General features: G+C 45.6%; 3 protein-coding genes and 1 long non-coding RNA gene across 5 annotated transcripts; 1 reads left to right on the top strand and 3 right to left on the bottom strand.

Moving 5' to 3' along the window:
• Positions 1–29,689: 29,689 nt before the first annotated feature.
• On the bottom strand, positions 29,690–38,830 carry wnt7aa (wingless-type MMTV integration site family, member 7Aa). Its single transcript, XM_035520396.2, has 4 exons — positions 38,104–38,830; positions 37,263–37,489; positions 33,175–33,446; positions 29,690–30,240 (listed from the first exon to the last, which is right to left on the bottom strand). Exons 1-4 carry the CDS (start codon positions 38,172–38,174, stop codon positions 29,758–29,760), a joined length of 1,053 nt encoding a protein of 350 aa, XP_035376289.1. The 5' UTR covers positions 38,175–38,830; the 3' UTR covers positions 29,690–29,757.
• A 925-nt stretch (positions 38,831–39,755) lies between these two features.
• On the bottom strand, positions 39,756–45,579 carry LOC113586668 (uncharacterized). Its single transcript, XR_014119474.1, has 2 exons — positions 40,746–45,579; positions 39,756–40,623 (listed from the first exon to the last, which is right to left on the bottom strand). It is a non-coding gene; the product is annotated as an uncharacterized LOC113586668 (long non-coding RNA).
• A 408-nt stretch (positions 45,580–45,987) lies between these two features.
• Positions 45,988–54,481, bottom strand: ptpdc1a (protein tyrosine phosphatase domain containing 1a). Of its 2 annotated transcripts, XM_027025142.3 has the most exons (10): positions 54,367–54,481; positions 53,029–53,142; positions 51,497–51,668; positions 51,133–51,213; positions 50,936–51,054; positions 50,266–50,403; positions 48,657–49,756; positions 48,091–48,276; positions 47,191–47,301; positions 45,988–47,024 (listed from the first exon to the last, which is right to left on the bottom strand). In XM_027025142.3, exons 2-10 carry the CDS (start codon positions 53,132–53,134, stop codon positions 46,899–46,901), a joined length of 2,139 nt encoding a protein of 712 aa, XP_026880943.3. In that variant the 5' UTR covers positions 53,135–53,142; positions 54,367–54,481; the 3' UTR covers positions 45,988–46,898. The 2 variants fall into 2 exon arrangements, 1 of the variants encoding a protein (XP_026880943.3); XR_014119422.1 differs by lacking the exon at positions 45,988–47,024 and having other exon boundaries at positions 47,676–48,276.
• A 2,452-nt stretch (positions 54,482–56,933) lies between these two features.
• On the top strand, positions 56,934–59,908 carry barx1 (BARX homeobox 1). Its single transcript, XM_027025153.3, has 4 exons — positions 56,934–57,596; positions 58,506–58,797; positions 59,096–59,180; positions 59,384–59,908. The coding sequence occupies exons 1-4, from the start codon at positions 57,392–57,394 to the stop codon at positions 59,561–59,563; spliced, it is 762 nt and encodes a 253-aa protein (XP_026880954.1). The 5' UTR covers positions 56,934–57,391; the 3' UTR covers positions 59,564–59,908.
• The last annotated feature ends 11,557 nt before the right edge of the window (positions 59,909–71,465 follow it).

Below are 71,465 nucleotides of genomic sequence, written 5' to 3'. Positions count from 1 at the left end.
CATTTAGAATCGAGTGTAACACCGACTTCCACGCAAACTCTGGCTACTTCACATTTATGGGCGTGAAGGTGATCCAGCAATTTTTGCATGCGAGAACGCGGAACCTATAAAGAATGAAGTTAAACCCAAATCCAGGAGGCTTTGGGCATGGTAGAAATACCGGCCGGTCGCATTTTATGTTCTAAAAAGAGGACATGTGCTCACCGTAGTTAGTTTCTGTGTGCCCAAACGTTTTTAAATTCACTCAATAACGAAGACAGTGATTATTACCTTGTGCCCATTATAACACCCGTAGATAAGCAGGCGGTAGAATACACGCCTACCACCACTAGAGGGCGCCCTTTTGAAGCTAACAATGATTACACTTGCCTCAAATATTACTTCTCTGACGGATAACCACACCTGTTCTGATTTTTAAAAAATCATACGTTTTTATCCATCACACCGATAAAGTCCTTACAACCCCCCAAACATTATATTTATCCACAAGGTCTTCATCAGACAGTGAGAAACTAAATGTCCTTTTTTTTTCCTGCTCGGACGGAGCACCTGCGTCGCATTGCTCTGCAAAAAAACAAACACAAAACACTAAAAGCAAGTTCAGGTGGGAAAGTTGGCGCGGCCCCGTCTGCCACTGATAAATCTGCTCCTCCAACAACGCCCTTCAGACGCCGGCACGGAAACCACGAGCTCGCGCCTTTAAAGCCGGATCGAATAGCACTTGCCCTTAGACGCACGCATAAGCTCGCGGGCTCTCGTATGCTGCATGCGAGTTGGGCTATGTGCAACTGTGTGGTGCAAAAGAAACTCTCGATGCAGGACATCCCCCGGGCTGCGGCGTCAATGTTGTTTTTCCCGAAAGCTGGGTTGTTCCCGGGTCTCGCGCCGATGGCGTTCCAAAGCAGGCCGTGGAAAATGCTCCACCCGCGAGGAGGACGGGGGCGGCGCGCGGGACGCAGCCTGGGCACGAGGTATTTTTGGAGTCGGAGCGATGTCGGAAGCAAGGTGTGCCCGCCTGTACTGGCATTCTACATGTGCGTCCGGTCCATGAAGCATTTACAGTTAACTGACCTCTTTACTTCTGTGTTTATTGTACAGAACTTAAGTTCAGTAGAGCTGTAGCAGCTTTGTGACTGGACACACATCGTAGGGGCCACCTCACTGTCTCACCACGTGGAGACAGGAAGCAAAAGGACTGTAACTACATGACACTGAACACACACGCAGGGGCATTTCTTAACTTAATTTTTAAATGATTTTTATTGTGCAATTTCTGGCATCCCGTGATCTCTAGCGGCCCCTTTTGCTGTGGAGCTGGCTGGGTTATGTGGGTCTGAGCGCCATCGTGGGGGTGCCCTGCGTTGCACTCTCACTACAGGCCTGATCCTCAAACAAATTATAAACACTACATTTTCTGTTTATCGGTGCAGTGTTAGAAGTTCATATAGTCGGGGGGGGGGGTTATGCGTAATGTGAATATTTCATCTCGAGAATAAAGTGTATGGTTTTTAAACTGGGGTTTCATTATGCTTGAAAGAGCTTTGGGAATCCACACGACCAAAGACGTCATACTGATGACTTTAACGATGCTCACTGGTTTGCATAATCCCTTTCCACTAAGTCAGCCAGCGCGGCCAAAAGGCAGAACGAAAGAGTCAAGTGTCAAGAGTTCGGTTGGTTGGGAACAGAATTCGGGTTTCTGCTGCCCATCCGCGCGTCGTGCAAACGCTTTTGTCACACGCGCCGCGCCGCCATTCCTTTCTCTCACGTGCGTCTCTGTGAAAGATGGCAACATTTCACTGAGGCGTTTTCATCCAGGCAAAAGAGCTTCAAGTCCCGACGTGCGGCGCGTGAGGTATGGGGACCGGATCATCAAAAGAAAACACATTTACAAACACCACCGATGGAAGATCAAACAGGATTGTGTTACATGGTGTTGACTGACAACATTAACAATGTGACATTCCTGCCTGTTGAAAAGCTATAGTCTAATAACTGTTATTTCATAAATTCTGTGTTTTGAAGATGATGAGGGCTAGGGAATCTAAGAAGGTTTCAGATAAAAGGGCATGGTGCATCTCTCTCAGCTGTGCGTAATTGATGTTTTTCAATGAGCTGTGCGCTGTGTTTTGAAATGGAAAAGAAGACGGTGATGCTAGTAGCACGTGTGCAGCGCTGGCCTCGGAGGACACTGCGAGTCTTTATCTTGCAGGGGAGAAAGGCGCGCGAGTTACCACCTAGAGCTCGGCTTTGGATCCCGGAGTTACTATTCAGCTATGCACGTCTTTAGGTCACGTGTGGTTAGTTGTAGTCGGCGGTGACGGTTCCGCAAGCCACGTCTTCAGCTCGCGTGGGCAGCGCCTGGCTTGTTTCCCGATGACGGCGGCGCGCGAGCACTAAAGCCTTTCGCATTCGTTCAGCTATGTACGAAAAGCCTCTCTCGCGCGCTTTGATCTCAAAATACTCTGATTAGCGTGCCTTCATTTGCAGGCAGCGCATTAACAAGAGCTGGGGCGAAAATCCACCGAGGGGCTTTCCGCTGCCGTGATGACCTCAGCGATGCAGTTGTCTATGGTGCCAGGCTCACTCCGATCGGGCCTGGCCTGTACACTTGAGCCTTAAATAAATGGCAAGATATGAACCCAGAGCCTGTGGCCTCTAGACACACTTCTGTTGCTGATGAGCAGCGTTTGACAAGGTGTCACCTAGGTCCAAAAACTGTCAGCCCATCACAAGAGCACTTTAAGGCCTACTGTAATTATAGTTTGTAAATAGCAGGTGTTACTTATGGCTACTTTTGGATCATGGGTGTAATAGGTAGCAAATGGAGCGGTATTGTTTGTGTTGTCTTTAAACACAAGTACTGGTGTTGGGTCCAAGAGGACCCCAGCACTGCAGGGTTCAGTGTTTACCCTGATTTAACACACTGATTAAGTGCAGAGTGCGTCGTGCTTCGTCACAACTGGGAGTGTAAGGATCAGGGGAACAGGAAGCCTGGCTGAGATGTGACCTAATGCCTTAAGCTGTTTACTTACAACATACAAGTAGTTCTACTCTTAGAAGATGCGTATAGTGTTTGTTCCTGATGGGAACACTCTGTTCTTAAAATATGCGTATGTTGCATGCGTCTCATCAGAGAAGATAACTTCCCAGCATGCACGCTGTTTGACCCATTTCCCTGCTGCTCCTGAATAATTGCTTGTATCTCGCAAGGCATCATGACTGCCAACAATTTACCGATAGTGTGTGACTGGGCAAACGGACAATGCTAACATGCTAACAGCAGTGAAGCTACTGCAGCGATGTAAAGGGAAACCTCGGGATGTGTAGATAAGATCATCTCGGCTTTGCTACACTCGTCGAATTCTCATGCACTTTGTTCTTCTAATAAAGTGGTTAATAATCTTTGTTGTAAACTTGCAATGTGTGAAATATGAAATGCGGTATGCGATCTAATGCCACGGTTCTGAGATTATGCAAAAATATTGCAATTTTTAAAAACATTTATTTATTTATTTATCGCTTTTTCATTTTATAACTCATTTCATTCCTTTTAGATCTCTAAGAGCATTTTCACATTTATGAATGAGTTTACCTAGCTGCACGAGACAGAAGGCAAAGCCATTAGGGTTCCAGAACTTCCTGAATGTCACTCTGGCTAATTCCATCAAAGTCAAATTCAAATTTATTTGTACAGCACTTTATACAGCCATTACAAAGCATCTTTACAAACATTTGGCTCCAGATCCTTAATGGGCAAGCATGGGAAAACTACCTGACGGATTAAGGAAGAAATCTTGGGAGGACCAAAAGTGGCAAGAGAAGCCATCCTCCCCGTGCGGCCCGGCTTATAAACACTCCATGTTTATCGTATAATATATAGTCCATGTAGCCCGTTCAGTGTATGTGAGGGAGTTTCTGCTACTCCGGTGGGTCTAGGGTGGGCGAGCTGTTTCTGCAAGCCGTCTTCGGGTGCGCATGGCTTGCATCACAAGCACGCTTTGCGCGGCATCACTTTATATTCACCCAGCTTGCGTTTTTTTCAAGCCGCTGTTTGAGTTTGGCCGACAGCAGCACACTCGAGCACCGCGTCGTCGCCCCCTAACCATCAATTCCACCCGATTGCTTCTCCGAGCTCCGATCGCTTCAGGTGAACTGCTGGACGACTCGTCAGCGACGTGCATGTATCGCGTGCTGCCACGCAGTCGTCGGTGCGCAGGTTAGAATTGGTTTGAGAGGCCTGTCTTCAGGCGTACCAGAAGCTGATGGGGGAAAGATTGAGTTTCATGCATCCCAAAGTGTGTTTGGTCCAGGCGGTGTGAATGGCGGGTGAGGGTTAGACCCGGAAATGTGCGGCAGCTGCTCAACTCCACAGTATGGACTTGGCCGAGGCTGAAAGAGCACTTTGTGTGGCTAAGGTCGACCGAAGTGACATGCATCTTTATAACCCAGCAACTCACCTACCTGAACAGATTACGGTGAGCAGTAATGATGTGTACCGCTGTTTGCATTCCTACAGCTTCATTTGTGTGGATATGCCACATCCAGGTTAAGCCCAGGCAAAATCCCACAGAAATGTTTGCATGCACTGATTTAGTAGTAAAGTTAGCCAGTAAAGCAACTCCTTTCTCTAGTGTGAGCCCAGTGCTTGTAAGCTTGGTAAGGATTTCTTTTCAGATGACATCAGCTGATCTTATCTCAGTGGAAGAGCTTACTAATAGAAATTCCTCTGACATTAAGTATTAAATGTTGGGTGTATTTATATACAAGCATACATACCGCAAACAACCAGCGATGACTCAACAATTAATGTTTATATAACATGAATTCAGTATTGTGGTGTTAGTATTGTGGTGTTTTTTCATAAAAGGACTAGTTTAAATCTGTGTTTCTGTGATGGATGGCTTGGCTGGAACTCCTCGGGGTGTTTACTGCACACGGACTGATCCTCCTACTTCCCTGCCTGCGCTCTGTGCCATGCGCACACCTTCACCATGGATGCGGTTGCCCCCCAACCCCACCGCCTGCCAACCAAAGAGTTGCTGTGCATGAGAACTCTACCAATACCAAGACAGTGCTCATACACTGCTGTTTTAAAAAAAGATCTAAGCCCATGTGTGAGTAAAGAACATTGCTCAGAGGGGATGAAGCGTGAGACCGGCGACGGCAGACACCACTTCCGTTCCGTGACCGTGTGCCCGCGCTGCCTCAATAGGCCGGACTGCGCCTGCCTCTCAAAACACTGACTTGAGGAGTCTACCCATAAGACCCGGAGTGGCAGGGGCAGTTCCCCGTTCAGCCAAACCATGGCAGGTGTGGAAGAGCTCATCCCAGGTCAAGCCATCGTCGCGTTGAGCAGCGACAGGAAGGAGGGGAGGCCGCACTATGCGATGAATCCACCAGGGACCAGAACACGGACACGAGGCGTCATTACCGTCACGCGGCGTCAGTGGCGTTAGGAGACAGAGGGCACTGATCTCAGAAAACGCCGTCAGACTGGAGCTGTGGGCCGTCAACGGTGCACACGTTTGCACTGTTTACACTGCAGGCTCGGTGCTGGAGAGGAAGCCTGCTCGTATTTGCCTTGGCCGTGAGCTTATCAGCAAAGATGGAAAATGTATTATGAAAGACATATTTGTGGGTGGCCTTCGGAGACTGCGCGTTTGGGAGGAGATTTTTCTTTGTGGTTATTAGGTCGACCGTGTCTATTTACAGTGCATTACAAAGTCTCAGAAGTGTTTATATTGCAACGCAGTGGGGTAAACTTATAAGATGGTCGTCCAAACAAATCGGTTAAACGAGAGACAAACCCATGAAGGGAGTTCTTTGATTGAGAAGGTGGAATTTCTAAGGCAGTTGTGGCGTCCAGAAGTAGCTAGACATGATGGACTGGTGTTCTTTTACCCTATCCGTTCACCGGGGCCGAGTCACAGCAGGCTCGCGCTCGAACGCAAGCGAGATTAGGGCTTTAATGGTTTGTTTTCAAATGTCACGACAGCAAAGCCTCTCGTGTGTCTGCAGGCCCTGCTTCATTGTTCTCTGTCTTTCATTTTCTTGGGAAAATCGCCATTCCTGAAACCCATCTCTCTGCTGACTCACTTTGCCGGGGAGAGAGAGAGACAGAAAAAAAGAAGTAATTCCTGTCTAGAGGTCGTTACCGTGGCAAATGTTCGAGCACAACATGTGGCTTTGTAATCGATACGAAAATATCCTTCACCGTGCATTGACTCTATAAAAGGGAATTAATTTGAGGATTACGGAGATGGGAGAGTAGGGTGCGCGCAATCCGCCGAGTGCACTTTAACCCGAACTTTCAGCGCCTGACTTGGGCGAGTCTGGCAACAACAAAGGATAATGACGCTGTTGATGGACAGTGCGGGGCTCTCCCCGTGTGGCTCGTCTGCCCAGCGTGTTAGGGGCCGCCAGGCAGACCGCGGAGAGCACGCGGTCCGGCCTCCGCCCACGTCTGCGTGGCAGCACTTCTTTGATCCGTTTGTGGTGCTCTGAAAAGTGAGTCGACCTTTTCTAGAGATGCGTGATGAGTATCCAAAGACTTTGAAGATTGAATTGTGTGGTTTGTGTGTTTTATGGCAATAGTCCTTTATTAGATAAAAAAAAAAAAAAATTCTCAGGAACATTGGAAAGAAAGTGGACAAACAGAACAAACTAAGATACGGGGGGGGGGGGGGGGGGGTCAACTGCTGCCGTGCCAGCAATCTCCCGCCGCTCCCAGACCTCCACTCGCGTCTCTCCTCCGCCTCGTACAAGCATTCCTGAAGAACGAGGCCCAGTCACGGAATGTTTGCTGTCGGTCCGAGAATGGGATTGCAGCAGTAAATCCTCCGCAGAAGAGCCGGGAATCACCTCGACGTGTCCGGAGCTCACCATCCATTCCTAGCGGCTGATTATTGCAAAAGAAGAAAAGGCTTTTTTTTTAATCGTTGTAGGTGAGATGTCCACCAAGCTGCAGACTGTGCGGGTGAGGTAGGGCCTGCTCAGGAGGGAGTTCGCGTCCGCGCGTCCAGGGGACTCGCGCCTTGCCAGGAGGGCAGAGCCTCACGCTGTTAGATCAACACCCGCCGCATTCCGTGGCCAGAGAGACGAGTCATGTGCTTGCTCCCTGGGTCATTAGACTCTGCTGGCTACGCATATGTTTTCAGTGCACCATGTTCTCATTAATGCAGAGTAGTGAGAACACGTCTGTAGGTGTGTGTGTGTGTGTGTGTGTCTGTCTGTCTGTCTGTGTCTGTAAATGTGTACAAGCGTTTGCACGTGTGTGCTTGTGTGTGTGTGTGTGTGTGTATGGCTAAGGGAACAGGCTTCAGCTTTAGCCTGGGACAGAGGGTGAGTTGAAATGAGGTCTGTGTCCAAAGACATAGGACATAATATCCATAGTCTTCAGCAGCTGTGGAACAGGACTGTCTAAGCAGCTGGTGACGGATCCGTCGGGATGCATGACCGCTACACACGGCGATTGTGAGAGCGTGCGCGCGTGCATCCATGCGTCTGTGCGTGTGCGTATGTGTGCGTGTGTGCATGCATGCCTGCTTCTGAGGAGACATCCTCAGCGCAACACACACACTCTCACACTGTTTTCATTGAAGACTTAACACTCTCACACAATGCAGTGCAGGAATTCCTCCTGGGTCTTGTCTTCACTGGTACGAAGCGGCGTGGTTGGCCAAACAGCACCCTTCAGGCGGTTAGCACGTCAGTGCTGAGCATTCCTGCTTGCACGCCCACCAGTGCTTATCAATCACACTCGGCAAAACGGAGGACTCACTTAGTCCTGACGCACCACTGCCCTGTGCACCTATCAGCCAGAAGGGATCGCTGACTTCATCAGTCATACCTCAAAAAAAATCACACTTTTTATCACTTTTATCACTACTTTGCATCACAGTCCAGTCAGGTTTTCCCCAGGGTCAGCGCCGTGCATGTGTGAGCAAAGTGAGATCCTTTCGTTTGTAGTGGTTTTTTTTGGGGGCGGGGGGGGGGGGGGACTTTTGGGCAGATGGAGATGGCAGAGATATCCGGAACTGTCAGGCCCTCCGCGCCTCACATCGTCGGGGCGATCCGAGTGAAGCGACTCAAGTTTGATCCGATATGGCATGAAGACAGCATCACCGTACCTTGGTTTATGTTTACTTTAGTCAAAGTAGCTCCGCTGCCCCGAATGGTTTCACTTTGGAGAGGCGAAATATCACTAAAGACAAACATCTGACTGATGTGATTTTCATTCTAGGTTGTAGATAAAATTGTAAATTATGTTTTGTATTCTATTAGTTGGCCTACAGAGTACAAAGCCAGACCGATATGTCTGAACATGGTTGGTTAGTCCAGATGAAAGCAGGATGTGCGTTTAGAGAGCCTTGGCCCATCTGTGAAAGGGAAACTCCTGAAAGACCAACGCTGTCATCAGAGGAGAGATCTGTGCATGTACCCACAGTCCGCTCGGAAAAATGAAGATATAAACACAAGAAGAAGAAAAAAACAGGACCCATTTAAAGGATCCGGAGAGACACTTTGAATACACATTAAGACGAGAGACAGAGAGCGAGTGGAAATTATGGAAATTTATGTGATTGCATTGGTCATTTATTTCAGTACCTAAGCTTGTGTGTCCAGAAACCGTCCGATTTTTGTGCAATTAATCCAGGTAACAGTATGTGTGCCACACCAGTCCACGTCGTGCAGTCCTACAACAGAAGCCGAGGGTGTCGGTTGGCACCCGGGCATACAGATGCGATTAGTGGCCTAATCTCTGCCTACAGCCCAAACTGTGGAGAGAATAAAGCCGCCAGCTGGATAAAAAGGTTCATGTAGAAACATATTAGGCAGTAGAAGAATGAGAGCCTGAGGACACAGAGGGCTGGAATTCTTCATTTGTTTTGTGGAAGAGAGAGAGAGAGAGAGAGAGAGAGAGAGGGAGAGAGAGAGAGAGAGAGAGAGAGAGGGAGAGAGAGAGAGAGAGAGAGGGAGAGAGAGAAAGAGAGAGAGAGAGAGAGGGAGAGAGAAAGAGAGAGAGAGAGAGAGGGAGAGAGAGAGAGAGAGAGAGAGAGAGAGAGAGAGAGAGAGAGAGAGAGAGAGAGAGAGAACAAGACAGGGAAAGAGAGAACAGTAATGGAAAGTTCAACAGCAGGTTATACTCACCTGAGAGAAGGAGGGAGGGAGAGAGAGAGAGAGAGAGAGCGAGAGAGAGACAGACCTGTAGGCCTGAACTGGAGGTAGGTTTCTTTGGTTTGTGGGTGGGTGGGGCGATGGTCTGCTGACAGGCACTAAGATATCCCAGCACTATGGAAGAGATAAAGGCCACATTGTTTAAGAGCAGGGGCCGGCCTTAATCTGAGCTCACTAAAGAGCAGCGTCTCGGCAGCTAGTGCTTGCTTGATTGTACAGTGAGGGCCAAAGCGGAAAATCCCAGGGAAGTGGAAGGAACAGAGGGAAATGAATCAAGTGTTTTTCCACTCAGAAAAGTTCGGACTCCATTGTTGGCCTTAAGGGCATCCGTGTAGGATGCTAACTGTGAGCGAGGTCAGGTGAGGTCGAGCGAGGACTCCTGATGAACACAAGCAGCCCCAGCAGGGCTGCGTCCCCAGCAAAGACACTGCTGCAGATGCAGTCAGTGGTAACACTCCAGGGTAAATCCAAATTCTTACATTTGGTACGCACCATAAATTAGCCCCGCGGAGCTATGCCGAAGTCCAGGATGCGTGCCGTATAAATGATGACCTGGCCACAGCTGAAATGAATCACGTCACGGTGCAAGGCCGACAGCCGGATCAAAGCCCATTCATCTTCCAGGTAATGGTGATCTGCCTTCAAAGGGAGCTGAACTGCCCTGTCATTAGCAACCGCAGGTTAAGATCTGTAATTAAAGCAAAATTAAATCAATTAATATCTCTCAGCGGATGATGGACAATTGATGGAATAATGACACGTGGACGTAAGATCAGTAATATGGAGTCAGATGACAAAGACGCGATCATTTAAGAACGCACACACATGCACACACACACACTCACACTCACACACACACACATGCACGCACACACACACACACACACACACACACACACACGCGCACACACACACGCACACACACACACACACACACTCACACATGCACGCACACACACACGCACACACACTCATACTCACGCACGCATGCACACATGCACACACACTCACACTCACGCACGCATGCACACATGCACACACGCACACTCACACTCACTCACACACACACACACACACACGCACTCACACACACACACAGATATTGATGAGTGGAGTTGACATGGCACGCTGGAAAGGAGCAGTTTGGTCCAGGTGTTGAACTTCCTGAACATAGATGTTAACCTGAGCTGTCAAGCGCAGAGTTTCCCCCTGTCATTATGTAGCTCCCCCAACCATTCATTCACTCTTTCAGACTTTCAGTTCGGGCTTCGTTTAGGACAGAAAACAGCAGATTATTTATCTCTGGTGTCCCAGAATAAAAGTCCCAGGCTAAAAACATTTAGGAATAGCGAGGAATCAGGAATTACTTTTTAGATTGAGGGAAAGAGTGGCTCACTAATATATGCATTTAATGCATCCATTAAAAAAATAAATGCATTTAATTGTGTGATTTCCTCCCTCTCTCCCTCTCGCTCTCTGTGAAGAGTTAATACCATTAGTCTTTCACTCATAAATGATGAGAAGCCCGAGGGGAGTGTTCCTCAGTTCTCTTGTGTAGGAAGCAGGGAGGCTAATGCCCCACAGGCACCGGCCCCGCCTCGCCGCCTGCCCCGCCTCCACTCCGCGCTAATTTCCCCGTTTGTCTGCTCGGATCGCACGTCTGAAGACATAATTAGCCATGCGCGGAGGACGGCGTCAGGCTTCCGCCGGGCCACCACCACTGCTTTGAAGTCCTGACCTTTCTTGCGCCTCACGCACGCTTCCAGTGATGGCAGTCGACGGTTTCCCTGCATTTTCCTTTGGATCTGTTGAAACGTCCCCAAATTCCAGTGCCACTTTGATCAAAACTTGTCAAAATATTGATGGCAAAGTGGAACTGGCTTCAGGCGGTTCCACGGTGAGGAAATCATTGGGGTTTTCCTCCACCGCCAAAATGCAGAAGTGAAGAGAGATGGCATGCCATTTTTGCCCAGGTGCAGTAGAGGCAAGGTTAGCATGCCTTCACGGGGCAACAGAACATGTCAAAGGGGGCGGGGCTTGCCCTGGCCTGAGCCTATCTCCCTGATATGGCACTCCTATAAACCCTACCAAACAGCAGTTCACTAATGAGTCGAAATAAGAGCCAGACTCTTAAATCTAACCTCAGCTCCAATGGTGCGCGTGTGCCGGCACGACATTCCCTCAAATGATTAATGAGACGAGGGTGAAAAAAATTGCAGCATAGCTATTAATAAATGACAGACAAAGCCCAGTGGAAAATACATGACTAAATATTTTTCTTCAAGGTGTGTTAAGCTAACATCACAGGCGCACATCTCTCTGTTTCCTCCGACTGCACGGTAACAGACAGGGTGGGTGCTTCCATTACTTCATATGTCTTTGTTAATAATGAGCAAATATGATTTAATTTAGGGCTTCAACACATAATTACTTTTCTCACTCTTTCATTAGTAGTGTTTAAATTCTTTTGCTTTGCTGGTGGTTGCTCAGCCCTCCCTAATATGTATGTAATATGTGCATATAATATGAAGTAATATGAAATATAGCTAATATTACATCACCAGTATATTGTTTTACTTCATACAAAAGATAAATATGTGCAGATGTGCTTCCCCTGAGGCTGTCAGTGTGTGATGTCTTCGCACTGAAAAGCCAACATAAGGTGTCAACAGTGTATTTTAAATATATTTAACATACATTTAAGATGCATTTATCCATGTGCCACACATTTTAAATTTGAACGACAATGAATTAGTTCTTCATGTTATCAGACACACCATGAGCGAGAAGAACTGCGTTTGTTTATTTACTGTCTTTTCTGTGCAGTCGACTTGATCAAGGTTAACTGAAACTTAAGCTTGCGCATCTCAAGGACGACCTCTGTCCTAAAGGTCAAGTATGTACGTGAAGTTCATATGGTTCATACCATACACAAAGGAATTATTTAAATATATACTTCGATATGTGTAACCCATTTCCATATATGTTAATATTTAAACTGAATATAATTACGTTTAACTGCATATATATATATATATATATATATATATATATATATATATATATATATATATATATATATAATGTGCACTTATTTCCATTTTTGATCATTGAAAATGGACTGCAGTCTCAGGTTTTCTGGACATGCTTTGTGGAAAGGTCTTGCAGGTCACTCCTGCAGATCACGCGTGTGCGTTCTACATATCCATATGGCCTATATATGGCATGCATGCCCGAGGACGTGGTGGGTGCCATGGATGAACTCCACGGGTATATACAGTATAAGAGCCACTGAAACACAGGACGTGAACAGCACTGCTTTGGTGTTCAGCCAAACCCTGACAGCAGCGCAGTCATCGGTGTCTCCTAATGAGCTCTGCTGCACTGGCTGCTGTATGGAGCGCAGCTTCTCAGGTGTCCCTCGTTCGGGCTTTTACCGGGGCTGTTGACGGACGAACGTTACCTGCCGGGAAGTTCAAGTTAGTGCCATTAGTCTTTCAGCATCGGGGCGGTGCGGTCTGGGAGCAGCCAAACGGAATGCCCCTCCCGTCCTGCTCTGTGTCGACTGCCCCGCTTAATTAAGGGATCCATGTCTGTTAGCAAACGTTCTCTTGTCTGGGATGTCTTTAAAGAATGCGCAGTCAGACAGTCGCACATGGATTTTATAGTGCGCTCAGGTCAAGAATGTGAAAAGAACGCGCATTTAGCCACTGTTAACGTCGGGACAGGTAGTGTTAATGCGGCAGAGAGCGGGGGTAATTCATCAGGGGTCCGTGAGCGCAGCGGTGCGCTCCTGCGGAACAGTCACGGGACATCGGGGCCCTCTACACTTAACGCAGCAAACAAAAAAACCTCCATTTATGACCGTCTGGGGGGTGGGGGGGTGGGGGGTGGGGGTTGTTTTGTTTTTTTGCATATGCAAAAATCCATACAGTGGGAGGTAAAGAAAAAACACTGAATGTCTTGATTGATTTTTTTTGATAATTAGGCCAGGCAAAAGCATTCAATTACGCAGGCTTTTTGTCTCCCACTAAGATGTTGTTTTTCGGGATGTTCTGCAAGCTGTATCCTTCCTTGAATTTTTATTAAAAATGCCCCCCCCCCCCACACACACACACAAACAACTTTAAAAAACACAAAAACAAACTGTATCAGTCACACACATGTTAACGTGTTCACAAGGTAGGAATGTTTCAGCTGACAGCGCACACATATATCATATTAACCATGACTCCTGTTTAGTCTCTGCACAAAGGGCTCTACCATATACCTGAGCAGGAATTGCCCCCAGGTAAAGGAGCGTTCGGTTCTAGCTGAGACTTTAGGAAGGTTCAGGACTCATACATCTACCTGCTCTGACATTTTTCGTAGGTGTTATAGTGTTTTTGCTGCCATTGAGACATCAAGAAAAAAAGCATCTAACCCAAGACAGGATATAATTAGAAGTGAAGACTTCTACGTGTCCTTTAGCTGAGAAAGCCTTCGGTCCATGTATCTCATGCCAGATTACCTGAATGTAGCACTTGTAAATGCATATAGATTTACAGGGACTTTGTTTTGCAGAAGATCATTGAATATAAGTAATTATTTGGTCCCGTGCACCTGCGTACTAATGTGAACAACTGTCACTGAATCACTGTTTTTTGAGAAGATCGAATTAATGTTTGCTTGGCAACTTTATGTATCTCTCCTAATCCATTTCCCATAGTGTCTGAGCTAAATTGTAATAAACTTGGTTATTTGAGCACTCATATCGTACACGTATCACCATTGGTTAGCTGCCAAGCTAATTAAGTTTGAAGTTAGGTTGCAGCTCCGCAACTTTGTCCTTTGGACAACTGATATCTGGCTAAACCGAGGTCAGAATGGATAGGTATAGTGCTTTTGTAAATTAACAATGAAAGAGCACATGATTATCTGTACTTGTTCAAATACTTTTGTACATATATCTGTACACTGAATTGCAATAGAACATCTTTCTGTATGACCAGATTTTCTTCGGGGGGGGGGGGTGAAAGTCTCTTCAAGGACATCTGTCCCTTGTCTCCCCTACAAGAAGACTACAACTGATGGCGAGGAGGTGATTTATGACATCTTGTAATGGTCACTTTTTCATCCTCTCACCCTTTAAACAGATTGTCTCATTATGGATGACAATAATTTAAATATGCTTTGTTCTTATAGCCTTTAAACTGTAGCATCTCTTTTAATATTTCAAATTCACTGCTTCTGTTGGGTTTTTTGGGGTCATTTGACACAGCCAGCCATCACTTTACACTGACACTCTATCATGATAAAACATTTAATTAATGAAATAACTTAAAACAAACCTTTAAGTCATATTTTCTTTTATTCTGTCTGTTCGTCCACCTATTTAAAATAATTCTCTATCATTCTCTATGATTGTAGCATGTATTTCGTGCGTGCGTGTGTGTGTGTGTGTGTGTGTGTGTGTGTGTGTGTGTGTGAGTGAGGGCGCAGATCACACAGGTGACAATGGAGTTATGACAGGTGTATGGTCAGCTGAGGCAGGTGTGTATTGGACACTCTTACAGGCTGGGATCTTTGCCTTTGGAGTACAGACACAGATATGGTTAAACAGACTCCTTCAAAGTCCAGTTCTGGCTTTGAAGACCTACCACAGTGTTTGTGTCACAACACGCTACCACATTCACATTTACTTATGTTATGTTTTCTTATGTTATATAATATGCCTAGCATAGCAACATATAGTATGACTCTACAGATCTATAGCATGTTGCTAGTATAGTAACATTTTTGTTTTTGAAATCTGTGGTACCAGATCTGGGCGCTAATTAGCTGGTCTGGTTTGTACTGGGTGAGAGCCTGTAGCGTGGTTGAAAAACACAGCTGACACTAACACGGCGTGCGGTACCTGTTACAAAGAACAATTAATCTGTAGATTGACAATGCCGTGAAAAACTCTCAGTAAGTAATCCCTAATCTATCAGTAATCCTTAATTACACGTTATCGCCTCAGTGTTTCTGGCTCAGAGAAAACGCTGGCAAACTTAAGAGCGTTCTAAATCTGGAGTAGCTTCTGGGTTGACTTCGTGTGATCTGTGATTGTGATGCGTGGCAAACAGTAATTAGAAAAGGGCCTGCCTACCGAGCCGGAGTGTTTCTGTCATCGGCTGCAATACGGGCATGGTGTGTACACGAATTAGCGCACAAAGTTTACACCTACCACCATCTCCCTTATGGAGTGCGAATTAAATGTTGACGGCTATTTCTCGACACTCCGACATGTCTCGTGGTCGTTCTCCGCATGGCTCTTTCCAGTTGCAGGCTTCCACCTGTTTGGAACCACAGTTCAGCTGTTCCAGATTCTTCCTCATTCCAGAGACCTTCAGGTGCACAGTTGTGCTCTGGCGCCGTCTTTAATGTTTATGATTTGTAGTAACGTTTACTGTTAGCTGTACTGGTTACGCTTAAGTGTTACATGTCTCGATAGTTGCACTTTGTTTACCGGTGAATGGACTTTCTGTTTTCTTTTCCTGCTTTTTTTTGTTTAAAGCAGGTTTTTGATGTGGGGGTGTGCGGTACAGGAGCCTGCAGAGGGTGCTCTTGGACCTAAGCTTCACAGGGCGTGGAGGAGAGACGTTTGGAACCGACACTGTAATCGCCACGCTTCCCTGAGTGCCTCGAAGGCAGAGCAGTGCGCATGTTCCGCATTTGGGTCTGCCCTGCGGTCCAAAACCCAAAAGGCTGGGTGACCCTAAAGCCACATTCGGATTCACATTCTGATTCACATTTGGATTCACATTCGGATTCACATTCACATCTTTTTACCGCCATGAACGTCTGACTGTGCTTTTCTGGCACTGTGAGGCCCCAGGTTACTTCAGGGAAAGACTGCAGAGCCTGAAGCTTCTCTGCCATTACAGGACTGAACATGAGAGTTTAGTCTCAGAATGCATACCACAGTTTATCAAACACACCCTCAGCTAACTCCATTTAGGAAACCACTGAAAGCGCAGAAACACGCATTTAGACAATTACGCCTAAGCGTGTGGCTTTTGGTCTTACACGCAAATGACTTGCCACTTATCCCCCCCCCCCCCCCCAAAAAAAAGGTATGTAAGGAGCCAGTAATTTAAAGATCCATCAGTCCCAACTGTTGGCATTCTGTTTGCAGCATACAGGAGGCATCGTTTACAGTGAGGTGGGGACGGGTGGGGGGGCTCACAGCGGCTGGTGTTATTCTGGAGTGTCGGGAGTCGGAGAAACGCTAAGAGATGAGTGTCATCGTCCCCGGAGGTCTGCCACGGCTCACTGAAAACCTGAAAGGCATAGCGAGCCTCAGCTGTTTGGTTACAAACACCCCAGAGCTGAGAGAGGCCTCCATCACACTCGCTCTCCCACCCCCACTCACACACACACACACACACACACACACAAACACACACACACACACACACACACGCGGGGGGCTCAACGCCAGGGCACAGACCCTTCGGCCTAATCCGGTTTTCCACCCAGATGCGAGGGGGAAATTCACCTTTCGGGCTTTTGGCGCATTTGAATGCGAACAAGGCCCAGGAAGGAGTGTCTGTGGGGCTGGCCGGCGCTGGAGCGTGAATGGGAGCCCCGTAGCCGCGAAGAAAAATGTGACAGGCGGCTTTATCACTGCTGGAAGGGCTGCTCGTATGAAAATGATGGCCTCCTTTGAGCTGGAAGCCAGGCACTTTGGGGACCTGTGCCCCCACACACTCGCGCACACACACCCGTAGCCCCGCTTTTGCGCACTGACGCCGGTGTGTGTCTCCAGCCCGTTCTCTTCCTGTCTGACTCTCGACACTCGGTGCTGCGTTGACTCGGGGCAGGTTAACTCCAGCCCAACCAACCGCGCACAGGCACTGGTCATGTAGACTCCGCTAATGCGTTTGAGTGGACCAGGGCGTCCCTGCGGGAATCACGCACTGATAAACTCTTCGGCCAAAACTTTTTAATAACTCGGAATGGGTAACTTATTGACAGAGAAAGCGAGCTCACAGTCGTTTTACGGTTCTTTTACAATGAGGAGCAGCGGTAAGTTGGTTACCAACAAAAGCATTGCATGCACTGGTAGCATTCTTGTAGGATGATGTGATTGGTCCATTTGGACTTAATTGAGCTGCAGATGCTGACAGTTCATTGGTCACATTGGGAAGTAGCCAATCCAATAGTCCGTAAGCACACAGCCCTGAGGTAGGACCCAAGTGCAGCCATTACAGAAATAGTTCAATGCTGCTTAAATATCCTACACCCTTAAATATCACCTAATAAAAACTCTTTTATAAATTTATAAAGATGTCCATTTACCACAACTCCCCTTAACAGTTCTAAGGCGCTACATGCTGTAGTTTAAACTACTTTCCATAACGATCGGATTATAATTGGTATGTCTATGATGAATAAATTAAGAAATGCTTCGACAAAGGTGGGACTGGACATTTGCTTAAGTCCTTAAAAAGGGAGACGGTAAAGGACACACTGAGACATCACCCCTGATCTGTTCGGGGTGTTGGAATTTACAAATATACTTTGACAACACAGATGAGCATTCTATGGATTTATAGCCATAAATCAAAAGATTCTCTAAAAAGCCTGTCAGTGAAAATATTACTTTGCATTGTGCATAATAGCTCAGCTGCACTGTATTAGATCAGAGAGACAGACAGACAGAGAGAGAGAGAGAGAGACAGAGAGAGAGAGAGAGAGACAGACAGACAGACAGACAGAGAGAGAGAGAGAGAGAAAGGCAGAAAGATACAGAGTGAGAGATGGAGAGCTGAGAGGTTTTAATAACATGTATTATTATTTCTTCCACTGTAGGTACTTTTTAAAATACTTTTCATTTGCAAAACCACATCATATTTTCGTACAATCCCAAAGCTACCAAACAGTAGGAAGTTGTTGTTGGTTTGGATGATGGATGACTTTAATAAGACTGTAGCTTAAGGACACAACACAGAGTCATGTAACCAAAAACAGACGGTGTATCCATGTTTCTTGGATGTAAATATTGCTTTGTATTGTGCAGACTAGCACTGTCAGAGAGACAGACAGACAGACGGGACACAGAGAGAGAGAGATGAGAGGTTTTCATAACATCTATTATTGTTATTATTATTATTATTATTATTATTATTATTATTTATCTGTTTATTTATTTCTACCACTGTAGTTACTTTTGATGAAACCTTTCAGTCAGAAAGACTTTCACTATAAAACTTTTCTTTTGCTTTTCTATTACTGAACAGGATACAGTCAGTCTTCACCTGAAAGAAACTACACTTCACATTTCATACAGTTATATTTCTCTCATATTTATTTATCAATAAACAGTTACAGATAAGTGAATAAATATAGTGTTTCCTACTAATCACAATCTATTCTAGACTAGTATATAATTCTATTTTATTTTCTCAATTATGAAAAAAAGTCATATCATAAAGTCTATGCTTCTACTAGGATGGATTCATGCATTATTTAACGTAAATCGCTGAGCAACTTCATCCTCCAGGGATGGATGATAGTTCACTCTTTCTCTTTCAGGCTGTTGTGAAAGTCAGACTGCTTTGTAGTCCGCGATCCAGTAACCGGAGATCGATGTTTCGGAGGACCTACAATTTATGGTGGGCTGTGATCGCACAAGTATCAACTGTCAGTGCCACACTACATTTTATTTCAAAGGGCTCGCCATGACAATGAATTCTGGTAACAACAGTATACGTTTCCCCTGCAGGAGAGGCCGTCAGGGCTATCTGAGCACGCCGTCTCATTTAATCTGGGCTGCACACAAACCACCGACATATCGCACAAATACCTCCATTATTAGCTGTTTCCTGGCTGGGAGAATGGCCCGTCGAAGCCCTGGAGGCTACTGCAGCACGTCCTGTACGTGGAGGTCCTGTCAGATGCGTGTCTGGGTCAGAACCGGGCGCTGTCTGAGCCTGGGCAGACAGGCCTCGTGCCGCTCAATGGTTTGGCCGAAGGGTTATCATATTATGGGCTTAGCGACTTTGGGAGGGAAGAGGTTCGATGGTTGGTGCTTGCCAAAAAAATGAACGGAAAACACGTTGCTGGGAAAGTAGAGAAAAAAATAAAGGATCACAAACAAAAAATGATATCACGCAAAACAGGCAGCAGTGCCAGGGCCAATAAACACAGATTCTGTAACATTTTGAAGTTAATACACACTCACTGCTATGTGTGTTTGGGAATAATTTACTCCCACATATGTCAGGCAAAAGTGGATGAGCTATTTAATTAACGTCTTTCTCTTTCTCTGTGCCTCTCTCTCACTCACACACACACACACACACACACACACACACACACACACACACTTCCGCCTCTCTCTGCCTGACATCAGTGAGAGCTGCCCAGCTGTGTTTTTCTGAGGAAGAGATGACATGGACCCAAACCCCTGACCCCACACTGTACTGGACGTTCAGACAGTGGGGAGGCCTGGAGCTCTTACCAGGAAGGCATGCAAAAATGGTCAGTCAGTCTGAGCAAGAGTCAACGGTGTCTCTCCATATCATATCCACAATCTAACAATGCATGTGCACTTATATTACATCACAAGCAAAATATGCATTGAAGCTACAGCAAAGGTTTTGGTTTTTTTACCTAGTCTGAAGAAACGCACCAACCCGCCCAGTCTAGCAGTGCTATTCTTGAAAGTGGTCAATGCAGAAACCCTTTTTCCAAATATCAGCGTTCCATTCTTACAGAAGCTTCAAGCTGTCTAAACAATAATAATGGAGGCAACAAGGAACTTAGGTCCAGCCTGGGAAAACGGAACGCGCCACTCCGAATACAGGCAGAGGCGAGTGGCCTTATTATCCTTCTGCTGCAGAAATATGAACTTGCTCCCCACATCTGTGTGAACTTGTGGGGCTGCCAGGTGCAGAGCTCCACCAGTTAACTGCTGTCACCACCAGGTCCCTGCACCACACACACACACACACACACACACACACACACACACACACACACACAAACAAAAACAAAATTCAGTTTTCAGACTACATCAGTAAATATCGAACATCTTTTTCCACCTTCATCTGGCTTAGTTCGTTTTTGCAGAGTGCCAGTTGGGCATCCAGGGCACCAGGGAACGGGTACGGTCAGGGACGATCTGTGATCCATGCAGAGTCGCCCCAGCCCAATACAATCAAACCACACCCCCACCAATACCCCACCCAAATACACCCTAATCTCACCAAAACTCCACGACTCCCAGCCAACCCCATCCAACGCACCCTGACTCCACTGGGCAACCTGTGCAAAATGGCAGAATGTTATTGCAGTGGGACTCTTCAAAAATGGGTTTGATCCTCTGGGCTTTCTTGCTCTGCCAGAGATGTCAGAACATCAAAAGCGCTCACACTCGTGCACACACACAAACACACACACATGCAAACACACACACACACACGTGCAAACAAAAGATGAAAGGTCATTGCCAAGACCGTTACCCAAGCCGCCCGCTCACACTGCGGTATTGTTCACCGTCTAATGAAAAAGCCTCTCCTTTACCCGACATTCACCTTGTAATTCTGCGTCAGATGTCACCCAGTGTTACACATATATGCTCTGTGTGTGTTTGTGCGCAGCCTGCAGCACAGCGTAGCACAGCGTAGCAGCTCTCTGCACAGGAGCCTCTTGGCACGGAGGTGAATGGAGGTCTTTTCCCCCGAAGAATCCGTGTCTTGTCGCTTGTTCAAACTTGTTTTCTGGAAGGAGCTCGGCAGATCACTGAAACAATCTCTGCTGCCTTTGCCACTTTGTGGGATTGAGCCACAGGAAGCAGCGTTTGCACTCTTCAGCTCACTGTTTCTCAGCCTGTTTCTCAGAGTCACCAACGAGACTTTCCCCTGACCTGACATCAGACAGCGAATCTCCTCTGAGCTCATTCCTTTTTTTTTTTAAATTGTGAAGAATTCTTCAAGTTCCTTTCTATAATCCGTCTCCACGTCTGCTGTCATGTGTGGCAACACGTTAGGGAAGTATGAATATTCATTTCTTTCTCAGGTGGAAAGAACCGTCTAGAAATTTAACAGAAGTCGCTGAGAAATGTTGCTGTGCAACCTCGGAGTTTCTCCCGTGTACTTCCCGCAACTAGACATGCATGAGTAGACATATTTGGAGGCAGTGTGAACTTGAGATCTAAATGTTTTGATCATTTGGGAGCTTTACTCTAGCATTTAAGCAAACACACCGATTCTAAAGCGATTTTAGGAAGGCCCACATGCACCAATGTTACAGAACACATGAGTGGGATGCCCACGTCCATGGGAGACACCATCAAGATGTCGCCCATAAGCGAGACCTGGGGAGCGCACGTTCCTAACTTTACTACAGGTTTCCCATGTGCTAAGGGGGGATAAGGTGCCATAAAAACCCTCTGGCTCTGTGGAAGTTTGGCCTGGAGTCCTGCCTGTGGCAACAATAGCAAACCTTTGGCCTTGACCTAGTGTGACCTCTGGCTCCTGCCTAATGGTCTAATAATCAGTGGGGTTTGTTAGGGCAATTAGGCACACTGTCATGTCATAAGGGTCATCTTTAGGTATATAAATGTCATGACCCTTTTGTAGAGGAATTGTAGCCTTGTTGTAGAATAAATATTACATGGATTTAAATGATACATAATTCGTTACCAATTAATAACATAAGTATAAACATGTTGATACTACAGCTATACCGCATTTATAATACATTCATTTAACACTTTTGCCTGCATTGTTTATCCATTTTTAAATCCAAATCTGAATGACTGTTTTCATTGGCTCACACAGTCGCATCCTTAGAAACAAAAACAGGATCAACATCGTGGCCCGTTAGAAGAACTCCAGCCCACGTGACCATCGTTCCTCTCGCGTTCTCGCCCGGTAGTCTTTCTGCGGCCGCGTCTGTTGCAGTAATCGAGGTGCTGCGGCGGTCGTCCGTCGTCGCGCGGTTCCGAGCTCCGCCTTACCTTCCTCGGCACTGTCACAACAGCCTGCCTGTTTTTTAGTCCTTCTTTCAAGGAGACCGTCACAGATGAGCCGCGGCATTACCCTGCTTGGCTGTGTCTGGATGGAGGTGCTGAAAAAGATCAATTATTAATACTCCGCACATGTAGGCATATTCTGTCAGTGACCGAGTCATGTCATCTCACACCATTTCTCATCCTGCTGTTTATACTTGTCTGCAGATCTGTTTACACTCGGCTTTCTCTTTTTAGACCTTTTTCCCCCTTCAGACGTGCACGTGCGCAAGATTATTGTAAAATCAGCGTCAACATGCGCCTTCGCATCCAGGTAGGATGCTTGTATGAAACTGAAAAACGCCTCAATCGCTCGGCTAATTTCTAAACTCAGTGGCCGGTTGGTTTCCTCGAAGCTAAACCTTAAGCCTAGTAGTCTAAACAGAAATATAATATATATAATATAATATATATTTTGCTATAATATAGTGCAAAAATAAAGGCAACAGCAAATTCCCTATTTAGGTTTCAGGGCACGGCAGGGCTCAACGCACAGTCCAGCTTCAGGCCGCTGGTTCTGACCAGGTTCCGTCGTGGCTTTCTGTACACGGTTAACGGTAGGATGGACGAAAGCATGCCTGGGTCTGCAGTGTCCCGGGAACCGTTCGCCTTTCCGTTCCTGGTCCCCCCGTGCTCTAATTACGCCGCAATATTGTTCTTCCATATTCCACAAATTGGGTGAGGCTGCAAGCCAGCACTTGTCGCAGAGAAGTTTGACACAGAGAGGGAAACTTTAGACAACACGCCACACATGAGGAGCAGAGAAGCACGGGGGGGTAAGTAAGAGCGGGCTGATGGGAAAGTCGCGTGGCCGCACCAGGTAGCAGCTGACCACAAGCTTTTTAGGTTCTTTTTTTGATGATACAACTGAAAGGATAATTGAGGCAACAAACAAAAATCTAAAAGAAAAGTTTTGTCACAGCCCTGTGTAGAAGAATGAATGACGATTATTCAGCAGCCTTAAAAGTATAAAGCCTACCATCACGTCGCTTGATGAATATCTGGTGGAGAAAATGAGAGGCTTGAGAGCACTAAGAAGTTTAAGAAATTACGTGTTCTCGTGTGAGTCGCTTCTTTCTTCCCAGACATGCCTTTGAGCAGAAACTCAGCGTGGCTGCTTCTCGGGAAACGGTGTAGCCTAATTTACTGACGCTCCCTTTTCTGCGTTTACAAGTTAAAGCTGACCGTAGCCCATCTGTTGGGCTGTGTCAGAAGATGAGACTGAGCTGTCCGTGTGATCTTGGCTGTGGAGTCCTTCTATGTCCAGTTTCATGCCTGGCCTCGGCCCCGGTATACAGCTGAAACAGAAACTCTGATCTGAGAATTTTCTTCATCAAAAGCAGAGTTTCTTCCATGTTTAGTGTGCTTTTTCACATTTGAAATCTAAATCTTTCTTCACTAATTCCAGGTATCCCTCTACTCAAGGTTATCTTCCGATGAGCATTGGCACGTAGCGCAGGAGGTCTGTATGTCATGTTCGTTTCATTATTATGTGCTTTTCCATGCTTGTAAGGTCAGCAACATGGTAACAGTTTCTGCTTTGTTGTTTTCCACTGCAACCCTACAGCGCGCCCATGGATCATGGTTCATCTTTGGCGTGATTGGGGCCCTAAGCATGAGGGACCACCATGGCCCCTCTTGAACAAGATAAATGAAGCCATATTACCTGGGAGGCACACACACCATCATACACACGGGTTTGCATTCCACCGCTCAAAGGAAGCGAGAACGGCGAGACGGGCCTCTGTGGCACTCGCAAACGCTTGCGCATCTCGGCTTCTGCAGAGAGGTTCAGCGATAACTTCCCCGTGTGAAAGGAGTCGACTATTGTAATCTCTCCAACCTTTTGGCTTTAGAGGTGTGTTACGCGAAGCACAGAGACTTTGTTGTTGGCGTTCATAAATCAGGAGTAATTAATTTCTTTTTGACATATTGCCTCCTCCAGTTCTGGAGCCTACTCAACAATGCTGTACCCACTCTGTACAGTCTTGTATCCAGGTTCTGATCTGATCTAAGAGCAATGTTGCTAGCTAATGAAATCCAATTAGCTTGTGTTTAAACAGAAATTGGACCTGTTTGAACAATGTCACCTCTCGCGTTCTGACTGGCTCTAAACGATAAGTTGGTTAGCTTCTCTGCCGTTATTTGGGGTACACATTTTTTTGGAGCGTAAAATAATCACCTCACCATGGTTTGCGGTGTTATGTAACAAAATACCAATTCCAGCTCTAAATCATAGTCCTCATAATTTACATTATTTGACATGGATTGGCATGTACATGGCAAAATGGCGTTGGAGAGTTAACTTCAGTCAGGGATGTGTTTAAGGTATTATTACATTACACAGGACTTGGCTCACAAGCAACATTATTAGCAGAGGGGGAGAGACAGCCATTGCTCAATAACGGTGATGCTGAAGTAAGATTTACTGCGTCTCTGCCCACTGAAGAGAATTAGGACCATAAAGATCTGATTTATGTCTGATAACTGAGAAAAGGGGGAAAAACCTGAACATTCCACATCTCATCTTCTAGTGTGGTTTTTGGGCATGCTTACACTGCACTGCTGGACCTCTTGCACTGAGCTGCACTGCACTGTGCTGGACTTCTTCCACTGAACTGCACTGAGCTGCACTGCACTGTGCTGGACTTCTTCCACTGAACTGCACTGCACTACACTGCACTGTGCTGGACCTCTTGCACTGAACTGCACTACACTGCACTGTGCTGGACTTCTTCCACTGAACTGCACTACACTGCACTGTGCTGGACCTCTTGCACTGCACTGCACTGTGCTGGACTTCTTCCACTGAACTGCACTGTACTACACTGCACTGTGCTTGACCTCTTGCACTGAACTGCACTACACTGCACTGTGCTGGACTTCTTCCACTGAACTGCACTACACTGCACTGTGCTGGACCTCTTGCACTGAACTGCACTGCACTGCGCTGGACTTCTTCCACTGAACTGCACTGCACTACACTGTGCTGGACCACTAGCACTGGGCTGCACTGCACTACATTGCACTGTGCTGGACATCTTGCACTGAACTGCACTGCACTGGACTTCTTCCACTGAACTGCACTGCACTACACTGCTCTGTGCTGGACCACTTGCACTGGGCTGCACTGCTCTGTGCTAGACTTCTTGCACTGAACTGCACTGCACTACACTGCACTGTGCTGGACGACTTGCACTGGGCTGCACTGCTCTGTGCTAGACTTCTTGCACTGAACTGCACTGCACTACACTGCACTGTGCTGGACGACTTGCACTGGGCTGCACTGCGCTGGACTTCTGCACTGAACTTTACTGCTCTGTGCTAGACTTCTTGCACTGAACTGCCACTGGGTGGCTTTGCATTGCACTGTGCTGGACTTTTGCACTGCACTGGAAAATAATTTCTCACAGTAAGGCTGCTCTGTGAATAACTTTATTAGGTCTCATAACACAGCAGCAAGTATAATAACAATTATTAGACAAGTTTGCCCTTGGAAAAATGGAAGCTCTTTTACGACCAACACCAACCACAATGGCCACCTGTTGAGTGTGGGTGAATAATTTCTGAATGCACAGATGTGTAACAAGACCTCCACAATCTGGGATTTGAATCCAAAAAGGGCATCTGTGAGCAGGTCAGCCGTCATAGTGCATCATGTGAAGTCCAGAAAGGCGCAGTTGGGACAGGGAATGAACCTTGGAAGCCTGTGCTCCTCCCAGACAGCAGCCGCCGCCGGATCCAGGCATGTCTCCAGCGGTGGCAGCCGTGGCTCAGATGACGCAGGCAGACTGGCAGCCGTAAATCATCGTCTCCTGTCAGATTCCAGGTGTGCATAGGTGCGCTCGGCACGAGCCATAAACCTGCCGGTAGGTGGGAAAGAGCTCGGACCGTGGCCGGACTGGAAACAGGATGATCACTGCTTATGGGAAAGTGCTAGAAGAATCTTAACTTGATAGATCACTTCTTCTTTGTTTTCTTTTTCTGTCATTGGCACAAAGTGCCATATCAAAGGCGAGAACCAAAGGGGAGTGATGTCATAGATTAACTGTGTCGCCATGGTGATAGCCTGACCAGGAGGCTCCTGTTGGGCCAGCTCTGGAACCACAATTAACCCACACGGTGAGCTGGAATATGACCACATGAAACAGTTGTGAGCCTGGAAGTAGATACACACACCTTCCCATGTTCGTGAATAGGCAGAAACATTTGGGAAAAACTACTTACGCAGTCATGAGAGCAGATCTTGGACAGGCACTTCCACACGGGGCCTCTGAACTGCGGAGGGGACGAGGATGGTGTATGGAAATGATGGGGGCTAGACGTAGAATCTGTCTGCACATAATTGTTTTTCTAACACTTCCAGCTACAAGTGTGAAGCTTCTTAAAGCCCTGCCATTCAGAATTTGACAAACACGAAGGAACGCCAGCCAAAGCGCAGAAGCCCCAGCGGGGTCTTTCTAAACAAGATATTGTGATTCACCTCATGGTATCCCGTGCCGAGCTTGTTTAGCCAGCTGCCTTTTCCCGTGGTCGCTCCATTGAGCTGGTTTTGCCTATTTGCAAAGAAGGGTTTTGTGCCAATTATTCAAGGCTAAGGCTAAGATCTTTTCTACCCCATGGTTTGAAATTCCTCTTGACATCATCCTTCACAATTGAAAAGCCCTCTCTTTTCACTGTGCCTCTTCCTTTGGGTCGGGGGTGGGGGAAGGAGGTGTCAGGGGAAGGGGGACAAAATAAATAGCATCCAGAAGTTTTGGGGATTTTGCATAGTTAACATTTCGCTAACGGGCAGGAGTGCTCCTCAGGGAGACTAGGCTGCATTTTTGGGGGTCACGGCAGCGTTGCTGCGGTGACGGTCCTGACGAGTGAATGAAGCAGATGTCAGAGTAATCCATCACCCCTCCCCCCCCCCACACCACAGTATCCACTAACCAACCCCTCCCCCACACCCCAACGTTAGGACACCCTGCACACTGCTGCTCATCAATTAAAGGCTCGTACCAGACTGACCATTAACACGCCAACACCTTCCCTCCACCAGTTCTACCTCACAATCATCCGCACAGTAAAAACTGTCCAGTCAGTAGTCGGCCATAGCTTAGCCGCAACAAATGCACTGAGGCTGATGACATGTTCCCACCTTGCTACTTTGGGGGATTGTCACGCCACGGATGACTCTATTTCACAAGGATGTTTTTGGCTTGAAAAGGAGGAGGGGGCTGTAATATTAATGTCGTTATAAATGCATATGTACATAGCAAGCACACTTTATATATTTATATATACAACGCACACTCACACACACGAAAAGTGCCAATTTTTTAACGTAAAAGAACTTTTTCCTGTGGTTTAATGTGATGTATTTCGGTTAGTTTTCGCCCGACTGTTAATTAGAAGGAAACAAACAGACTGCTGAGGCGACTTTTATTAACACTGTTGAAAACACAATGCACATCACTGTTAAATCTGCTACAACAGGACAAGCATACAGAATGAGTTTGGCAAAACGTCCCCTGAGCTCACTGTCTGTTAGCCAGGACCAGAGGCGAGCCTCTTAGTGAGGAGACGTCTTCTAATTCAGCTGTTCTTTGGTTCAAACACTGCCGTGGTTGTATTCCTTATTACCAAAGTAATGTTTCATTTATTTCATCACCTACATGGTGAACTGCTGTCAACGAACTGCTGTTAAATGACTACAGGAAAAGACAAAACTGTTTTCACAAATTTTCCAATTGTTACTGATTATTACTAATTAGTTAATCCATTTCAGATTCTGATGCCTTTAACCTTAAGCGAGTGATTAAATTGGTACCATGACATTAAGGCCCCTGTGCAATTTCTGCTTTACAATTCATCCATCTACAGAAGTTGAAATTGGGGAGCAGGAATTTCTTTAAAGCAAAAATAAATAAAACACTCATATAAAAATAATCTCTCGTAAAATATATTCTGTTCAGCACAGGGAGAAGACATCCAGTCAAATCACATTTGCTTGTGGTGTTCCCAAGGACTAGTTTCAGCAACTGGCGTCACATACAAATTCCAGGTCTCAGCTTAGCGTCTACCAGATGACTAGCAGCAACAAAAAAAGGAACAGACACGTCATTGGGGGATGTGTGGCATTAACACAGTCAGTGGTGTCAGTATTCAGTGTCAGTAGTTTGCAGAGTGTCTTCCACAGGCAGGCCAACCCTTCAAAAACTGAGCCAACCACGAGCTGAGGGACTTGTGTTCGCTGGTGAGCTGCAGGCTCTACGGTTCTGTGCAGGTTATTCGTCAAATGTAGTTGGTTCGTCAAATAAGATTCTGCGTATAATTACGTTTGGGTGACCAATAATTCACTTCATAGCGATTATGGAATGACACTGGCCATACGATAATTTAGCTATTATGAAACAAACCTTAATTTAGCTACAAAATCTATTTTAGGCACCGTTTCAGTGCACATTGTTTAGATTTAATTTAATAATTCGATGCATAAATTATTTCTTTTTTATTTGTGGGTAATTTAGCTTGCAAGTGGTTGATTCGTTTGAGGAGGAGTTAGCCGTGAGGAAATGCACTTTTCCAGTGTACTTTTTTTTGTTAAGATATAAATAACATTGTGCCAGGATCTGAGGAGAAAGTGAAAAACAGCAGAGAGAGAGAGAGAGAGAGAGAGAGAGAGAGGGGGAGAGAGAGAGAGAGAGAGAGAGAGAGAGAGAGAGAGAGAGAAAAGGATTGAATTTTGTGTGAGTGGTGCAAACATTATTGAAACAGTAGGTTTAGCACAATTAACTGCACCAAGAACATGGGGTACCTCACACTTGGGGCACATGTGTTCTGCTTAGACTACATACAGTAAAAACGACACTCAGTTCATTAATCAAAAAAGACAAGGAGAGATCAAGTGTGAAAGTTGGTTAAGTTGATCCTAACACAAATATCCAATGATGAAAACAGAGCTAAAGTCATACAAAGAAAGAAAATCAGTAGTTTTTATTATTAAATAAATTAATATTAGCCTTTCACTAAATAAAAGTTAAATATCATCAAGTCCAAGTACAGTAATCTTTCATGACATCCATCAGGAAACAAACAAAACGTCCAGTTTTGAGTGAAGTATTACAGGCTCATGCGGTCACGAAGGCTCAGTGAGGAGGCTTTCCAGACAATCTTTCCATCTATCAAGCTACCGTGGCCACACACGTTCCTGACGGCCCCCGGAGCAGTTCTCCCTGCTCCGTCACCCGTCTGTTCCAGCAGCAGTGGGCTTCACTGGACACGACCCTCCAGTTTCCCGTTCTCTGCCCTCCAGACGTCAGGCTGATCCTGGCTGACAGCGGGGATCCGAGAAGTCGCCGTGTGCAAAACGTTCCCCCTTCCAATCCGTAATCTCCCGATGAGAAAGCCCAACCTCCCCCCGCCCCAACCCCAACCTCCCCCTTCCCCAACCCCAACCCAACCCAACCCCCCACCCCGGAGTTGCCTCGGCGGACCGTCCAGCGCACGGGCCGCTGCGTGTTCTCGCGGGCGCACGCGCAGCGAGCCGCTCACTTGCACGTGTGCACCTCCGTCCGCTCGCTGCAGGTGTTGCACTTGACGTAGCAGCACCAGAGGAACTTGCAGTTGCACTGCCACACGCGCGAGTACTGGTGCGTGTTGTAGCCACGCCCACAGCACATCAGGTCGCAGCCGTTCGCCTGCAGCGCCAGCGTTTTGTTGCACGTCCGGCCCTGCGTGCCCACGCTGCCCGTCGCCGGGTCCGCCTCGCAGTAGTTCGGCGACTTCTCGATGTACACCAGGTCTGTGTCGGCTGGCTTGCGGTACGATTGGGGCTTCTTGATCTTGAGAAAGGTGGGACGCTTGTTCCGCCGGGCCCGCACTGCCTCTACCTGTACCGCCTGGTAGTACTTCTCCTTCAGGACGTAGCCGAGCTGCCGGAACTTGGGCAGTGTGGTCCAGCACGTCTTGGTGGTGCACGAGCCGGAGACGCCGTGACACTTGCACTCCAAGCGCATGTTCTTTTCCAGGATCTGGAGCCAGGGGGCAGGGAACAGAGGCAGGTTCAGTACCTCGGGGAATTTACAGGCCCTGGGTCTCGTTCCAGGGTATATAATTTTAGTCTAAGATAATTATGAGAGTAAGTGCTTTGATGATTCACAGTTTGAGCCAGTTAGGCTGTGTGGTGATAGCTTGATGCCTGCAATTCAGTACAAACATCACTTGTCCTGATGCTATACAGGTAAAACGTTATGCGCGCATGTTCTAGCTCTTCCTATTTTGCAAGGAGTCATAAAACAATGTTGTCTTTTCAGTGCAATAATATGTTTGCATTAACATGCACGGTTCTCGATCAGAAGCCCTCGATTGATGCAGAAAAGGTGAAGTCACACATTTTTTTCCCTGGTAGCGTTTGTGTCTACAGTCACGGTTTTGGGGCATGCGTCTGGAATAGTTAAACAGGTTGAGACAAAGGTTTTTTTAAAAACATTCCAATTGAAGAATGTGCGGATTGTTAAACTTGCTGCACCAGTGTGATCCGCCTCATGCCTGCGCGCCCATGGAGCAGTGGCTGGAGAACAGCCCACGTGGCGAGCCTTTTCATTTGTATACAAAACATCCAACACAAATTGTTTTGCAAAGCTAAGTATGAGACAGTTGTCTGTGGGAGTCTCTGTCTTGTATAAGCAGCGAGGCGGAATCTGAGGACAGTATGATATAAACACCGTCGGCACGATGATCGTCGGGCTCTGTAGCCGCTGGCCTGTGTGTAGTGTACACAGATTAAGCCCAGGAGTCGAGTTTCAGGTGCCTGTGAACTTCCCTTGTGTTCACTACCCTGTCAGGCAAAACCCTACAGGTGAGCCCTACAGGTAAGCTCTAGAGGCAGAGCCCTACAGGCAGAGCTGTAAAGGTGGGTCCTACAGGCAGAACCCTACAGGCAGAGCGCTAAAGGTGGGTCCTACAGGCAGAGCCCTATAGGCAGAGCTGTAAAGGTGGATCCTACAGGCAGAGCCCTACAGGCAGAGCGCTAAAGGTGGGTCCTACAGGCAGAGCGTTAAAGGTGGGTCCTACAGGCAGAGCCCTATAGGCAGAGCTGTAAAGGTGGATCCTACAGGCAGAGCCCTACAGGCAGAGCGCTAAAGGTGGGTCCTACAGGCAGAGCCCTACAGGCAGAGCTGTAAAGGTGGATCCTACAGGCAGAGCCCTACAGGCAGATCTCTAAAGGTGGGTCCTACAGGTAGAGCCCTACAGACAGAGCTGTAAAGGTGGGCCCTACAGGCAGAGCTGTAAAGATGGGCCCTACAGGCAGACCCCTACAGGCAGAGCTCTAAAGGTGGATCCTATAGGCAGAGCCCTACAGGCAGATCTCTAAAGGTGGGTCCTACAGACAGAGCCCTACAGACAGAGCTGTAAAGGTGGTTCCTACAGGCAGAGCTCTAAAGGTGGGTCCTACAGGCAGAGCCCTACAGGCAGGGCTGTAAAGGTGGGCCCTACAGGCAGAGCTGTAAAGGTGGGCCCTACAGGCAGAGCACTACAGGTGAGGGTGAGGAAGAATAAGAGTTTATATATTTTTCTTCCATACTGCAAATTATAGTAATATAGTCCTAACTAACAGTAACGTAGTCTTTTTTACACTACGACTGTGTAAAGAATGTAGCCAAACTAATCAGGACTAAGAATACCTGCTCAGATATGAAGGTGCCTGCTCACAGCCGGCATCAGTGAGGAGCTTCTGTAATCTGTAATCTGTAATCTTTGGTGGGGCTGGCAGAAGCTCCCCCTCCATCTCCCATACATGGTGATGCCACTTTACCCCTCCATGGGTGGGAAACGTCTCACTTAGCATTCAAATTATTGTTACATCTTTCCTCTCTGCTTCGCAGACTTTGCGGAGTCTCCTTTGCAATTGTGCGCTCTCTGGGATGCATACCGGGCTTTAGTGTGATCTCATCCCTGGATCGTGGTAAACAATGTTCAAAAACGTATCGGGAAGCCAAATCTGCGGCCCATCGTTACGGCAGCCCTCAGGAAGTATTTGAGGTGTCTGTGGTCTATTCTAAGACTACAGGGAGCATTGACTAGATACCACCTGTGCAGTGATACGTTGCTAACAAATGAAAACTGTACTTAAGTCGTATTGAGCTGTGACATTCATTGGGGGATTAAGTGCTATTTGACTCTCAGAACAACCAGATGCCCCGTCAGTGTCTGTGAAAATGCAGTACTTAAAAACAGGAGATTTCTCTGACTGTAGCGCAGTACACCTCCAAGGACAGTAGCCTCATGAGGGCCAGGGTCATGACCCCGTCCGGATGATCTGTCCAGAGTGCTGAAGCCTTCTCAGGTGAAACAGGTGAAAGTGCATCATTGCTAATCCAACCCGTTACTGCAGGCTTACAATCTAACCTCGGACCTCTGAGCATCAAAATGCTTCTTATGATAAAACACAGAGCGGGACACAGCTCGGGGTTTCAGCGTGTTTGGAGAATGACCCTAAAATGCCTGCATTTGTAACAGCCAGTGACAGCACTCTGTGAGAGGAGCCAAGAGAATAAGAAATAACCCAGGGGGAGAGCACATTAGAGGGTTTGTTATCTCTTGGAACAGGAGGAAGGAGATTTAGTGATTACGCAGATGGAAGCCTGTCTGTGCTGCTCCACCTAAGGTCTGTGCTGTTATTTCATTACAAAGGCCCTTTCTAAAGTCTTGCCTGCCACTGTTTAGCAGGACGGCCATGCTGGGAATATCAATCGCAACACCGGGGTTGCAAACATGGCTGTGTGTCCCCACTCTTAACCGTCACGCCAGTCCAGTGCCTAGGAAATCGGGGGGGGGGCTAAGCTTTTCAGCACGGTCCTAAGACCCAGCGTTATTAGGGCCAGGAAAAACAGCTCCTGAGGTGTAAAGGGTCAGTACGTGACGCAAGCGTGCGGGTGTCGGCGCTCTGGGCGCGCTTGGCCTACCTTCCGTCCCACTTCGTTGTTGTGGAGGTTCATGAGCGTCCTGGCGTTCTGCTTGACCTCCCGCTCGTCCACGAAGGCCTTGGAGAAGCCGAGGCCGTACTGGACGTCGGCGGAGCAACCTCCCCACTTCCAGCCTTCCTCCTGGTTGTAGAAGCCTTGCTTCTCCTTGTCGCAGCCGCAGCCGCTCACCGAGCCTCGCGTGCAGGCCGCCGTGACGGCGTGCGCCACGCCGGCCGAGACGATGGCGTAGGTGAAGGCCGCCTCCTTGCTCCCTGCGCGTGCGAGAAAGCGTCGAGGGTCAGAGCGCGCCCATCGTGCATTCTCTGCTCTGAGGAGCGGGCATAGCCCCTGTTTAACGGGGCCCTGGGCTGTGGACAGCACGCAGACTCGCTTAAAATAGTCCAATACTGCAGCAACAGCCCTGGAGATACGCCGTGCTAACAATGCCGTGATGAGGAATGGCGGCGAGGCCCACAAGCCTCGTCTGTTTTCCGCATAAAATAAGCGTCCTTCGGATGTCAGGGTGAGGAAGCATTAAGACGAATAACTGCGCGATTGCGCTTGGATGACCAAGAAGGACTAGACCGTCTCTTTAACGAGCGGAGTGGACAAGGGTTTATTTAAGAGACAATAGAGCAGCAGAGATAGGGGGGCACACAGTCCGCTTTGGCCAGCGTCCCAGCTTCCGTCAGGAGGAGGGATCCACCCGGCACACGCAACCTCCCCGGGCTACCAGAGAGCCGTATAATTGACTGCCACTGTTAAGCAGGGTACTTCCAGGTTAAGAGCGTGACTCACACAGGTCTGTGCCGCTAAGACACAAACACGGGGTGTGCAGCTTAACGGCCGTCTGAAGAGACGTCGTTCAAAATACTACGGAGCGTGTGGCAACGCTCCGTGGTGAGTTGTGCGCACTAAACCCTTCAGGCCTTTTCCCGTAAGCCTCTAGCCTGCATGTTTTCTTCAGTGACATCATTTTTTTTGGCTAACAAGAAGTCTAGCCAGTGGCCTATGGGCAAACACCTACTCACCTGGAAGAACGCAATGGTCTCTTTCACAACCGTGATAGTCAGAATGCTACGTTCATTCAAAGCTACTTTTGTACAGATTAAGAGACTTTATTTATGTCATCTTTTGTATTATTTTAAAATATCTTAATTGCAAAAAAGATGTGAAGTCTGCGTTTTCAACCTGGCTTTGACCTATGCTGTGTGAAAAAAAGCAGAGTGTGTCAGACCAAATTTAAACATAGTATTCTAGCTGAAATATTCTTATTAAAGTCCTCAGCAAAGAGAAAGCTGTCATGATTTTAAGATCTATTCATCAGTGCTGAGCCCTCCCGGAAACGTGCACCTAGATTAATGAATCATCACCCATCGACTTCTTTAGGAATCATTTACACAACTTGAACCAAGAAATCAGTTCACTTTAAGAGGATTGGTGGATTTTTGACTCGTAAACACACTCAGTCTGTAAAAGGTCCGTGCTGAAGCTTCTAAAAAATACAATACGGTGTCCTCTCATGGTCAGTTTCACAGCTAGTACAACTGACCGCCACGTTCACATTTATCCGATCTGTCTCCTCTCTAATCTTTGCAGCTTCCAGCTATCGATGCGTGCAGCCTAACCTGAGAGAACCTTCTCCGCCCTTTCTCCGGGCCTCTATACCAACGCTGGTATGTGTTGACCTGCAGCCGATAAGCATCTTGGAACAGCGCCCACGCAATTTAAAAAAGGCCAGTTGGGAGCATCAATAATATGGAGATTTTTATGAGTTTCTCGGGCTTCGTGCCATGGGCGAGCAGATGGAAAGCTTAGTGAAGACCGATAATTTTGCAAACGCAAAATGCAAAAAGACTTGTCTGCAGAACAGGGTAAAATGGGCTTTTAATTAAATAAACTTGGGCTTTGTTTATTTAAATAAATATATTCAGAACACAAACATCGGTGATAAGAAAGACATAAAACATGGGTGTTATGACATAAGTTCCATTACTTTTCCAGAACTCTGAATCAATGGCTTAGTGTGATTTTACGTGAAACATCCCATTGCCAGAACTGTAAACGCAAGAGGTTCATTTATAAACCTCACACAATGTGCTTGTCTGGACTTGAGACAATGCTGGTGGGGAAAACTATTTTTTGGTGCATGCTCGAAGGGGCTTTATGTGAGCGAGAAAGAGGCTGAGGGTGAGGGAGCTGCTCACATGAAAAAACCCAAACTTAAACAGGAGTCATGCGCTTCACGTTTGGCAGGTCCGCGCGGCGTATGTACAGCGACGGGCACGTTGACCGAGCGAAGCCGAAGAACGCAGACGACGCGCAGACAAGCTCGCGGCCAGCTGCGAGCTTTATCCACTAATGTTATGATGCACTAGTGAAAGAGGAATCCTCCGTCATGATTCCAGAGCTCAGAGCGTGTGGTACCAGGCCCTAAGCGCGATCCAGCATTACTTCACCTCCGTCTGGGCCGCACTGCGAGGACTAACCACTGCTTTTAAACCTCCTGGAGCATGTGCCAGACAAGGAGGGACCTCCATGTCCGGCCACTGAAGCCAAGGCTGTTGCAAATGGGAAGTGGGACACGGACAGCCGCTCACCGGGTCCGGGCCCGCCGCGGCCTCCGCCTCGCGCCACGCTGCACGTCGGCCCCGCGGCGCTTGAGTAGAGAGGGCCTACGGTGGACCCGCAATGGCAGCTGCGAGCACCGCCAGCATCAAATGATATAAACAACAACCAAATCAAAAGATGCCATCGGCCGCTGAGGTGGCTGAACGTGGGCAGGAACAATCGGCTCAAGAACACGAAGACAAGCGGGAAACTCTCGGGCGACATAAGCGCTTACGGCAAAGCTGGGCTTTTTTCTTTTTCTTTTCCATCGGGCGTAGGGATGAAATACGGCTTCACCCTTAGCGATGGATACAAGTCTCTACAGATCTAAGCTTTCCATCTAAGTCAGAGCGACACAGTCCCAACGCTGCCCCGAGCCCGAAGAAACGCGAGGCGAGAGGGAACCGGAAAAATGACAGTGAACATCTTCCCCGGCGTTACTTCCAGGGGGCGTAAGGATATTTGAGCGTCTGGATTCCCTGCACACATCTTTCGCAGACAAACAGCCCAGGCCTCCTGCCTTCTGTTTTCCCACCAGTCAAAAAGGCTCTGAAACTAAAGCGCAGGCCTTCACCTAACCATTCATCAAAGTGTCAGGGACTCAATGGCCCTAAAGAGCCCCATAATAGCTCCAAGTTTGCCTAAGGAAAATAAATAGCATTGCCCTAAAGAAAATTACCCTCTGTTTTGTGTTTTGTTTGCCTGTGGTGACATATAGTTACATTTCCTTAAAATACTGTACCACGTTGCCCGTTCATTCACGTTCTGTAACTTATACCCGTGGTAACGTGAAAGGCCAGATTGCCAAATCTTCAACATCTACAGATAAGACAGGATGACTAGGGAGAGACTTCATTCGGGAGGGTGTGCGGTTGGAGGCTATCATTCAGCTGCACTGATGCTTGCTCTGTGAAAGCAAAGCGGGCGTATTTGTCGTGGCACTGCAGTACCAGAGCCCGAGAGCCTCGAGCAAACCCGCGCGCCCTTCGGTACGCCCCTCGCGTCCACGCGTGAACACTAAGAAGGTTCATGAACGCAGGACAGCTTTAGCCAGTAAATGAAAAGCCCGCACTGAAACGCGTCTTAATTCAGAAGAAAGAAGGCTAGAATCCCACCCCGAGAGCTTTTACAATGTACAAATGCACAAATCCGAAATGGTGGACAAGTCTGGACTTCAGTCTTAATGCACAAAGTAAGGAAGGTTTTTGTTTAAGTGTCTCACGGGAGGTAAACCACAGAGGCGTGCAAATTAGTCAAAGCAGTAAATTATTTGGTTGCGCTAATTTGTTCATTTTGGTGAACCTATTACTGACTTTTATTTTGTTTCGTGTTTTATTTATTTCTGTAGCCTAGTGCTTAAGGAATAAGATCACTACTGACCATACTTCGGCATTCCCCTGACACAACGAGCAAAGTGCAGGTGTACTTTGGTTATTCTAGCTCTGCCTACAGATACAGTAAGTAATGTTGTAACATACCCACTTTCAACTCTTTTCCAAAGATAGTTCTTTCCCCGAGAGCCGAACAGTTCCAGCGTCCATTTTTGAACTGAAATTGGCACTCCTCGATTCCCATCTGGGCGCCCTCTCCGATAGCTATGATAGCGTCAGGTCGGCTTTGACAAATAGTCCTTTGACGAGGAGCCAGACCAGGAATTTTATTACAGATAATGCTTGCTCCCAGCGCAACCACTGAAGAAAAGCCCCTGTGGAAATAAATAAAAGTATAAATAACAATGTGGGGGTCGATACATAATTACAGGAGAACAGGCTACACATCAGCAAGTTATGGCAAACTGAGCATTGGAGCTTTTAACCCCAAAATAGGACCCTGTCGATGATGCATTTAGTGCAGAGACCGAACCGCTTTATAGACGTGAGGTGAGATAGCCATCGCTAATGTGCTCACTAAAGCATTGTAAAAGAAGGTCGCTGAAAACAGCCTGGGGTCTTTGCTCACTTTTAATGTGGAAAGTACAAGCTCACTTCGTGATGGCTAGTGCGTGCAGCAGAGGAGCCTCTGCACAGCACGTGCGCAAAGCAGCCTTGACAATATTAGCTGATATTATACTAAATGGCTTATAGTAAATACAGAGGGAAATATCAGCATGCATATTTAGGTTAATATAGATTTAACAGAAATGTGTCCACTTTGGGTAGAGATGGGGTTAGAGCGGGTACAAACCCCAAAGCGTTCGTGTCTTATTATAAATGACGCTTTATTCGCAAATTCCAGGTGGCTTTTCCCTGCGGATTTCTGTTACTTTAGCTAAATAATTTAGAAGCAAGTTACTATCGGATGATCATAGACATGTCTTACCCAATCTTTAAATAAATAATCCCAAGGCAGAGGAAAATGTGAAAAATCCACCGGCGTGTTTTCCTGCTCATGGTGACCTTTAAAACGTATGAACAGCTTGCGGGCGGATGCAAGTGTCCTGATGAGTAGCTTAACCTGCAGCTCCTCACGAGCCCACTAAGTCCCTGGCGGCGCGCGGGGGATGCGAAACTCCGAGCGAACGTCGCGTTCCCGCACGCGCACCTGAGACGATATCCTGCGGGAGGTCTCGAGGTGGATCCCGTCCTGCATGTGTCGTTTAACCGCGTTCGGAATAAATGTACGCGCACACATGCAAACGAGTCGCACTAATTCACTGTTTTTTTGGGGTTTTTTTGCGTCCAAGCACGTTTGTCAAGCGCAAAGCCCTATTTCTGCCTGCTCGGGAAAGGCGCGTTCTCTAGATGGAATTCATCTCTCCAAAAACGGAACCGTCCGCGCGTTCGTCCGCGGAAAGCGCCGCGAGATTAGAGGAAGAGCAGGGCACGCAGATCACGCACGAAGCTGATTTTCAGCACAGCCCACGAGCCTGCACATTAATTTGCTTCCGTATAACAACAACAACTACCTGACCCTGTTTAGGAGAGATACTGAATCAAAGCAAATAAGAGCTATGTGAACATCGGCGAGCGGGGTTAAAATGCCTTCGCAACCTGCTGCAATGGCAATGCAAACTGGTGAAGTATAATCCGCCTGTGAACAGCATCGCAGTGGCGGTGGCTGCTCAACAGACCTTTTATCTATCACACTTCACCCGGATGCTCCTCCCATGAGAGAAGTTGTTCGACTTTTTGATTCTAGCCCCCCCCCCCCCACCTCCTCCTCCTCTTCCTCTTCCTCAGCTCCCATCTGCGAAGTGAGGTCCTGTCTCATCATCTAACATCATCCACGCTAGGACCGACGACACCTAGTACCGCTACAACATGGCCTAAACCGCTTACACGTCTCACTTTATTAAAAGGTCGGCTTGTAACGTTTCGTAGTCTGACAAAGTGCAGTAAAAGCATCTCGTGCGTGAATGCGCAGCCTTCACGTCATGCAGAGGCCCTCGTGAGTTCCCTGGGAGTCGGACCCTTGGTCTTACTGGTTTTGCCCTACTGGGTGAGCTACGGGGAACGTTACACTTGACCACATTTGGTTTCTCAACCCACCTTTTTTGAAGACCCTGAAGCAACCTCTCAAATGTGATATACAAGGTTATTTTTTAAACGCATATGATGTGATCTGATTGGAGGTCTTTAACGTTAAATAGCCTTCTCTATAATTACCAGTTACTGGTGAATACAGAGAACGCTACATGTTTATTATAGAAACTGGAAGGACCTTTAATCTTGACATCCCTTCTCTTAAATCCACATGTACAAGCCAGACCACCACCGTTTATGGCAAGCGACCCAACAAAATAATAGTAAAGTAATACAACAGACAGCTTGAGGTGTACTAACCAGCATACAACTGTTCATCACACATTCCTGTATCAGCGAATTCAGACAAAACACGACTTTGCTGTTATTTCACATCTTCAACTTGTCTTTAGATGCGCTTTGAAAGGCTATTAGAGAGCGCCCTCTCCTGGCCACGGCCTAGCAGTCCATCCCGCGGTACCCCGGGCAAATCACACATAAATCACGTCCTGGAAGGGGGAAAACGCTTACTTTTTATTAGGCAACCTGTTGCATTTGAATGTTGCATAGGACACGTTCATAAATGTTTCTTTGACATCTTGAAGAATAAAGAAATAAAGTTCAAAGCCTTCAGTAAAGTCGAATTCCAATTCTTTATATATAAAGTGCGTTTAAATTTTGGCAGGCAATACAAAACTGACAGGCAAATTCAAGATTACACAAAGATCTATCTGTTTACTTAAGACATGTTAGCAGGTACATTAGAGACAGCCACAGGTCAGACACACACTGAGAACTGAGATATATATATATAAAATATACAATATCAAATATAAAATTCAGAATCTCTGCATAGTCTAAAATGCTTTCTGAAGTGATCTGAATGTGCACCTCAGCCTCTCAGGGAAGGCAGTAGATTGTATAGTTATCTTCAACACAGGATAACATCACTATCCCACAACTATACAATCTACTACCTCACACTGTGAAAGCGTAATCTAACAAAACACTGAACTAGTAAGGACAAATATCCACTTACGCTAATATTCTGTCTAAACACCCATCATTATGAAATGCATTTAACATATATGTTACAATGTTATTGTTATTATCCCAATGTGAACGCTGAGCTGCTTCCCTTGTGCCCCTGAGAAAGACAGTAGGCTGTATAGTTATCGCCCAGCGTGGGTGTGACCCTAAAGCTATACAACCTACTACCTCATCCCAGGGTACAAACACGTCTGCTCTGGCCCTGGGAGACTGAGCAGGGACCACGGCGTTCACCCGTCCCATGAGCGGGAGAGGAGTGGAGGGGTCAAGCCCGCGCCGGCCCACGTCTCTTGCCTCGTCATCTTTTTCCGTTTCCAAAAGGTGGCATCTGGAAAGGGTGAGAGCAAAACAGTTGGTTGAGTTTGTTTTGTGAAAACTTAAGCCACGAAGCACGCCACCGTTGGTTAAAATCTTGACAAAACAGCGAACAATTTCCCAAGCAAGTCATACCGATCTCAGTGTGGAAGGAAAAAAAAGAAAAAAAAAAAAGAAAGAAAAGAAAAGGGAAAAAAACCCTACAGCGAGGCACACGAGGCAGCCACAGGATTACGGAACACTCCCATGCTCTGTTCTCTGCGCCAGGAGTGCTGCTCTAAAATGGAGGTGCTGTCCGCACAGAAGCGCTGTCTCCCTCTCGCCGCCGGGAAGCCATGTTGCCACCGTGCCTTTGGCTCGTCGGTTCGCAAACTCCTCAGGCCGTGACGATTTCAGGCTCCGGCCCAGTGGCTCTACACCAGCAGCCGATCCACGCCAGCCAGGCAAAGAGAAGCAGCAGCGCCAGACGCTTCCTCCATGCTGCTTTCTATTTGAGTGGTTCACCACCACCAACACCTTTGCTCAGACGTTTTCTAAGCTGGACTGTACTAGTCTTCGTTGACTGCTACATTTACAATGAATTTGCATGCCAAGTATAGTCTTTCCTATCAGATACTCATGCAAATTAATATTAAGATTCGAACAGTGTGCAAATGAGAGGTCAGCGCTGCAGAGCACCACCCACTTTGCTGCAAAAACAAACAAACAATCTGGATCTGAACAGATATGAAGGTGAGGGTGCATGCTACTGGCAGAGAAGTGGGAAATAACCAATCACAATGCAAATTCAGAGATTAGTGAATATGTAATGCATAATTTCATGATTAAAAACAAGCTTTAATAAGAGCAACAACATACAACTACTAGGCTTTGTTTTAGCTGCCCAGAGAGGCGTAAGAAGTTCAGCACCAAGGATGTTAACAACGTTGGGCCTTTCTGTTCCAAAACCTCTCTGTCAGACCCGGACACTCACAAAGGGACCCTCTAAAAAAGTTCCAAGGCGCTGGCTTAAGTACCCCATAAAATAAGATCACTTGGCATTTGCCGAAAGCAGTTGCCAGGGCAAGACAAGGATGACTTCAGTTTTGGCAAGCCCCGCATCTTCTCTGATCACGCTGCGTATTCATCTTTGGAAATGCCAAAGAAAGGCCACCGATTTGAGGTCATACTCCAGTAGCATGCCAACACAGGTGACCTGCCGAAGGAGTCAGTGTCTGTGAGTGCGTCAGAGGATTAGATAAATGCCCCCTTTAAAATAACACGGTAACAAACTGACCAATTCATATAAATAGTTTGCACTGATTATTTGTGTAGCTACTATCTATAACCCACACATCTTTTATTACGGTGGACTATGACACAGTGCAAACGGTCTAGTTTCTTTAGCAGTTTTTGGATTGGGTCAGAGGGGCAGGCAAATAAACTTATTAATGTCATATCCATATACTTCTGTGGGAAAGAAAGACTAAAAGGAAAAAGATTAAGATGTAAATTCCAAAATCTTTTTTCTTTTTCTGTGAATATGTAAGAGCAGGTATTCTTCAAAAGTGTAGTTAAGCGCAATAACAAAGAATGATTAGATCTAGACAGCTTGACATGGGTAACTAGCAAATGCCACGAAAAACTAGTTAATTTATTAAAAGCTTATTATCACTTTCGTTTGAAATTGTTAAATCCTTCTAGCTAGCTAGCGTGCTAAATCACAAGCAGTTTCAATGTCCACATTTGTCTACTGTCCTGCTCAACTAACCTAGCTAGCTGTATGTTCCACTATCCACTACAGATGCATAGCCTAGACAGCTAAAAGTATAAGTATTGATTTAAAAGGATAAAAAGTACAAAATGTATGTAAAAGTACAGCCATCTTAGCTAAAGAAACAGTAGTTAGGATGGTAAAGTGCAAAGTAAACATAGGTATTTTTACATAGTACACAAACATCGTAAACATAGATATGTTATAGCTAGATATTGTATAGATTTAGCTTGGTGTTTTTTAGTTAGCTGAGTATTTTATAGAGATAGACAAGAATTGTATAAATTTAGCTATCTCTATAAAAGAGGTAGCTGGGTATTGTGCATATTTAGCTCGGTGTTTTGTAGTTAGCTTAGTATTTTTAGAGAGATAGCTAGGTATTGTACGGATTTAGCTCTATGTTTTGTAGTTAGCTGAGTATTTTATACATATAGCTAGGTACTTTATAGAGTTAGCTAAGTTAGCTAACTAGCTAGTTACTATGTGGACAGCTGCGCGAACAACCCAACTGGAGCCTAACCATTTGCTTTAACACCTTACGACTAATATAACACATTATGTTCGTAACAAGGGTTCCTTTAAGATTTTACAGCAAAACCTTTAACAAAGTGAAAAGTAAAAACAACACATATAAAGTGCACTGAACGGACAGAGGCAGATTTGGCGGGCTAAACTCTCCAAACTCTCAAATTACTCAAACTTCCCTCACCTGTTTAAGGGTGAAAAAAGGCAGTTTTCAATGGTAAAATGATACTAAAACTAAAAATAAACAATGACAATACCAGTCCTACACGACTCTTACTGTAGTTTTCATTTAAATCCCACTATGATTACAATGCAGATCTTTTTTATTTATTAATTATTTTTATTTAACAGACATTTGATTGCATCCATACCCACATCATCTAACGTCACCCCGACACAGCACTCGGAGACAATGTGCACCCAAACATGTTGAATTTCCAGCCAGGATCCCAGGAAAACTCACACCCAGGATGTCGTAAATGATCCCATAGCTCATACCGTCACATCCAGTCTTCCCCAGCTACTGTCCTCAACACTGGAATACCTTCACATCCAGTCTTCCCCAGTTACTGTCCTTAACACTGGAATACCTTCACATCCAATCTTCCCCACCTACTGTCCTCAACACTGGAATACCTTCACATCCAGTCTTCCCCAGTTACTGTCCTTAACACTGGAATACCTTCACATCCAGTCTTCCCCCCACCTACTATCCTCAACACTGGAATACCTTCACATCCAGTCTTCCCCACCTACTGTCCTCAACACTGGAATACCTTCACATCCTGTCTTCCCCAGTTACTGTCCTTAACACTGGAATACCTTCACATCCAATCTTCCCCCCACCTACTATCCTCAACACTGGAATACCTTCACATCCAGTCTTCCCCACCTGCTGTCCTCAACACTGGAATACCTTTACATCCAGTCTCCCCCAGCTACTGGCCCCATCAGATCCCATGCGAGCCATTAGTCTGCTGGTCCGATGGTTGATTGTTACTAGTTTTGGGGATGTAAGTGAGCTGATTGGATCCCTGTGGAAACTGTGACCCCGAAACAGGACGTGTTGTATGGTTCCCATTGCCTTCAAATCATTTTTCCCCCTTTTTTATTACCTGTGAAGGTGAGAGCATGATAAACTAACCGATGAGTGGATAAACTGCATGTCATAGCCATGCGATGCAGGAGGACTGTCATCTCTGGTATTTCCTTTTAAAATATTCTGCATATTTACAGAACAAACTGCACTATACTACTGTAGCCTAGATTCTCTCATCCTAACTCCAAATTGTAGGACATTTCACATTTTCCTCCACTACTAATACACTGGCACAAAACATCTTTGTTACACAAAAAAAATCCTGTTTATTTGTTTCACTTTTTCCTGTGTAACACACTTCACATGTTACCCAACCACATCCACCAGAGGGTGCTGTTTATCTTACCCTTTCAAGTTTTCCCAGTCTAGTTGTTTAGTTTAACTGGGTTGGGATCTTTGGGATCCCATGCACTGCAAAGTATGTATTCATCTAGCCATGCTGTGACTGCATAGTCCACATTCTTCAGTCTACCCATTCTGTGCACCACTCCCAGCGTCTTCTCTATGCATTTACTAAGGGTGACGTGGTCGATGTTGTCTGTTTTTCTCGTGGTCGGAAGCTCAAGGAGAAGTGTGACATGACAGGGCTTCTTTACATTAGTATATGCCCCTGTACTTCAGTGAGATTTTTTCCAGTTCCCTGTACTTCCCATATATTTAGCAGTGGAAAGTCTTTTCCTGACTAGACAAGTGCATAAATGAAGTAATTATAGTTGATCTCTTTGATGTCATTCTAACACACACCTAGAGAATTCCTCATACTTTAAATTCCATTTTGTCTGTTATGAAAACCTGCTTTTCCTTTGATAATATCCATCTGACATTCAGGGCACCTCATGGAGTCCAGAGCTCACCAGAGAGACACCAACCACACAGATCTGGACCAAGTGTTTTACACGCACATAACTCATGTAATTATGGAATTCTGGACATTTAAACTATGTATTTACAGGCAATCGTGGATAACAAAGCAAACGTGTTACGAAACAAAACCCATTTCTACAATGACACATGGGGCAGTGTAACTGGTTGTTGTGAATGCAGCTCTAGTTGGAGTTTAGGTTATCTGGAGCATTTCCTGACAGTAATCATCACTGAAGGGCTACTCCAGAACTGTAAGGGATGAACACATTCAGATCCAATGTCCCTTTTTGTCAGTACTGCCAAAGAACCACTCATAATCTGTAGGGCTACTCTCACCACCCCCTGATGTCCCCTGCTGTAGCCCACCACACCTCTACCCCAGCCAACTACTTCTCCGTTGCTTTTGATGGATGTTCTCTTGCGGGATGTGTTTCGGACACGCGTACACCTTCGGGACAAGACTAGGACTTCTAGAAAACCGAACTAGACATTAATGGCTTATTTTTCCATTTTATTATATCTCATCTCTTTAAATTGTTACTGTTGTCCTCCAGAGGATGGCCCCCCTTTGGAGTCTTGGTTCCTCTCAAGGTTTCTTCCTCATGCTCTAGGGAGTTTTTCCTTGCCATTGTCGCCCTTGGCTTTCTCACTGGGGCTTGGACTTGAACATCTGTAAAGCTGGTTTGAGACAACATCTGTTGTAAAAAGCGCTATCTAAATATATTTGACTTGATCTGATCATTTAATTTCTGATCTTGTAAGACATTATTTTTTAAGTTGCAGTGTTCCATGGCATTTGGTTTACTAGCAACATCTAAGCATTATAATATGGAAGCTAGAGCGGTCTTTAAGTGTAATGTGAGTGCTGTATGTGTTACAAAACAAACAGAAACACTCAAGCATTTCATTTTATGAACATTTATTTCATCTCCATGGGGACTGAGGACAGAATGTGCCTTAAAGCCACAGTGCTCCCATCTTTTAAAACACTTAAGAGTTTACAATCCCATGCCAGGTGAACTAGATGTCCCTGTGTCAATGCTGAAAACAATTTATTCGCATTCAATAAGAAAGTGAGGTTCAAGTTGAATCTCAGTTAGCTACAGTGCTCAAGTCACCAGGTCCTTAACTTACAAAACAGTAGCTTGTTTCCAAGCAATGCCACTAACATGAGGCAGAGGGCATCAGACAAAGGCAGGACCGTTTGAGCACACCCACACACCCACACCAAGACACCATTAGAAGCATCAGTACGTCCATCAACACAACGCTGAAACACAGCTAGGCTACTGTGCATTATGAAAAAATAGCATACGTTTGTTGTCTAGCCGAGGATGGCCAACAGAGCAAACCTTGGATAGGTCTTTGTTTTATTTTTGTTCTAGCAATTTGTTTTTCTCTAAATAGCATAAAAAATATTCCATAAAAGACATCTTGCACAGTGAAATTATTTGGTCAAAGAGGAGGTATTTTAGGAGTGACATGTAGGCATATAATGTGATGAGACAGCGCTTTTCCGAAGATCTGTCAATTCACTTGCGCAAAATGTTACTAAGAGAAAAATAATTAAACAGGCCTTAATAAATAATGTTTTATCAGTAAGATAATAAATATAAATATAAGATACCAAAATGCTATGTTAAGTACGAATGATTGTTAAGGAGGAAAATACACAGAACTTCTGGTGCGCACATATATGGCATACACACATGGCAGTAGTTTTTAAATAAACAATAACTGCTGAAAACATTGTGACGTGTGCATTAGGAGACGTGTTAAAATACATTCTTTTAAAGCTCAACTGCGACGACCACAAAAAAAGCAGCGTTTAGGAACATCGCATCAGGACAGTGTTCTTCAAAAGTATGGTGGAGTACTTGCAGCCAATGCAGATAACGTCCAGGGTGTGTGCGGTGTGTTTGCATCTGAGACGATCAGGACGCACAGTGCACTTGCAGTGAGGGGCGATCAGGGCATTTACATGCAGTGCGTTTGCAGTGAAGATGATCCTAGTGTTTATGTGCAGTTTGCAGTGACATTTGTGTGTTTACGTGCAGTGGCATGACGTCTCCAACTCTCCAGCTGCTTTCCTCCTTATGTCGTTCAGAACCAGGGTGAGAATTTCTGAGAGAGTGTCATAAACCTGCTTTCCACACTCTGAATCTGTAGTATACTGGAATAAACAGAAGTACAATCAAGATGAGTGCGTTTAAACTCATTGTATCCTAAACGCACAAGCTACAAAGTAGTCCAACCTCTCTCCTGGGGATTGTGCCCATAGCAGAGAGTGAGTCCACTTCAACGCCAGCCTGAACACCTGCCTCACAGAAGAAACGTACCCGTGTGAACGCTCCGATTGTGCGACGAAGGACGGCAGTTTCGATCTCGTCTGGCGACTTCGCTAAGTGTGCAACACAGTCCAGGACGCAGAACAAGGTTTGTTTCTTGTCCTGTACAACATATGGGGACAAAGTTAGAACGTTTACACAGTTGCCCGGAAGTCAAATGGAATGACAAAACAGACAGTAGGAGTTCCCACTCTAATCTAGCACGCCTGACCCAGGTCATCCAGAGTGTTAGAGGCAGGTGTACTGGAGCTAACTTCTAACCTCTAGAGTCCCAGGACCAGAGTTCAGCATCCTGCAGTTCATTAATAAAAATTCAGCTTTCAGACTCATTTGTGAATTTTTCTGCCTTTGCTGCCTCAGCTTATAATTAACTGATGATTACTCATAGTTCCTAAATAAAGGCAAATGCTAAAGGCTTCAACACTGCAGCTCACAGGCATCAAGGATGAACAACAGACCGATGCCACACATGAAACCTGATTCACTTCACCGACTCCTACAGAGGAAGCTCATTCTGCTGCTGTCCCACTCCCACAGAGCCTTGCTCCCCCACGCTCCTCCACGCTCCCCCACATTCCTCCAGTCTTCCTCATGCTCCTCCACACTCCTCCAGTCTTCCTCGCGCTCCTCCACGCTCCCTCGCGCTCCTCCACCCTCCTCCAGTCTTCCTCACGCTCCTCCACGCTCCCCCACTCCTTCAGTCTTCCTCACGCTCCCTCACGCTCCTCCAGTCTTCCTCGCGCTCCCCCACGCTCCTCCAGTCTTCCTCACGCTCCCCCACGCTCCCTCACGCTCCCTCACGCTCCTCCAGTCTTCCTCACGCTCCTCCACGCTCCCTCATGCTCCTACAGTCTTCCTCACGCTCCTCCACGCTCCCCCACGCTCTCCTACCTTGTCTATGGCATCCAGAGCCACCAGGGGGCTGTGGCTGTTGGCTATCAGCACCTCCACATCCTCCCTGGTGAGGACCGGCTCCTTCAGCTGCTCCAGCCATGACCACATGAGGGCGGAGAGGAGCAGGGGATCCCACTGCAGACGCAGCCTCTCCCAGGCCCCGTCTCTGGAGTTCAGCTCCATCTTAAGGAGAAGACAACTTTCATCTAAACCACTCTGATCACTGCTAACCGCCTTCTCCGCACTTAAGGACTAACTTCAGATTTCACATCCTTTTTATTCAGCGCAGATCAGCATTTGATCTACAGCTCAGCTACGGCTGAGTCTCCGTGACGCATCATATAGCAGTTATGATGTGCTTTAATTATCAGCTGGAACATTAACTCAGATGTCTGATATCCGATAAACTTCTGAGATGTTAGCCAGATTTTTTATGTTAATAGCCAAAGCTGAAACACAGTTCATAAGAGGTCATTTTGACAACTTGGGTACTGCCGTTACAATAAATACAGCTAGTACTGTACTTAAAACATGAAAATCATACGCAATATAATCGTTAATACCTGCCACAGTAAGATGGAGTTCCTGAGATGTTCATCGTCTGGATCTACTGCCAGAGCCTTCAGCACCAGCGCGTGGCGGGCTTCGGGGGTGAGGTCGCTTTGCAGCATTAGGAATGGAACGACACTGCCCACTCTTTCTGGTTCATCGCTAGTCCCAGCTGGAGCCCCTTGATGTCGGTTTGACTGAGCGCATTCACGACCCTCCTCTGCTGTCTGCGATGCGGCCAGCAGGACGGCGCTGCTCCCCCGAGGACTCAAAGACCTGCTGCGTTGCGTCCCTTTGGGCGGCACCCACTCCACAACGGCTGGGCGGCGAGGCCCGCGTTCCGTCTCTTCGGTGGGAGACCTGCGTGTGAGGGTGTTGCAGCTCTTTGGTGTTACCGGGGCCCTGGAGTTCTGGGGGCCCGGGAACTCCGGTGCTAGGCTGCTCTGAGACACACAGTGCTGGTTCAGGGGCTCAGAGATGGGTCTAGGGGGGCATGCGGTCAGCTGGCCCCTTGAGCCCAGCGTGTGCAGGGCGGAGTCGCTGCAGCTCAGGCCGCGGCGCAGCGAGCGCTGAGGTCCAGGGGCGCCTTGCCACCGCCGGAGGAGCTCCGAGTCCTGCTGGGCGGGGAGCAGGCTGTGGCCGGCCAGGGGGAGGGAGGATGGCTGGGAGGGCCGGGGCATGGGGATGCCCTTCCCCATCATCTCCTTCCCCAGCTGCTGCAGGGCCTCCCGGGACACGGTCTTCTCCACCTCGGCCGCCAAGTCGGGCGCCTCGTCCAGGCCCCCTCCAGCCGCCTGCCTGCCCTCAGCGATGGCCAGCAGGATCCCGCACACCACGTGCACGATCTTGGGCACGTTCTTCATCTGCCTCGCTTCGTAGCCGTGCAGCAGGTGGCGCTGGCGCACCAGGTACTGGGAGAGCGTGAGGGTGCGGCCGGCAGGCTCGCTGCTCGGGAACACGCCGCGCAGGGGTGCGAGGAATTGGGCAAACTCGCGAACGCACAGCAGCTGTCCGCGCGTCTGGATCGAGCTGGGCCGCTTGGCACGCACAAACAGGATGGCCTGGTCCGCGCTCATTCGGAACCGGAACACCAAGTAGCAGGCCAGCAGGACGCCTGTAAGGAGGAAGTGTTAGCCAGGAGCAGGAGGGACTCCTACACACAGCGGTGACAGGACAGGCCATTTTTATATACGCATGCACTCTGCAGCTCAGGGGGTTGGAGATGCAAGAGGAATGTAGGAACACACAGTTCCGCCCAGTTCTACACAGGTCCACCCACTTCTGCCCAGTTCCCCCAGTTTTACACAGATCTGCACACTTCTGCACCAGTTGAAGCCACTGTACACTGTTTATCTGCTTCATTTCAGTGATCTTAAGAATTTGAGTGACATTAAACGTTATGAGCTATAATTAATTTAATACAGCCACGTCCTGGACTGCAGTCAGAATGAAGCAGAATGAAAAAAAAAAAAAATGCAGACTATTACTGCATGTATTAATTCAGAACAGATACTCAACCATTACTGGAACGCGCCAAGAACACAAACACACACACCGCATCACCACGACTACGTCAGAAACGCGTTGTGTTAGTGTACGCCGTAACCAGGGAGCAGTTCACACCTGTTCTTCCGAGCCCGGCATGGCAATGGATGGCCATCTTCCCCTCCTGCACGGCAAATGCCATCACCTTCACCATGTCCAGGACGGTAGTTAGAGACGCCACGCCGTAGTCCTTCCATCCAAAGTTGTAAAAATAGACTGGAAAGGAAAAAGATGCTTAAATGGGAACTTAACCATGAATAAAGCCACCTAATAAATTAAGGGGTGCACTATAAATTTACTGACCGGGCAACAGAAAAAGTACTGCGTGTAAAATGTATGTTTACTGCCCGTGAACACAGAGGTCTGCGGAACGGTAGTTCACACCTTTGCGGAAGCCACCACGTCAGGAAATTTCATTTCCGCTCACTTGTTTGAATGACGTTTCGTGTGCGTACTGACATGCCAAGGCCCAACGAACACGCGGGGCAATCTCGGGAGAGCTCGTTAGGAGCTACAGAGCTAACCTTAATCATGGGGAGGAGGGGGGCTGGGAAGCACAGCACACATGCTTCATTAGAGATGACGTTTAAACAGAGCCCTGCCACCTCCTCACCCTCCCCATTCACACAGTTCGCCCGCTGAGATAATATTAGTCAGAAACAATTAGCACAGTCGAGCTCTACCAAGGGATACAAACCTTTCATTAGTTCTGCTAACTAATTTGTGAGTGCGTGACACAAACACTCACTCCCTGCTTCCATGAAGACCTCTGGCCGGTAGGTGAACCCACTCTCCGGCTCCAGCGGGTAGCCGCAGCTAGCGTGCTCTCCTGGGCGCTGCAGGTTAATGACAGACCTCAGGCCACACCTAGGACAGAGATGGGCGTCAGCGCGGTCCGACTCTCCCGCCAGCATTAAGCAGCAGTGTGGAGCGTGCGAGACTTACGCCAAAAACTGCTCAATGATGTTGTATTTCTCGATAATCTCAGTTGAAGGTCTCGCCATAGCTAATAAATTATCGGTGATCCTGACATCAACAAACCAATTGATCAGTCAGTAAAAAAGTACAATAAAAATGTTACCAAATCAAACATTTGTGTCCCTCTTCCTCCCTCCCCCCTCCCTCCCAAGTCAAAACATCAAAACATTTAATATCAACACAGAGGGAGGACACAGCATGGTCTTATTCTCCATCCACTAATCCAGCTTCACACGAGGTCTCGCCGACCTTCCCCCAACCCCGGCCTCGACCTCTGATATACCGACACCGTTCAGGAATTAACCACGTCCATGTTTGAGGAGCGGCTCACCAGGACGAGTAGAGGCCCTTGATGGCTTGCTCCTGGGCGCTCCAGCGGGATGGGTTCTCATACTTGCAGGCCCGCCCTCCGCATGCCATGGAGCACTGCATGTGTCCCGGGATCACGCTCCGCAGGGTCTCGCCCACCTTGGTGTACTTGGCGGTGGGGACCCTGACACTCACTTCACACACACACACACACACACACACACACACACACACACACACACACACACACACAGAGAAGGCAGATTTTTGTATGAGAGGCGTTTATTACCAGAGCTCCCTTCAGGCAGCAGTGCCGTTATCACAGTACTGTTGCTAAAGCGCACACTAAGACACATCCCTCAAACTCCATCAAACCTTGAGAATGTTAAATATGTTTCATAGTAATGAAAAGTCATGCAGTTGCAAAAGCATTGGGGGCAGCGTAAACTGGACACACAAAGACTGACATGCACCCAAAGGTACTGAGTCTTCTGCAGCTCCCAGCCAAGGAGCAGTGTTAACCGCGCCGGTGCAGTCAGAGATCGGACCCTACCATGCCAATTCCACGCTCGCCACTAACACATTTCACTCAGCCCTGCAGCAGGGAGCACGTTATGTAACACGCATCGAGGAGGAAAATCAAGACCCATTATCCAACCATCATCTCAAAACTTCAAGCGTTTTGAAAGACCCAAGTGCTCATGTACCCAAACTCCATGCAAAACCCTGAACATAATTTCGCCATCAAAACACACACAATGTTTCATCACAAATTCACGTTTTTCCTTAATTTGCTGTCCAAACAGATTTCAGGATGGAATGTTTCCTCACTCAGACGTTTTTTTCTTAAGCCTTAAATCATAATTCCTAAGGTTATTCTATTCATCTGAGCCTTCATAAGAGCCACGTAACTCCAACACATGACGATATCATCTTATTCTGCATGACTCTTTGAATGTGGAGATTAGCGTTGAAAGCTCTTTGGCAAATAGTGCCATGGAAATACCGCAGGAACCTTCACGCCCACGTCCTCTGGTAGCCTGGCATGTAACAACAGTTGTTAGAATATCGCTGCAGGTCACACAAAAGCGTCGTGATAAACCAGCCAGCGGCACTTTATTGTGCTTCTTGTACAGTGACACAGGGGCACAGCAGGCCATGAGCACAGCCTGGGCAATGCCACCATCGCAAGCAGACCCAAGCAACCCAAAACCAAACCCATAAAGCAGCTCTACAAAAAAACAAAAAACAAACAAACAAACCAACCAACCCCCCCTCCAAATAACCCTGCACAACTACTTTTCAGTTATTGATATTATTATTTAGTTATTATATAGTTTTCCCAGCCTACAGGTTTTTTAAGACATATTAAACAGGAATTGCAAAGCCTTAAGACAATAGCAACAAGACACCATGTTTTCACAGCAACAAATCCCTACAGACCACGAGGTGACCCATTCCCACAAGACCCAACACTGTTAGAGACGAACGGGTTCTTATTACCGTCTTGTTTTCAAATCAGAAGACACAAACACCTCGATATGCTGCTCCTACCTGGCTCCATGTGGGCAGAGAGCTCCCTGCTGCTGGCGGCGGCGGCGGTGGTGGTGGTAGTGGTGTCGTGGGGCAAGTCACTCAGCAGACTGACACCAGCTGCCATGGCAGACCCTGCGAGAAGCCGCAGACAAACGTGGCGTCAAAAACCCGGCGCGCAAAACCCAGAGCGGACGTCGAGGAGAGACGCATCACCGTGGATCGGCGCCGTGCCCGGGTGCCCTGAGGGGAGGATTGGGTGGGCAGAGCAACCTCAAGGATGCCAGCCACTCCTCTCCCCCTGAAGATCATTTCATTCCGCTCTGCTGACCTCACCATCTTGTCTAGCCCTGAATTCAGAGCGAACTGAAACGTGCCACTCACGTGTGAGGCTGTGATCGAGTGCTTGGAAATGACCTGCAGTTATTTAGTCAATTCCACAGTTTAATACCAGTGTCATATGCCTTATTAAGAAATCAGGATTAGAAAATGGCCCAGAATTGAAAAGTATCACAAAGTATAAAATCCTTCCCTCCGACTGGACGCAAACCTTTTGCCCCAGCAGTGAGGGGTCAAGGCAGGACTAAACCAAAGCGCCGCGTTCACGTTCATCTCAACTTTGAAGTGATTTTCAAAGCGTTTCCTAAGCAAACAGACGTTTAAATAACAGCTTTTCGTTTGCTCGCCCTTGTTTCTAAATAAAACCACTCCGATCCATTTAAAGTAGTCTTGTGAACAGTCTCACTTTACAGCAGTACAGTGACTATCTGTTCATCTGCAGAAATGCAGTGGGACATTGTGGAAGAGCTGCCCTGTATATGCACATGTACACGTCCGTGCCGAAGGACACGTTTTTAAAGCTCTGAATCGCTCTGCGCTCAACTGCAAACGTTGGATTTCTTGTAGATTAATGACACATTATACGACCGAGCAATGCCTTTGCTGTCATTTCCTCAGGCGTGTTATTAATCTCCTCAGCGAGTAACTTGACAGCGACTGGACGAGCTAATGCTAACCACTTATCATCAGCTAGCGGGATAGCTAACGAGCTGGATGTAGCCAATGCAAGCGGAAACTCTTTGCTGCCCTTTTCAAACAAGAAGGTTTTGAGTGTTTTCGTGAGAGGAGTTATCGAAGGATGCAGTACAAACTGAGGTGAGGTATCCAGCTACACGACGAGTGCACAAACTAGCTAGCCTAGCTAGTGTTACCTAGGTAACCGGGGTATATTAGCTTATAGCAAACCACCCTTTTAGCCAGTTACGAATATATATATATATATATATATATATATATATATATATATATATATATATATATATATATATATATATATATATATATATGAGAGTTACATACCTCGTTCCTAGATTATTGTTTTATCAGCTACTGTTGGTGACACTTCTGCGTGGAATCATACTCAGAGAGGCGAGAGCGTAACCCGACCGCGGCCAACCGTCGCCGAGTGTCCCTTGCATTTTAACAGATTGCTGGAAAAGAGCTCCCATTGGTCACTCGTCTCATCGATCAGGCGTCTCATTGGTCACTCGTCTCGTCGCTCACACAACTCATCGGTCATTCGTCTCATCGGTCACTCATCTAATTGGTCACACATCTCATTGGTCACACATCTCATTGGCCACATCTCATTGGTCACGCGATGCTGTCGAGTCATCCTTAGGAAGAAAAACATTGCAGAGAAACGGGCACACAAACACTTGGACCTTGGGGAGCCAAGTCAAAAGTCATCTTATTATTAGAGCCCCTGATTATCTGTGTTCATTTATTCCACTATTAATTTACAAAAATATTTCCAAAAACACTCCAAAAATGTTCAAAATATTTCATGTTTCGTGATGACATTAACATTATACTTTGCGCGTATTCTGGCCATATGTGTTGGTAATATGGTTATCAGAACAGTAAGAACATGCACGTTTATAAACAAAATAGACAAGTATTTTAAAGTAAAAGTTTTTTGTTTGTTGCTTTGTTGTTGTTGATTGATAGCATCTTGCAACTTTTAACAGCTTCTCAAATGTCTATTCCTTTGCAAATTCGAATTTGTGTTGTCCTGTGCACCATCTGTGTAATTCCTGGGGAGCTTTTAATATGCTCTCATTCTCGTTTACACCGATTCATCTGATAGTTGGTTAGGTTTGGTACTGGTGTTAGATCGGCACAGATGCAATTACTAGTCGACTAATAGCAGATATGATGAAATCGCATAAGTAAATAATAACGAATTCCTAACATGAAGCTGAGACTTGTCACAAAAAAAAAAAAAAAACAGGTTTCCGTAGGACGCTTGCAACATTATTTTGTGGACAGTCTGCAGTTCATGATAACGCGCTATAATCACATTCACCGTTCAACGTTTAAATGATGCCCTCTAGTGGTTGAAATTAGGAATCACTACCAATAGAAACATCGCCATGTCTGATTTTGGTACTTATAGAACAAAAATGTTCCTTCACTTTTCATAATATATTTCTAACTAACTTGCTGAGATCATGGAATCATGCAGTCTTAGTTCACTGGTATATTAAAATCATGAATCACAGGTCTATAGATTACTATAGAAAACACAAGAAAGTTCAACAATAACTTGTATTCTTAATGAAAAGTCTTTAAACGTGTATAACCTAATTTTTCTTTATCATCTGAGTTCAGGTTATCCACTAGTCACGCAAATCCTAGCTAACACATTATTAACTAACGTTATTATTATTATTATTATTATTATTATTATTATTATTATTATAACACAATTATTATTGTGTTGTTCTTGTTGTTGTTGTCGTCGTTACAATATGACATGTTAATATCTGAAATTAATAAATGAAGAGCAGTACAAAAAAGTTAAACCTCTGAACTTATAACAAAACATTTTGAAGCTCTGTATTAATTATTAAAAAACTGAATCAACAAAGTATTGTAAATTTTCATCGGTTGAACATGTCAGCTTGCGCAAAATAAAATATTTTAGAGTGAAGTAACGAATATAAAGAGAGTTCTATCGCTGGTTTCTAATGCCCATAACGGCGAACAGGATTATTCTTGTTTGTACCATTTATAAGACTTTTATCTTGTACGAAATGAGGACCAGCATAAACAAATAGTAAAATAAAATAAACAAAATTCATCAAATCTATAGAACACATAATTCGGTGACTTAATAGACTAGGCATTTTATGGGTCCCCAATTTAATTTAAAACGTAACAAATATTCTGTTTAAATGTTGAATGTCTAAAAACTGAAATTTTAAAAAAGAAGCTGGCATTACACTGCAGTGTACGTTGACTGTAATACATCATACATAATTAGTCACAAACTGCAGAGATTTTCTTAAAAGTAACCGCGAGGTCTGGAATCACCGTATCCGTATATTGCGTGGGCTATACATTTTTTTTTTCCCGAGGATTTAAACTTTCAGATGTTTTATGGTGTAACATGAAATTAATACGAATGGGCTGAAGAATGAGCGGACACGTAGTGCAAAGTAAATACAAAAACTAAACTTCCAAAAATAAGAATTCGTTCTACGAGGTTTACAACCGTGTCCAGTATATTTAATATTCCGACTGTGCGATATAAGAACTGTGAGCAGTTTCCCTTAACTCGAATGAATGCACACTGAAATTATTAATTTTAGATTACACAAACATGCATGCTATTAACCTCAGAAACCTTAATCTCAGCCTTGATTCTGAGTCTCTTGCACATCTCAGCTACTTGCTTGACCACAGATCAAAACTCCTTGAGCCGATTTGACTACAATGTCATTGCTGCAAGGCCGAGTTGAACTGTAATGTCGCGGTAACGATTCGATAACCGCATTGCTATCGGACCGTTCTAGCCTGGTTTCCTTAAAAAGAAACGTTAAGCAATTGTAGTTCAGCTCTTGCTGAAAAACGTACTCGAAGCTCCCTTGAAAGCGCTCTTTCCCCCTTCTTTTTCGCGAGCGTGTCATCATGTGAACAAGAGGAGGGGCGCTCCGACGAGACCTCCTTAATACGCGCCAGCGTCCTGGATTCAGAGGTGCGCCGTTGCCGTCGGGTACAGTAACAGGCTCCTTCTGTTCCGTCCAGGGCGGATCGGAAGACACAACGACCTCACGTTTCCGAGCTCCACGTCAAGAATCCCGGAGCAGAGCTCATGAGCTCAGAGATAGGATATCACTCTTCTGCGTATGCCCAAGACGTCGCTGCCAAGTTCGAGGATGTGTGCAACTGACCCAAAAAGCGCAATGGAAGTTCACCGTCCTGCGCCGCACGCAGACGTATAAATGCTCAATGAGATTTTCACGAGCCAGAGAAAAATAGGTCGTTCCACTAGGACTTGAGATTCGGGAGAAGTCAAGCGCGTCGTATTGGCTAAATCATGATGCAACATCCTTTGGAGATAGGGCCGCACTATTACCCGGCGGAGGCCGGCCCAGACCACCGGTCCCACCGATACAGGAGTTTCATGATTGAAGAGATCCTTACAGACCATCCGGACCACAAGATATCTCCTCCGGCGGGAGACTTCCTCAAATTCGGAGTTCATGCTTTATTGTCGGCGAGACCATATCCAAACCACTTAGGTAAGTAGCTAAGCCATTATGCTCCGGCGATTTCCTAATTCAAGCCTATTTACGTTAGCCCACTTCATGCCAAATCTACAGTTTGGGGAATTTAGAGAATCTCTTTTTAACCTAAAATAGATTTAAGCAAGGGAGACACAAGTTAGTGGACCCAAACAGTGCAGACAACAAAAACAAATACAATATAAAAGGAGAAAAACGCGCTCATTCAAAATTAAGGAAATCCCAGTACTTATTTTTTAAGTGATATTTATTTTAACGATTGTCATAAAGGCGACACGTGTAAACTACTGAAGTTGCTGCCGACGTTTACATCAGACTTAAGAATAGAACAAAAACAAATCGTCGACAACAAAATAACAACAACAACAACAACAATAATAATACATAATTAATAATAATAATTATGATGATGATGATTTGCACATTGTATAAAATTATTTTTGTTTAGCTAGACATACGTGCATTTTATGAAACCAAGAAATTTAAGAATCATCTCAACAAATAAGCCAGGGCAAAAGTTTGCAAATTGTTTGAAGCAAACATTGATGTGTTTGTAACTTTAAAAGCTTAATTTATTTTGAGGAGACCCAGAACTAAGGTCGTAGGTCGTAACTGTGCATGAGCTGAAGCTGAAGTAACCACTAGACCTGAGCAATATTTTGCTTTTGAAAGCCCCTCACTCTAGCTGACATGCAAAGTTCGTTTCTCTCCCCCTCCACCCAGTCTTTGTACAATTTACTGGCTTTGCTAAACACACGTACAAGCGGACATTGTGAAACACGTAGCCCAGAGCAGGTCAAAAAACAATCCATTAATATAGAACACGATTATTTAGCCAACATGACTGGAGTCAAAACGTCCAACAGTCCCATGATTATAATGAATTCGTAAATGTTCTGTCTGCAGTCCTGAAGGCAGACCAGACAAGCATCCTGAAGTTCCCGGTGTCGCCGTTGTCCTGCTCGCTGGGGACACCGTTGGGTTCTGCCCTGTTGTCCGGGGCATCGGCCCTGCAGGTGGGCTCCGCGACGCATCACCTCCCTCTGGATCTCCACCTTCGGGGTAAACTGGAGGCTGGGAGCGATGGGGTCAGTAAGACCAAGAAAGGAAGACGAAGCAGGACAGTTTTCACAGAACTTCAGCTCATGGGCTTGGAGAAAAGATTTGAGAAGCAGAAATACCTCTCGACACCTGACAGGTGATGACCTAACCTGCTGTTTCTAAACACCATTATGCAAATTAGATTTAATTTTCCTTTTTTTAAAAAAAAAATCCAAGAGATGCGATTTTGGATTGTTTATATTAAAATGCCTTGTATTATAGTTAGGGGGTTCTGGGTAACAGTCTCTGCTACTGACATAGACAGCAACTGTAGCAGCCAAGAACTATGGGGTTGTGGAACTGATAATCAAACATGAATCATTTGTTATAAGACCACAGGTCCAGTTTAAATAGACCTAACATCATATTTTTTTTTTACCTTCCTTGTTTTACAGAATAGATTTGGCTGAATCTCTAGGCCTTAGTCAGCTTCAGGTCAAAACATGGTATCAAAACAGAAGAATGAAATGGAAGAAAATCGTAAGTTTTGCCTTTTTTTAAGACTAGTTAATTACGTTAATATATATGTGTGTGTGTATGTGTGTATGTGTGTATGTGTGTGAATATATATATATATATATATATATATATATATATATATATATATATATATATATATATATATATATATATATTAAAGTAAACGTTTTCGGCTAAATATTGGCTTTGCTGTTTATTATCAGGTATTACAAGGTGGAGGACTGGAGTCCCCTACGAAACCGAAAGGACGCCCGAAAAAAAACTCCATCCCCTCAAGCGAGCAGCTGTCGGAACGGGAGAGGACGCGAGACGGAACACGAGACGCCGACCGGTTATCCGACAGCGCTTCTTCATCCCACTCCGACGCCAACCAAGAGGAATAACCGCGCCCTGATGTGAATATACGGACAGGCTTACGGCCTCCCTCGGATTGTTCCTCGTCGACATTTTGGCACTTAAAGGCACGACGCACGACGAGGTCCCGGTTTTGTGCTCCCTGTTTTGATCCAGTCTCGCTCCGAAACGCGCGGTCGCCCCCGTGAACTTATCGGCCATACCTCTCTTCCTGGGGACAGAAACAGAGCAGTGCTCAGCACAGATTAGCTTCTCTTTTTTCTATACTTTTACATTGGAGAATGCAATTCACAGGAAAGTTTTGTTCTGCAGTTATTGTGCTTCGTGGTTTAACTATGTCTAATGATAAAAAAATTAAATTTTCTTTTTTTTTTATTTTTACAAACATCGTTGATTATTATTTAATTACGTATTTATCGTATCTAGTTTTTATTGGTTATTTATTATTTACTTGTCGTTGCAACTGTAGAGCTGAAGTAAACCCGATCAAAGGCCTCGTTGGTATTAATAACAATAGGCGTAATTGTCAACACTAAGTCGAATAAGTTATCGAGGAAACAACAGCTGTTTACAGTCCAGTACTAATCTTATCTTGTCTAAACAAACACTCCGGTTAGTTAATTTTCCTTAATCTATTCCTTAAAACCTATTGATGAAAAGATAAAAATACACTTAGGCTACAATCAGAAACGATGTAACCTAATGTATTGCTAAAACTCGCATAAGCCATGACTTTGACATACTGTATATGCTCTACATGCATACTGTTCAGTCTTTTTTTTTTGTTTTGCATGGGAAATGGTCATTGCTAACATACCGCAGTGTGCTATAGCCTACACAGATATGTACGGATGCTCCGGACAGCTGGACCGTACTAACTTTGGTGGATGTCTAGCGGCCGCTCAGGAAAAGCAAAGGCTCGAAACCCTACTAGGGATAACATTCCCCTTAATTGTCCCTCTTGGAGATGTTTAGGAATACACGAATGTGTCACTTTCCCATTTCTATTCTGTAGCACGCACCGCAGAAAAAAAAACCCAAAAACAAAACACACACCAAACATCTGAGCTCTCTAATTTGCTGCAGAATTGTTTATCACCCAACCTTAAACAACACTGCTTTTGGCCTTTAAATATTTACGCATAAAATTTGGTGACAGGCAACATTTTCGATATTTTTATTTAGGCTGTTCCGGAGTTGGCTACATGTGGAAATAATTTTGATCCGCCTCTGGTAAATGTGCAAAGGCTGTGAGGCATGTGACTAAGATTTTTTTTTTTTTAACCACCGTGAACATCTACATCGTTCAGATGATTTTAATGTCCCCGCACCTCTGAGAACGGGCGCTCGGTGCTACTCTCTTCTCCATCAAACGCTTATAAACCCACCGTGTGATCAGATGTAGGCTGGTCTAAGAATAGGCTTCACTAAACGGCGTCGACATTTTTACGAAGTTGCATTATTTTCAAATGCTGTCCAGTGGTGTTGTTTGGTGAGTACGGAAGGTCCAGCACAGTGGTACGTATTTCCCATTGCATGCAGAATAATAGGTCTGTTATACGTATTCTGCAACATTTCTTTTGAGTGCATATATTTACAAACAAACATTTTATATCACATCATGTGGAAGAAATACATGATATATTATAGAAATCAGTACAAAATTCAAATAGAAGTGTTTGTTAGTTAAGGCAGTGGGATTGTGAAGCTTCGGTAATTCAGTGGTCTCTCTCCTTGCCACGGGAACTTCCGCGATCTTCCGTGCTGGCAAACACGCTAAAGAAACAACGAGCCCTTTTAATTAAGTTTCCGAATGATCTTATAATATTAGGATTAAATTAATATTTGCTCCTCGAGGCTGAATGAATCGAGATAGCATCCTAGGCTATAGCATTCCGAGTGTGGGGTGTGTAGGTTCTGAAATAGTGCGCAATTCAGTCAAACGCAGGCCTGAAATTAACGAAGACTTCCAAAATATTCCCATAACTGAAAATATCCAGTGAGATTCACTGTGTTTTTTCTTACAGCGAACATTGGAATTTACGAAGTTAGTGTACAAGTAAAAGATGTAGCGTGTCCATAAAACGTCATACTATTTTAGCCTAAAAGTAGTTAAACTTGACACATCAGTAAAGATATTATGTCCTGTTGTCTTCAAATGAGGTGCAATACCCTCACCAGGCTTGTAGCTGTGTTCATTATACAGCCTTTTAAATTAGAGGGTAAACCAAATTAAGATTAAACAGGTATTTTCCAACAGCGAACTTTAAAATTGATAACCTTTTTCTGGGCCTAGCCACCGTTTTTGTAAGGTAGATCGGTTATGTGATGCATATTAATTACAAATCTTGATTTAAAGTGCTCATTGTAGCGCTGACTATGAAAATAGGAAAATACGAAATCTTTATAATATTTTAAAGATATATAAAATAGCGTATCTTAGAGAGAGAAGGAGGAGAGAGAGAGAGAGAGAGAGAGAGAGAGAGAGAGAGAGAGAGAGAGAGAGAGAGAGAGAGAGAGAGAGATATTAAAATAACCATCTAGCCAAGACATTAGTGTGCCATAGTCGTACACACTTTAGGCTTTACTTTTACGGGCAAGATTACACCCTCCATCTCACGTTTTCTACAGATACGAAGTTACTATCACAAACGAATGAATACTGCAAAATGGCTCGCGGAGAGAATATTAATTTAATCAGTAGCATATGTTTAAAAGTTATGTATTTTCAATCTAAACAGCATTAGGCCTACATTTCCCAGTCAATTATCCAAGTGTGTTGTGACTACACATTTCACGCATTCTAACCTGTAAAGTTATTTTAGGATATTTATATTCGTTTTGCTGTGCAGCGGTTCTGTCGCGTGGCTTCACACGAGGCCTAACTGCTTTTTTTGGCTGGCAAGAAAGCTTCTGACTAGAAATATCCATTCCTGATCACGAATAATTTATTATAAAACAAAAAATATTCCTAAATAGCATTGATTTAATTATCTGAAAATACAGAGACCACAATCCGCCCCTCCCGGCCAGTCCGGCTGGGTTCAAGGGTGGTCTCTGCTCTTATTTTGTAACAGCCACATACAGTATGAATGCTTTCATCGTTTCCACCACAACATCCATTTTATTCTATGAAGTTTTTTTTTAATCCTAAAAGAGGAACTATTATTATGGGCATCTTCTCAAATCTAAATGGTGCGGCCCGTTTGCGTCACTACCACACCAGCACCAAATTGCAGGGAAAGTAATTAGAAATATCTCATTCCCATCAGTTTGGTGGCTTCAGTTTTTACGCTGGTGTCGGTTCACCGTACACACCGCACACATTCAGCGAACTGAGGCCGAAAGTGGTGGTGTTGTTGGCATTTCAGCAACGAAACCAGATAACTCGGTTAAAGCAATAACTTATATTATTATGTATTACACTTCAGTGCAAAACAAAACGATGCATTTAGCCAGTTAGCAGAGCACCTGACTTGCTAAATTATTATAAAATACAAAAGCGGTAACTGCACCCCCAGATGTGTAGATGGCCTAAATAAATACGCCTAAAGTGCGCTTACATAAATAACCCAGTAAACGGATCAGGGCCTTTATCTGTGTGGTCAGCATCTGCCGACATTAGGTACTTGCACAACAAATGGGTTAGCAGCTTTTTTTATTTTGTAATGTTGACACTTTTTTGGCAGAGTTCCTTAAATTAAAATCTTGCAAGAGTTTAAAACATAAATCTTGTGAAATTATTAAATTGTTTTTTAAAAAATGTCAAATGTTGGGTCTTAATGAAACATTTTCCATTTTCCAAAAAGTATTCTCTGTCCTGTCATCATCAGTTATACGTCAATTATTTCTGACGCATATGACATATGGATCGGTGCAGAAATGACAACCTCAGCGTCAAACATTGGAAACATTTAAAAGGCCCTACTTCAAAAACGTTATGGTTGATCTTAGTGAACGACTTTAGAATATGAAAAGTCTGCAAAATAACTTAATAGGGGTGCATCCATCCGTACTCCCGGGTCACGGGTCCTTGTCCTGTTATCCAGAGATGAGCTAATTCTCTACATTCCACCGAGTCCCCTTCGGTTCGACCTCACCTGTCCAGTGATCCAGTCTCAGCCCTCAGGACAATACTCTATAATTACTTCCTCGGAATATTTTTGGCGAAGGTATGAAAGACGTAATCAGTTATGTTGCAATACGAAATCCCATAAGTGAAACGGAAGGCAATCTTCAAGTCCACAATTTCATATGTGTCTGTTGTGGACAAATCTGTGGAACGGATAAATCTATTTTCAGTTATGGGAATATTTTGGAAGTCTTCGTTAATTTCAGGCCTGCGCTTGGCTGAACCGCAAACAAATAAACAAACAAACGAACAACCTGTACTGAGTGAAAACCTGTACTTTATGTATGTTCTCTATCATTTTTACCAGTTAGTACGAGCGAGAGAGATGCACCAGTACCAGTTAACCATACCAGAGATGTACCGGTACCAATAAGCCGCAAAAGGAAATGGCGCAAATACGATACCTGAGACCAGCCTTGGTTTAACTTGTCGCAACTTTTCGTACGGATTGATTCCTGTTAATTGTGACAAATAAATATCATCTCGTGAGACCAAGGTGCATATATTAAAATATTAAAACATTTTCACCATTTTATAATACAGACAGACATGCAATCACAATCATAGAACAAACAGTGTGTACTATTTGTTCAAGGATATTGTTATCTTTCATCAGATAGGCTATAGAAGACTCTAATCCGACTACAATGAGACGTTGTTGATAGCTCTGGCAAAAAGTACATGGGACGCTTTAAGAAATCGTAGACCACATTATGGTCCTTTCAGCTAAAATGTTTGTTCTTCGAGACACTTAATACCATGAGTGCACAATAACAACAGCGCAAGACCTCAGAAATACCACGAGCACGTTTGCTTTTCATCTTTATGTGCCGTGCTCGCGCTAATGGGACGTTACATTTTTGTAGTTCTTCCAATGTCATTAACGAAGATCCCACTTTTACAAAAGAGACGGGCTTACAGTGCAGGTGGTGAAATTTTGCTCTCTGCTATTTTGGGAAAGAGCCCGTAGAAAATCAACGGATGCATTGTCCTCCGGACTGAACGGAATCCACCAGGGATGAAGTAATTGACAGGAATGCTTCATGCAGTCAAGTGAAATATCCCTTAGCCAGAAAACCACTCTCAGCTCGAACTGCGAATCGGTTAAAAATAAACCCCAGATTAGCATACTCAGTCATGAGCTGAGATCTAATAAAACTAAAACAAATGTACTTAAATATTTACTTTAAAAACATTTAAACATTTCCTTAAACATGTTATTACTATTAACCATCATATTGTGTAACTGGACTTTTATGGAGATATTTGGACATATGCAGTAATAATTACACATCATCTCAAAATTAACCTTTTGTTTTGAGTGCACATTTTCTTCACATGGTGTTTTTTTTTTTTTGTTTGTTTGTTTTTTGTGGGGGGTTTTTTGTAGCAATTGCACTGCACTGGAGGGCTGTGTATGTTTATGTGCGTGCGTGCGTGCGTGTGCGTGTGTGGGTGCGTGCGTGCGTGCGTGTGCGTGTGTGTGCGAGTGTGTGTGCGTGCGTGCGTGCGTGTGTGTGCGAGGTGTGTGTGTGTGTGTGTGTGCGTGCGTGCGTGTGTGTGTGTAGGGGCGGGTAGCAAACACATCTGCAGTCTCTACAGCCTCCCTCTGTGTCAGACAAACGGTTGAGCCTTTCGTCAGTACTCATCCATGTCCGACTCGGGACCTGTAGTAATCACTATGCAGATTAAAGACAGGTGCACCCACACTTCCACTAAAAAAGGCCACGACGGACGCCCGGTGAAACGCACAGGGCACGTTACCTTCAGCAACGTGTTCTCATCCGACGCCGTAGACCCCCCCCCCCCCCGATATCCCGGCACTGTGTGGATGCTCTTCAGGTTCACGTGCAGGCTGTCTCTTCTGGGACCCTTAGCAGACCGAGCGTTGGACACGAACGACTTCCAGCATAAATTGCAATCAGCGGGACGAGTCAGCCACGAGGAATCCGGTGATTTGGAGGCTCCACGCGCGATGCAATTTAATCGATGACACGAGAACGCTCTGATGCAATGTTGGGGCAGGGGCAGAGGGAAGCGCGTGAGGGGTGAAGGTGACCCCGGGCTTTCCAAGCGGGTGTTAGCGGAGGCGGAAGGTGGGCGTTTAAGCTGTGCGCGACCGTGGGGGTCCGAGCTCGACCGCACGCAGCAGAATTCGACGCGATTAAAGAAACTCATGATTAATCGAACGTGCGCGCCAAACCTGCACATGCTGCGCCTGATCCCAATTAGAGCGAAACCCAACTCGGCCAAGGCGCTGCTCCGTGCTTATCCCTGCATGCTGTCCAGTCTGTTTTCATTGGACTGTCTTTGATGACCTGCTCCAAAGTAATTCTGTTCAAAAAGAAATCACAAGTGATAATGCCATTGCTGTTGGATGGCATGTGAGTGAGCTGCCGCACGCCTCCCCAATAGACGTCCTGTTCATTTAGAGGCATTACAAATGCACGTTACATGAGATAATATCCCGAAAACATCTCACACCGCCACCGGCAATGCGACGCCTGCTTCACATTTCACACCGTACAGTTCAAGGTTATTCGTGAAGAACCATAACTTGGTGACATGTTTACGATGGTGCAAGACTCAAACATACGGGTCTATATTTAGTGTATAAGTTTGGGTTGACTTCACAACCCACTCACTGCGCATGAACAGTCATGGAGGTGGTGTAGGTTGTGTTGAGGACCGAGAGCGCTGAAGAACTGAAGTGCTGTGATGGAGGAATAAGATTTCCACTGTTTCTCTGGCCGACTCGCCCACGCCAGAGAGACGGAGCTCACCCTGAGCCACACTTCAAAATAAAACGCTCTTCATATGTGACTGAAAGATTAACAATTGCTGCTTAGAATTTTTTGAGATCAAAATGTCTGTAGCCATCAAAGGACACATTTACAATTCACCTTTAAATACATGAAAGTCACACCAACTAACTTATAACCTTACAATAAGAAAGTAAAACTGTTAAATTTGCAAATCTCCCTCCATTACAATCAAAATATGATATTCTTTTTAGGTAAAATTAAATATAAACCATAATCAAATTGATTAAAAAAAATGAAAGACAAAATGTTTAAATTAATTAGTCTTGAACTGCTTTATTTCTCAGTCATAATGAAGACCTTATAAAAGCAATGTTTCTCCATGTAAGTGCTGAGACTTTTCCTAAAGTGCAGCAAATGACTTCTCAAAGACATCAGACTAATGGAGAAAGGCATTAGACCGCATAAACAAGACCATCATTCCAGCTGTGCAGCTGCCAGTGCGACGTTCCCGTTTTAGCCTTCACTTCCCCCTCTCCGTTCAGCTCACGAGCAGAGTTCGCAGGAAACGTCGGCCCTGCATGACTGACGTGAGATGGACGCTTCCCCGGGCCTCGTGGTCCTATAAAGCAAGGCAGCTGCTGGGAGAAATCAAACCTCCTGCAGGAGCGCGAGGAGCTTATTTTTTTCCCCATGCCCATATGTGGCAGTGAATTATTTAGCAGTTACTGCACAATCACCCCCCCCTCCCACACACACACGCCCCTTCCTTTCCAAAGCCAGCTCGAAAGTCAGGTCCACTTTTTAGGGAGTCTCCAGAAGCGAGACGTGATCAGAGCTCGCAGGACGTGTTTTGCTTGCTTCCTTCTCCGAGGTTTTCTGTCCCTAGTTCAGTCCACAGTGAAGGCACAGGGCTGGAGAACTTTCGCCCGACTCCACGTGCGGCGGCCGCACTCGCACGATGGTTCGTAGCGCGCCTGACCTGACGTCCTCTCTCGGTGTGTAAGTAACCAACATGTGTTCAGCCACACGAGGGGTTTGTAGTGCTAAATATGCTTCGTGCAGATTAAAACAAAGAGAAGAAAAAAGTTTAAAAGCTGCACTGGCAACAGGGATCATACTAGTTTAACATCTAAATTAATTTAAAACGCATTTACTTCTGCAGTAACGTAAAACACACGAAATACACAAAACCCTGTTGTTATCAGATGTTTTCATCAAATGTAAACAGCATAATTTATTTAATCATGAGAGTTCGAAAAATGAGAGAAAATAGCTGTTTAAGTAGTGATACTACCAGCTGTATGTATTTCTGTGTAATTATATATTCCGATTGGGGTTTTTTTTTTTACTGATCCAAACCGAGAAAGCCAAAATAACGAGATTCCACATTTCCAGCTTTGTGGTACAAACAAAGCCAGAACCATTTACAAATATTTGCATATTTCATATTTGGAAACTGATCCAGGAACAGCAGCAGGCGTTCCAAAACAATGGCAGGAGTCCAGTGAGTTCTGCAACACAGCTCCAGCGAGGAGGCTCTGCCGTGCCATTCTCTCCACAATGCCCTGTTTACCGACACCTACAGACAGTAAGCCAATAATGACTGGAAATGCCACCGACACCTACAGACAGTAAGCCCATAATGACTGGAAATGCCACCGACACCTACAGACAGTAAGCCCGTAATGACTGGAAATGCCACCGACACCTACAGACAGTAAACCCGTAATGACTGGAAATGCCACCGACACCTACAGACAGTAAACCCATAATGACTGGAAATGCCACCGACACCTACAGACAGTAAGCCCATAATGACTGGAAATGCCACTGACACCTACAGACAGTAAGCCCGTAATGACTGCAGACAGTAAGCCCATAATGACTGGAAATGCCACCGACAGACAATAAGCCAATAATGACTGGAATGCTGTTTTCTCAGCGTGGAATAAACGCCAAACAGTGACCTTTCTGCCAGTCTACAGACTGGAAGATCCGGTCTGAGCTTGAGTTTACCTCATCGTCATGGAAACATCTTCTGCATGCTCTGTAGCCAGCTAGACTAGCTGACAGGGCCTTGGATTAGGAAAACTGCCTCTACAAACACAGATGAGTATCAGTTCACCCTCCGTAAAGATGCACAGCACCACAACCTGCTGGACAGACCATAGCATAGTCTATCACATTTACAGCTTTTAGCTGACACTTACAATTACAACTGAATACAACTCAAATATTTGAAGGTTAAGGGCCTTGCTCAGGGGCCACCAGTGGCAACTTGGCAGGAATGGGGTTTGAACTGGCAACCATCTGATCACTAGTCAAGTACCTTGACCACCGAGCTACCACTGCCCATTGTGCCCATAGTCCATGCAATGCCCATGCCAAGGCTTTTCACTCTCTCCACTTTACACCCTCGGTGACGTTAGCCCTGGTTTATTCTTCCTGTTTTGAAGGCCTTGATCCAATAATAGGTTACTTGTCCCTGTCCAGTTAGCAGTTCCCCAAACCAGGTAAAACATCTCGTAGTAAGAAATTATCACTGAGCGAAGACTTTTGTGCTAAATAAAGCGCTTGGGATCGAGGGACAGTGTGTGGTAGCTGGAGGATCTTATGATGTTGCGGGTCACTGCAGGACTCAGCAGGTTATGCTCAACAGAATAAAAGTCATCAGAGGCCTAACAGTGAGATAATGCACTATTGTGCCTGCTCGGTTCTGCTCCTGTGAGGTTTGTTTGCTGAGATTCTATCTCACTTCCTGCAATGGCTTCAGGACTTCCGTGCATTTTCATGCAGTGAACGCTTGGACAGCAATGGTTTGGAAAATAGCAGTGAATGTATTTTTATTGTGTAGCGTGTTCATAATTACCACAGTTTTGCCTTACCCTGGAGCTTTGATTGGTCAGAGGTTTCTTTTTTTAACAAAATGCTGTAGGTCCACCGCTAACAGAATGGTGAGTTATTTATACGGTGCTTTCTGTGAGCGACCATTTACTACTAACAAAGGGGAGTGGGGCATGCAAAACGTGCACATGTTCTGGAGCAGCACAAGGGAGCTCAGCAGTCAGCATTCAGATGTGACACATATGGCCTGAATACAAGTGGGAAATTGCATCATTGAATTCAATGGATTTGACTCCCATCAGGAAAAAAAAAGAGGTTTGGCTGAAAATACAGTGAAAATTGTGACGTGTTGAAAAACCGTGCAGCACAGCAGCCTTTGTGAACCCCACTTTCTTCCTTCTAACTTTTTTTCACTATTTAATGGTCACTTTTTGAGGTGGCCCTGAATGACATAAAAGCATTTTACAGTGAAGTCATTGGATACATTACCTTCACATTGCATTAGGTGATCTTGCCAGAGAGCAAAACAAATGTTCACGGTCCCTGTTAATAATTGTTTAAATCAATGTCTGGAACATTTTCATTATGTTTACAAAATTAGCTGCAAAATTGTCCATTTGATTAACATCATTCTTGCACACACACACACACACACACACACACACACACACACACACACACACACACACACACAGTGGTACATGATAACTATTAAACATTGCTTTATCCAGCCACATGAAACCAGGCCAAGTGACTGAGCCAATCAATCTGTCCATTAGAGTGATCACAAGAGTTTACATGACACTGCAACGGACAAATATAGGCAGTGGGGCCTGGTTTACACCCATAAACAGATGTTTTTCATCAGACACTGGAGGTCTTTGGGTAAGCAGAGCCTTCTAAGGGGTACTTAAGTGACCCCAATCAGGGAACATCTGAATACCTGCCAGGAAAGACGTCGCATCCAATTAATGAGGCCCGGGGTTTCGCTTTTTTATGTGTTCAGCTGAACTTTACAGCGAGACCCATTCCTTGAGGAGTAACGGTTAATTAGAAAAATGCTCATTCCAAGGAAAATATCAAACCACCTTTCTAGAATAAGATCAAAATGGAAAAATAGCAGAAAAAAAATATTTCAGCAGACTTTTTATAGACACCTATTTCAAATGGTCTTGTACAGGTATTGCCATTCCTTTCAGGAGTCATTCACTGATGGCTAATACAGCATTAATGTGCCAAAAAAAATCTAAATGAACCACCACTGAATTTTCCAAAAAACACCTTAAAAGACCAAGCATCACGATTTGTCATGGAGAAATGTACCTACGTTGGCAAGCGACTTATGCCATGTTAGCGCAGCTGATGGCGGGTCAGTCCCTGCCAGAGCCAAACCACTGCAGCCTTAGAGAGGAGGCACTAAGCAACCGCCTCTCTTAAACACGCTGATCAAAATATTAATGGTACGTGTAAACACGGGCCCTTTATCTGACAGCGATTTACATTTCAAGGGCCTTAATCCAAGCCCGAGCCGGTGCTCCAGTCGTTAGCCCCGGGCTTTACCTCAAACTTTGCCGCCGCGAACACAGGTGGACGCTCGACTCCCGGTGGCTGTCGTGTTTATGTTATCTTTTCATAAGCCCCGCTAGAAATTTGTCAGACTGCATCATTGTTTAACTACGTGCCAGTCAAACGCAGGCGCGCCAGATGGAACCCCCCCCCTCACCACCACCACCACCACCACCACCGAAACTTGCCCCGAGCCGGGGAGGTTTGCACCGCTGTGGAGCCGGTGCTAGCTGCCCTGTTCGCACGCTCCCCTCCGGTTCCTTTCCCAGGGTCAGGCCGCATGAACGGGCTCGCGCGGCCTCTGGAACTTGTTTTAAACGAACAATTGCAGAAAAAGAAGAAAATAAAAGTCCGTGTTCCATCTGTTGGGTATATACTTTAAAAGGTCTTTAAAAAAACACAGATGTGCTTAGTTGAAATGTTGTTGTTTTTTTTTGTTTTTTGTTTTTTTTTGTGGTGGCAAGTGTTAAAAAACGCAGAGTTTCAAACTGAAAGGCTGTGGGAATAGCCATCGACTCTGTTAGGGGAGGACCCACCACAGCCTGGATTTCAGAACGTAGCCATGAAAAGAGAGAGCAGGTTTTAATATGTACGTGTCAGAAAGTACAAAATCTACTAAGAACC

Source organism: Electrophorus electricus, chromosome 22, assembly GCF_041902795.1.
Source record: "Electrophorus electricus isolate QZ-2024a chromosome 22, ASM4190279v1, whole genome shotgun sequence".
NCBI lineage: Eukaryota > Metazoa > Chordata > Actinopteri > Gymnotiformes > Gymnotidae > Electrophorus > Electrophorus electricus.
The sequence above is the reverse complement of the archived record's forward strand: the minus strand, read 5'-3'. Positions and strand labels throughout refer to the sequence as shown.

Coding starts and splice junctions, on each gene's coding strand:
- wnt7aa (XM_035520396.2), bottom strand. CDS start 38,174: ATGAGCAGGAAAACACGCCGGTGGATTTTTCACATTTTCCTCTGCCTT. Junction 33,447..37,262: donor TGGAAAAGAGTTGAAAGTGG/GTATGTTACAAC, acceptor TCGCACGCGCAG/GGAGCAAGGAGGCGGCCTTC. Junction 30,241..33,174: donor ACAACGAAGTGGGACGGAAG/GTAGGCCAAGCG, acceptor CCCTGGCTCCAG/ATCCTGGAAAAGAACATGCG.
- ptpdc1a (XM_027025142.3), bottom strand. CDS start 53,134: ATGGCAGCTGGTGTCAGTCTGCTGAGTGACTTGCCCCACGACACCACT. Junction 51,669..53,028: donor CTCTGCCCACATGGAGCCAG/GTAGGAGCAGCA, acceptor GTGTGTGTGAAG/TGAGTGTCAGGGTCCCCACC. Junction 50,404..50,935: donor GGTCTTCATGGAAGCAGGGA/GTGAGTGTTTGT, acceptor TTTCCTTTCCAG/TCTATTTTTACAACTTTGGA.
- barx1 (XM_027025153.3), top strand. CDS start 57,392: ATGATGCAACATCCTTTGGAGATAGGGCCGCACTATTACCCGGCGGAG. Junction 58,798..59,095: donor TACCTCTCGACACCTGACAG/GTGATGACCTAA, acceptor CTTGTTTTACAG/AATAGATTTGGCTGAATCTC. Junction 59,181..59,383: donor GAATGAAATGGAAGAAAATC/GTAAGTTTTGCC, acceptor GTTTATTATCAG/GTATTACAAGGTGGAGGACT.